Source organism: Periplaneta americana, chromosome 14, assembly GCF_040183065.1.
Source record: "Periplaneta americana isolate PAMFEO1 chromosome 14, P.americana_PAMFEO1_priV1, whole genome shotgun sequence".
Classification (NCBI taxonomy): domain Eukaryota; kingdom Metazoa; phylum Arthropoda; class Insecta; order Blattodea; family Blattidae; genus Periplaneta; species Periplaneta americana.
Genome location: NC_091130.1, coordinates 137,666,531 through 137,738,619, shown reverse-complemented (window position 1 = coordinate 137,738,619; position 72,089 = coordinate 137,666,531).

The following is a 72,089-nucleotide window of genomic DNA, read 5'->3' as shown; positions in this document are numbered from 1 at the left end:
AAGAAAACCATTCAAAGGGAGTATGTTTCATTATTATGGGAGCAAATAACTTTCAAAATGTCTCGCATTCTTCATTGAATATAAATCTGAAAAATTTTTATTTGAACGTCTAATGAACTTAGTTTGCTTCATTTGCTGTACAAGCCACTGGTAATTATTATAAAACACAACAATAAGACATTATTATGTTTCCTAGTAAAGAAGTTCAAAAACAATCTGATATCTATCACGGCATACTGAATACTATTGCCAACTACTCAGAGCGGAAATACGAAACAACAGTACTTAACCTCAAAAGTAAGATAAGCTGAAATGTTACATTGACAGAATAAAAACAGGAAATGTTTATAAAAAATTATTTATTACTTGAAGTTTTAGTTACTGAAAACGAAATTTTCAAAGTTAAATTTTGTTGGTATTTCTTGATTTTCTGTGATTGACACTGAAGGGGACTGGACTGAGCGGGGGGTAGAGGGAATAGCAGTGGTATGGGTAGGACTTCGTAATTTTTCTACGATCGATGAATATTGCTGTTTACAAAGCGTCTTCATGGATAAATATATAATAGGATGCGAAACTTAATGAGGTTCCCGTAACACATACTAGAGGCGCTGTTATAGAAATTGATCTTGCTGCCATCTATTTTTGGGAGAGGCGTTATTACAAATAGCAGCGCACCAAGTAGCGAAAAGAGTAATTACTCCGTGCATTTAGCAGCGCACCTGGTGACGAAAATGTTAAACTGTCCAGAAAGTATTCCCTCCCACCCTCATAGATATTCAAAACTAACCTAATTTAAAATAAAACATTTACAGTTTTACTCCTCACAGCATATTCTACTGAAAATTCTTACCGGAGCCAACAGGAAGATAAAAGAGACGATGTGTTTTACATTACCCGATTAAAATATAACCAGACAGACGAAAAGTAAAGCAAAAGGTTAGATAATTGGGATTGTATTCTTTGGGTATTTATTGTACAGCACAATGGAAAGTCTGCAAGAACTACGTAGATAGTTCAATTTATTATATTACTATTACTTTACAATACATTCAACACTATTTTTACAACGTCCATAAACATCACTGTTTAACATACACTGCTTATACACACACGTATCACTTTATGTTCACTTATTAGTAAGTTTCAGTCCGCCATCTTCTCTCCTCGACTCTCCCATACAATATCTCGAACGGATAAATAGAGAACTCTCAGTAATGTACCCAACACGTAGTTCTAATGTTCACCACCTACGTCGCCGGGCGCTGATCACCTTATTTCAGAGCACCAAATCCAGATGGTGCTGACCGCAGTTTCGCATCCTATTATATATTTATCCATGGCGTCTTATCAAGAAACACAACTGTGATTGGTTGATTGTATTGTTTTGTATTTATTAACATTCCATGGTATTCATACATGCTTACAGCTAGAATATGGAACAAGTCAAAAAACTTAATACTATTATAAAATCTTAATTTATAGTCACAGTCTAGATGAAATATATACAGACGAGATTTACAATATAGTCTACTAGTACAACACATAGTTTTAGTATCAATTTCATGAAGTGTTATTGAATGTCATGAATTCACCTACAGAATAGAAGGCGTGAGAAATTAGGTACTTCTTTAATTTGGGCCTAAATAATTTTATGTTTTGAGTTTCATTTTTTATATCGATAGGGAGGCTATTAAAATTTTTTACTGCCATATAACGCACTCCTTTTTGATAGCACGATAGACTTGCCGATGGAGTATGAAAGTCATAATTTTAAGGTGGTTCTGAAACGTTATTGGCCAATATCTCAAATTGATCCTATAAGTTGAACAGTCAATACAATCAACAGCGAATGAAAAGTAGTATGAAGGTCTTCATAACTAAGCAGAATGAAAGAACGGTCATATGTTGCGATTCTGAGATTAAAAAGAAAACGAATCGTGTCGCTCTTGATGTCATTGCCAAAGGTATTAAAATAGCTGAGCTGGCTGCAGTTCAAAGTAGTCACTCACTTGGTTTGTAGTGTTATATCAGAAACTTCCGTGACAAAGTATTTAATCCAGAAGTGGTAGAAGTACGCTATTACGTCGTCTTGTTCCCGTGATATAATCTTAACTAAGAAGAATTGGATTACTTGTCGTATCTTAGTACTGTTTTTCTCTTGACGTCAGTAGGTCAAGCCATACAGTAACTCGGTCAGCAGCAATCTTTTACCCAAGACAAAAAGTAGTTGGGAATTGATGGGCTCCCTGTAATTACGTGAAACTTTTATCGTCTTTATTTGATGCTATTGTGAAATTTAGATTTCTAAGAATTGGGTTCTACCTTGAAAGGATTGTGATAAGTAGGGGGCGGATTCATATGCACTAAAAACGAGAAAATATACTTGCACGTATGCACTTAAAAACCAGGATATATACATTAGAAACAACAAAATATTCATTCTTAAAATTGAAATATTATATATGTATATATGAGTAGCTTAATATCAAAGGCGGACATCTGACCCTCAGATCGAAATTTAGATAGATGTGGATTCTTATACAATTTCCATGCTCTTTTCAGTTATGGTGAAACCATATGCAAACTCTAGCAAACTCTAATACTACATTTACAAAATAAATTGTTTTAAAATAATACGAAGAACACTATGAAACAAAAAAGTGTCTGCAGATCAAAACTATGGAGACGACAGATGTCCGTCTTTGATATGATGGTTTTTCTGTTATACATAAAAATATTGAGACACCATCAATTGCTGGATGGAGTGATGTATGTATGGACGGATGGAATGATAGTTGGATTAATGGATGATGGGTTGAGGAATGGCTGGATAGCTTGAGGAATGTTTTAATTGTTGGATGGATTGATTATGTATGAATGGATGGATTGATAGTTTATTGATGGATGGATGGATGGATGGATGAATGAATGGATTGATAGTTAGATTGATGGATGGATGGACGAGTGAATTGATGAATGGCTGGATATATTGAGAGATGGATTGATTGATTGATGGATTTATTGATGGTTAAATGGGTGGATCGATGAATTGATCACTGGATTGATGGGTGGATGGATGAATGGATTGATAGTTAGATTGATGGATGGATGGACGGGTGAATTGAGGAATGGCTGGAATAATTTAGATATGGATGGAATGATTGATTGATTGATTGATTGATGGGTTGACGGTTTGATTGATTGATGGATTTATTGATGGTTAAATGGGTGGATCGATGAATTGATCACTGGATTGATGGGTGGATGGATGAATGGATTGATAGTTAGATTGATGGATGGATGGACGGGTGAATTGAGAAATGGCTGGATTAATTGAGATATGGATGGAATGATTGATTGATTGATTGATTGATGGGTTGACGGTTTGATTGATTGATGGATTTATTGATGGTTAAATGGGTGGATCGATGAATTGATAACTTGATTGATGGGTGGATGGATGAATGGATTGATAGTTAGGTTGATGGATGGATGGACTGGTGAATTGAGGAATGGCTGGATTAATTGAGATATGGATGGAATGATTGATTGATTGGTGGATTGACGGTTTGATTGATTGATGGATTTATTGATGGTTAAATTGGTGGATAGATGGATTGATCGCTGGATTGATGGATGGATGGATTGATTGATGGATAGATAAATGAGTGGTTGGATAGATTGATGGAATTGATTTGTGGATGGATGGATTGAGGGGTAGATTCATGGGTGAGTGGATGAATTGATGGGTGGATGTGTATGTGGATAGATTGATGGATGGGTGGATGGATAGATAGATGGATTAAGGGATATATGGATGGATGTATGGACGGATGGATTGGGGGATGGCTGGATAAATTGAAGGATGGATTGATGAATAGATGAATTGAGGAATGGATTGATTGGCGGATGGATGGGTGAATGGTTGGATGTATAGATTGAGGATGAATGGATGGATGGATGGATTGATATATGGATAGATTGATTTTTGGATGGACGGGTAGATTGATGAATGTATGGATACATGGTTAGATGTATGGATGAATGGATGCTTAGAGAGATGGATTTGTGAGTGATTGGATGGATAGATTGATGAGTGGATGGATGGGTGGATTATTGAATGGATGGATGGATGTATAGATAAATGAGTGAAATATTGGATGGATTGATGGATGGATTGATGGATGAATTGATGGATGAATGGATGGATGGATGGATGGATGGATGGATGGATGGTTGGATGGATGGTTGGACCATCAAACATCGTATAATTTTTTTTAATAGACTGTTGCAGTAACTCCTAATACTTGAATGCATGTTATTTCAACGAATTATATTTCAAAGAATTAGATTAGACTGCCGATCGTGATAATCGGAATAGCAATGTCATAATAGAATTTCCCGTGGAAGCGATGGTGGAGGGTTAGAAAATCATGTAGATCTTGGTGATTTATTCCGTATTATTTCGATGTCCTCTGTCGCCTTGGGTCAGTGTTCATAATCATTCTGATCCCATGTTTTAATCCCTTAAAAAACGAATATGACTTCCATTTATGAAATAAGTTCAAAGCTTCTGAAGCTTTGCGGCGCATGACGACGTTGTTTTAATTAAATATATCGGATATATCTTTCATTACTTTTCTTGCCGTCTTGGTTTGTTCAGTGAAATTTTTACAGTTAAATTTTTATCGTTAATCTAAGAGCAAATTTAGTTTTTTTTTTCTTTCTCTAGTACGTTGCTTATATTTCCTTTGCCTAACTAGTTTCGAACTCCTCTCAGTCTCTGAAAATGGTATGAAACTTAAACTTTGGATTTCTCGCGGGAAATGAATTCGAAATTAATTTCGCTTGCAACACGAGTAGATAGATTTCCTCGAGAGAATTATCGTATGTAATACTGATGATAAAATTAACTATAATACCCTTGTGATATAAAACTTTTGTCATTGACTTTATGGGTGCTTGTGTGCAGATATAAAACATAACAAAAGTAATACAAACTATAAATAGAATTTAGTTCATCAAATCATTCAATTTTATACGAAATATAGGCCCTACATAATAGCATGTAAAAAATTGTTCGATTTAGGATTTATTTTCCTCCGGTAGTTTAGCGCTGTTTAAAATATTGCGGTATTTTGTCAGGCTTTCCTCATTTTGTACCGTGTGTCACACAAAACATGTTGGTTTTTCCCACCTCCCTCAAATCCATTTTAATATTATCCTCCCATCTATGTCTAGGCCTCCCCAAAGGTCTTTTTCCCCGTGGCAGTGATATATCGTCGTTGTTCCTGCAATAACTCCTATGTGACATATTTATCGCTTTTCAGATTTGTGCTGTATTAAATAGCAAATAATAAAATCTCCTATATCTAATTATATGTCTCTGTTTCGAAAATACAACTCTCCTATGTACGGCTGCCATACGATGAATAAATATGTTTTTTTTTCTTCTTACTGAAAAATTTTGTATTTTGCACATAGGAATTATTGCAGGAACAATGACGATACAATAATATACAATAACATTACAATAATTATATTAATAAAATTTACAATAATTACAGCAACAAAAAATAAAATAAATGTAAGTTTAATTCTAACTATAAATAAATAGATGCAATAAACCTGGGACTATAAATAACAACTATGCTATAATAACGCCAACAGTAAGCAAAAGTAAACCTAACTTATAAATACTTCCATTAAACCCACCTATTACCAACTTAAGTAATTACATATCAACTTAATTAATTACATATAACCTTAATTAATTACATATAACCTTAATTAATTACATATAACCTTAATTAATTACATATAACCTTAATTAATTACATATAACCTTAATTAATTACATATCAACTTAATTAATTACATGGCACACCTTAGATAATAACACTGCCCCTACAATTGCATTTTCAGTCTAATCTTCTCAACCTTTCCTTAAATGTATTGATTTTGAGAGGACCATCCCGAAAGATTGCCGCAGGTAAGCTGTTCCAGTTTACTATTGTGCGGTTAACGAAGGAAAATTTTGCCACGTCCGTTCTTTGTTTTCTGCATTTAAACTTCCTAATATGATTAGCCTTGCCTAAGTTTGGTGGTGTCAGTAATATAGTACTGATGTAGCATTTACAAATGTGCAGTTAAAAATAACCTATAGTTAGTGAATTTTATACAACTGGACCTTGTTAACAACAACAGCAATAATAATAATAATAATAATAATAATAATAATAATAATAATAATAATAATGAAATTAATGATAATTATTATTATTATTTATTTATTTATTTAGTTATTTATTTATTTATTTAGATATTTATTTATTTATTTATTTACTTACTTATTTAGTTACTTATTTATTTATTTACTTATTTACTTATTTATTTACTTAGTTATCTATTTATTTATTTCTTTATTTATTTAGTTATTTATTTAGTTATTTATTTATTTACTTATTTATTTAGATATTTATACATTTATTTATTTATTTACTTAGTTATTCAGTTACTTATTTATTTAGTTATTTATTAAGTTATTTATTAATTTGGTTATTTATTTACTTAGTTATTTAGTTACTTATTTATTTAGTTATTTATTAAGTTATTTATTAATTTGGTTATTTATTTACTTAGTTATTTAGTTACTTATTTATTTAGTTATATATATTTATTTACTTATTTATGTATTTACTTATGTGTTTATTTATTTATTCATTCATTCATTCATTCATTCATTCATTCATTCATTCATTCATTCATTCATTCATACTGGCAGAGTTATAGGCATAGGACCTTCTCTTACATTCTACCAGTCACAAAGTTATTCACTAAACTATGGATTTTTAGTCAGTCTTATAGGCAGCTAGTCAATTAGGCAGTCACTCAATCAGCCAGTGAATAATTACGATATCAGTAAAATTTGTAACTATAATCCTAGACCTTTCTCACTTCAACATTTCGACACTTTCCAAAAGTATTAAAGTGCCATAAAGCGATTATCTGCAGAACCTGACGTCACTTTCTCTCAATTTAAATGGCAAGGCTAACAAGCTGTCACTTGATTGGAGTTGGGTACAGAAAATGTCACACGTTTCCCTGGTTTTGTCGGAAGGTAAAAAGATGTTAGTTTCCCCTCCTTCTGGCGATTCAATTTCCTGTTAAGGGTTTACAGCGAAATTGGTACACTTCCTTCCAGAGGATTGAGAGCGTCAGGTCCCTGGCCGTTTTATCAGTAAAGAATGCGAGGGGGGACCCTCGCAGCCCTCGTGTGGCAAGGCTGGTGATCGAGGACTCAACCGACCTCCCCCCACCCCCACCCGTCCACGTAATACATCACGAGTTTTCAAAACTTCGTCAGCCTCCAATCTATACGAGTGCACATCGTGTCGTACTGGAAAATAGAATACTGGAATGGTTAGGGTCGTCGAATTTAGGATAACTGCGTCTTCATGATCGATATTATCATCATATCGACTATACCAAAAGTCTGTTTCGAGTACGAAGAGACAATCAATTGTTCTTTGTTTCGTTTCGGCGCTCCTTGCATGGTCGAGTTTTCTTCTAGCTGTAGATATGCTTTCTAATTAATTTCTCGTTCTTAAAAGGGGATTCTTTTCTAGTGGTTTTTGCATTCTTCTCTGCTTCTTGTTCCATCTTCTCTTTTTTTTTAGTAGGTTATTTTACGACGCTTTATCAACATCTGAGGTTATTTAGCGTCTGAATGAGTTGAAGGTGATAATGCCGGTGAAATGAGTCCGGGGTCCAACACCGAAAGTTACCCAGCATTTGCTCATATTGGGTTGAGGGAGAACCCCGGAAAAAACCTCAACCAGGTAACTTGCCCCGACCGGGAATCGAACCCGGGCCACCTGGTTTCGCGGCCAGACGCGCTGACCGTTACTCCACAGGTCTGGACTCCATCTTCTCTTCATCATCATCATCATCATCATCATCATCATCAAAGCTCGGATTTCATTACCCTACTCGCTACTGTTAACTACGCGGCAAGTATATTTAAACTTGAAAGAAATACAGGATGATTCACGAGGATTTACCGTCACTTATGGAGCTTATTTCCGAAGATATTCTGAGAAAAAAATTTCATACAAACACGTGTCCTAATCGTAATATTTTCAGAGTTACATTAATTTGAAATTGTTAATAAAATACCTTTTTTCCTTTAGTTTTAAGGGTAAAAAATATTGCAAATAGAGAATGAAGTATTCAGAAGTATCACTTCTTTAATTGGTTAGTGTTCTGAAGCTAAAAGCGTGTTGTTAATTGGTTTGTGCAGATTTTGTTTTTCAATTTTTAACTAAAAAATACATCATTCTTACGCACTTATCACAAAAATTGTTATAAATCATACGACTTTAGGAACTTGAGTCTTTACAGTTTAATTATGCATCCTAATGTACAGTCTTGAAGAATATTTATTTCTATTTTTATTTATTTATTTAATCTGACAGGATTAAGGCCATAAGGCCTTCTCTTCCATCCTACCAGATAGCACATATAGATACAAAAAATAAATACAAACACTGATGGAAATAATACAAATTAAGTTAAAGCCCTATAAAGGGTCAACAGATTCAAAAGAACACTATAGAGCTCTCATCGAGGTAATACAAAAAAAAGAAAGAAAACAGATAGCAATAATGATAGTGATAACTGATAAAAATAATAATAATAATGAATACATTACATATTAATTGTCAATTTTACAACAGCATAGTTACAATATTTGCTATATGTCATGGCTTAAGGCGAAATTGCGCAACCTGACAGATGTTCAACGAACTAGAATGTGATTTTTTTTATTTAAATTTGAATTTTGATATTGTCCGACAGTCTCTGACATGGTCAGGGAGAGAGTTCCAGAGGCGTGGAATAGATATGCTGAAAGATGATGAGTAGAAGGATGTTCTGTGCAGAGGAATAGAGAGAATGTACATGTTCCGGGTTCGAGGTAGTGAAAGGTAAACAAAACCATATGCTAGAATACTAGCTAGGCTAATTAAAGAAATGATACTCCTAAATAGTTCATTCTTAATCTGTAATATTCTTCCACCATTCAAAATCAAGAATAATGGTATTTTACAAACAGCTTCAAATTAGTGTAGCTTTGAAAATATTGAGATTAGGACAAATATTTATATGACTTTTTTTTGCTCAGAATATCTTCGGAAATAAGCTCCGTAAGTGACGGTAAATTCTCGTGAATCACCCTGTATAAACAGAACACATTCACAACTATACTTCGTTCCATAATTTCTGACAGGAGAAGTAAACATTGGCGACATATACCTAAAATAATTTAGGTTGTCTGACTTAGCCGTTCATCGCGCACATCAAGACTACGTAACAGTAGACACTTTTCGTCTTTAAAATTCTCTAACTCCCAGCGCTTGTATTTTAGTTTGAATTATGATTTAAAACAGCTAAAATAATAAATGGATATAAACGGCTTGACTGATTAATATCTTGATTCATATAATGTATCTGAGTGAAGAAACATTAATTTCTAATACGCAGGTAGGGGTAGACACTCAATACTTTTCGTCGTTCTCTGAAGGTAGTTAATGGCTCGCGCTTGAAGTAATAGGTTCTATGAATATTTCGACTTCCTGTGAGAGTGCGATCCCCGGTTCTTCTTTTCGTACTCTTCAATGTCGAACTCCAATAGGAGGTAATTCTAGAAGTTCTGGTAAATATTACTTTAAAACAGAAATACGTAATCTATGAAGCATTTTATGAACCAGAATTTTCCACAGCAGTTCCTATAAAAGCTTTGAATTCTGCCTTTGGTAATCATTCACGGTTCGAATCTCTGAAATTCGTGACAATAAAAGTGAATGATAGCGACAGAAGAATTGAATATAAATTTCAGCAAGCAGTATACGTCGAAATGGCACACTCCATGCGGGTTGTCATTGACCTCGTATGTCTTAGACCATTTTTCCTACGTTTTTCATGGTCTACCCAGGTTATGACGTTCTCATGGTAATGTCACTAGCAGTGACATAATAAAAATATATTTAAATAAATTAATAAATTGTATCAAAATTCCATGGTCTGTTCTTTACAGGTACCTTCTTATTATGTCCGTTATTTCTTCCGAATTGAACAAAAATTAATTTGAGTGATTGGAGATAACTTACGTAATAATAAATATTATGAGAGAAGTAAATGACTTGATAAAACACTATCCAATGAAAAAAGCGACTTTCCTCCATTACTGTATCTTGTACAATAATACATTCAATATATTCACTGTCTCTTCTATTTAGAATCATGCATACTTCTACTCCGAATTATCTGTTATCGCGCTTTCAATTTCTTACAACTCTTCGAAACCGGCATCAAGCACTTCTTTCAATCCCTCATCATAGAACGTCTTTATACTCATCCTCCTAAACTGTAGAAATACCTCGCATCTGGAATTCGTTACCTAATGACGTCAAGGACTGCCGGACTTTATCACAATTCAAAATTAAATTGGAAAACTTTGTCTTATTTAATGCTTTTTAGGTATTGCTAGAAGTGTTGATTTGTGTTTTTTTTACTCTAGATTAAAATTGCAATTTTCTTGCTTATATTAGTTAATTAGTTAGGATACAATTAATTATGATACATAATCACGCATTTAAAGTTTGTGTGACTGCAACCTGTGTATAAGTTTTTGTGGCTTTACTTTGTTTATAGCGTATTTTTTTCCTTTTTATTTCTATTATTGTATTTGTATTTCTCACAGTGTGGAAGAGAAGGCCTGATGGCCTTAACTACACCAGAATAAATAAATAATATAAAAATAAATAAAATAAATAAAAAAATAATGAAAATTAGTATGTGTAAAACAGTGCCCCTCTGTTATATTAAAAAATGTTTTTACGATTAAAAAAAATTATATTCTTTTTCTCAAGATTCAAAATGGTGGCAGTTTACTGTACAGTGATGAAGCGTTTCCCTCATAACGCATAAACTTGTCAAATTTTTCATGTTCTCTCTCTTTTATGTTATTGCTGAACCTTATATTTACAATATCATGCTCTTTCAACTACAATCCGTAATAAATAATATTTTTTTATCTGTGTTAGAAGAAACTATTGATATTTGAACATTTTTTTAAATTAATTTACTTTGTATCAGACAATCTATCAAAGGTAGAGAAGTGATCTGCCATCATATTGTAGATATGACATGCATAAATACACACAAAAAATGTCATCACAGAATGTTGGATAGCTTTTGAGTTATGTGGGAAAAGCTTCATCACTGCACAGTGAAATGAATTGTTGGTGGGGGAAGTAAATATTTTTTTAAACCGCAAAAATATTTTTTTCATATAGCAGGACAGTCTTTTACGCATACTAATTTTCTTTATTGTCCAAGATATAGTAATGGAGGGAAAAAAAAAGTTGAATATTTACGAAATTTTACTGCTGTAAGCTGTACCTAACCCCTTAAGAAACGTTGGAAACCCGGAACAAAAAATTATTAGCATAACAGATTGATTGCACATGTTTAAAATAAAATTATGACAGAAAGACTAAAACATTAACGTGACAATGTGAGTGGATGTTACAGTACACCACAGACGGGAAAAATGTGTGTTAGAAAACAAAACAAACTCTGTGATCGCCGTGAAGTCAGGCTACCCGCCAAGCGAAAAACAAATGCAGCCATAGATATCAGTGCTGTATTTTTTATTTTCCCCAACTTTTGTTGTTGTCATGCAGGCTGCATCAATTCCTCCTTACATTTTGCCCGCCTCTGTTATACTCACTCCTGATACCGCCTGCGAAACTATCAAATACCTCCCACATATCTGGACTGATATTTGGGCTGCCTGAACAAAATGAACGGCTTAATTCAGACTACGGATGTAAATATTGTAATATTTTTAATCAAGTTTTGATATGTCAACAATGCATTACAAATGCCATTAAAGTTGGAATAATAGATTTATGCGTCAAATTTTCAGTAATAACGCGTCAATTTGGAATTATATGGAGTTTATTAGGAAAGACCGATTGAATAAAAACAATTTGCATTACATAGCTGTTTAGCGGACACCAACATAGACATCTAATTAAAAACAATATGTAAATAGAGTCAGAAATAAATTAGTTTAGATGGACCTTTTTATTTTACGTAATATTGCATTTTTACATGTACCAGGTACAGTAGTGGCAAAAAAAAACCGGACCGACCCTTGTAGCTCATTGCAGAACCTTGTTCACTCCAGAGGACGATAGACTGGTAACTAAGACTTTCGTGGCTCGAAACTTTTTTTTTTTTGTTCCTTATTCAAATTTATTCCCAATGATTTTCAATTGCTGGTAAAATTCATGTTCTGGGAATAATACGTTAATTAAAAATATCGCTGAAATCGAAAGGTATTGGGAATAAATTTGAATAGCGAACAAAAAAAAGTTTCCTTCCCAGGCAGGATTTGAACCACGGAAGTCTAGGTTACCAGTCTATCGTGCTCTGGAGTGAACAAGGCTCTGAAATCAGGTGCAAGAGTCGGTCCGGTTCTTTTTTTGCCACTACTGTACATTACTGTTACAGTACATTTTATCAGTGACTTTACTCAAGAATGGACATTCTATTTATTGGGAATCGCACAATTATGAATATATTTTGTTCATTTCACGAATTGTGGACATTCTACTATTTACAATATATTTTATCAGTGGCTTTACTCAAGAATGGACATTATATTTATTGGGAATCGCACAATTATAAATATATTTTATTCATTTCACGAATTGTGGACATTCTACTATTTACAATACATTTTATCAGTGGCTTTACTCAAGAATGGACATTATATTTATTGGAAATCGCACAATTATAAATATATTTTGTTCATTTCACGAATTGTGGACATGCTATTATTTACAATACATCTTATCTGTGGCTTTACTCAAGAATGGACATTATATTTATTGGAAATCGCACAATTATAAATATATTTTGTTCATTTCACGAATTGTGGACATTCTACTATTTACAATACATTTTATCAGTGGCTTTACTCAAGAATGGACATTATATTTATTGGAAATCGCACAATTATAAATATATTTTGTTCATTTCACGAATTGTGGACATTCTACTATTTACAATACATTTTATCAGTGGCTTTACTCAAGAATGGAATTATATTTATTGGAAATCGCACAATTATAAATATATTTTGTTCATTTCACGAATTGTGGACATTCTACTATTTACAATACATTTTATGAGTGACTTTACTCAAGAATGGAATTATATTTATTGGAAATCACACAAGTAAAAATATATTTTGTTGAATTTACACAAGTAAGGTCAAATTCGACAGTGTTCGTAAATGAGATATTAAGCATACAAAGAAATAATTTATTATAGTGTTAACAGTTAACTCAAGTGTTCATACAACTGTAATAAATTATTTCTTTGTATGCTTAATATATTTTGTTGATTTAGGAATTTTGGATATTTTATTATTTACAATACATTTTATCAGTGGCTTTACTCAAGAATGGAATTATATTTATTGGAAATCACACAATTTATTTATTTATTTGTTTATTTATTTATTTAAATTTAAATATACAGAATAAAGAATATAATTACAAAACAAACAAGAGAAAAAGAAATAAAATAATACAAGCAGCATAAAAAGAAGATACAGTAGTATTAACAAAATTTGAGACCGAATGAGCAGCGCTCGTGCTCGGTCGCAGTTCAGATATAATATTAAAATAAAAAAAAATAATAATAAATAAGTAAAATAAAATAGGAACTAAAATATAATTACAGCGGCAATGGAATTATATAATATAATATTAACACTAGAGAAGAATAATATCGCACGTGAAAAGTAGGACTAATATATATTTAAAAATTATAGAATACAAATATAATATAGGTTGATATTTCATACTCATAGGCTATAAATTTATTTAATCAAATTGAAGATATTAACACGTTTCTAATTTTCTTGTTATATGTTAGTGGGTTACATGTTAGAAGTTCTGGGTGTAATTTAGTTAAAGCATTGTACAACCGAGGGCCAAAATTTATGCTATGCTTTAGACCAGCAGATGTGAGACATTTAGGTTCTACTAATGTTGAATTAATATTTCGCCTTGTGTCATAATTGTGTGTCTGTAATACAAACTTATTACGATTTTTATGATAAAATTTACTTAAGAATGGGCATTATATTTGTTGGGAATCACACAATTAAAATATATATTTTGTTGATTTCAGGAATTGTGGACATTCTACTATTTGCACTTACAATACTCGTATTTGTCGTGAACCTCATTTCGTGGACATTCAAGTAGTGGACATAAAAGACTGGACGTGTAGTTTATTAACATTACCAAGTGGACAACGTGTCTGTGTTTCGATTCCCAGACTGATTGTCCAGTGACATTTCGTCCACAGTATTTACGTTCACCAGAAATTTTCGTGCAGTTGTAATTTTTGTTCGCACTAATTTATATCCATAACAATTTTGTTCACCTATTTATGTAAAGTTATAGAAATGGTTAACTGTATGATTTCGTTCACCTTACTGAAATGTCCTCAGACATTTTTGTCCAATTTATATAATTGAAGGGTTTAGAGTTATAGTGGGCCAAGCGCCATTTATTAAAAATGAGAAAAGCAAGGGTTAAAGTTAGGCGAATACCATAGTTTAATGAAGATTGACACATTATTTAGTTTTAGTGTGCATACTTTATATTATTTGCTATATGTTTCTTTGATTTATGATAGTAACTTCATTTTGATCCTTGTTTCCTCCGCTTTTTAATATGTGGCGCTTGGCCCAATATGGCTCTGAATCCTTCAATTTTAGTCCATGTTTTTTAGTCCACAATATTCATGATCTATTGCAGGATTAATATATTATTCACAGACTTATATTACGTTACTTTATTTTAATCATATACAAAGAAATTAATTACAAATTTAATCTTACTTGTTAGAAGAAAGCAAGGACAAATTTAAATAACATATTAATTATTTTCTACTACTCTCTTAATCTTTATATTCGGTATTGCATAATTCGCACGCATATATATATATATATATATATATATATATATATATATATATATATATAAATCGAGCACATTTTTTGTTCTTTTGACAATAAGTACTAATGAATTAATTTCTGGTAAATTGAGTAATGTTTCCTGATTTTCAATTGCATGAATTTCCTCTCTTGGTACGGCTGGCTGCGGGATGTTCATTTGGGTGTCATTCGGCCCTTCTTTTGTTTCCTGCCACAACGTTTTTCGCACCTACTTCAGCTCTATTCCGAAAATGCGTGTACTTATCTTCCTTAAATATACATATGAATACGAACATTTTATTCCTATTTTGACAAAACGGGCAATACATACTGTAGGCCTATATCGCGATTTTCGCACCGGGAGTACAATCGGTCTCCATTTTTGCTGAATGAGTGAAACTGATGTATCTTACTTACTTACTTACTTACTGGCTTTTAAGGAACCCGGAGGTTCATTGCCGCCCTCACATAAGCCCGCCATTGGTCCCTATCCTGAGCAAGATTAACCCAGTCTCTATCATCATATCCCACCTCCCTCAAATCCATTTTAATATTATCCTCCCATCTACGTCTCGGCCTCCCCAAAGCTCTTTTTCCCTCCGGTCTCCCAACTAACATTCTATATGCATTTCTGGATTCGCCCATACGTGCTACATGCCCTGCCCATCTCAAACGTCTGGATTTAATGCTCCTAATTATGTCAGGTGAAGAATACAATGCGTGCAGTTCTGCGTTGTGTACCTTTCTCCATTGTCCTGTAACTTCATCCCTCTTAGTCCCAAAATATTTTCCAAAGCACCTTATTCTCAAACACCCTTAACCTATGTTCCTCTCTCAAAGTGAGAGACCAAGTTTCGCAACCATACAGAACAACCGGTAATATAACTGTTTTATAAATTCTAACTTTCAGATTTTTCGACAGCAGACTGGATGATGAAAGTTTCTCAACCGAATAATAACAGGCATTTCCCATATTTATTCTGTGTTTAATTTCCTCCCGAGTATCATTTATATTTGTTACTGTTGCTCCCAGATATTTGAACTTCTCCACCTCTTCAAAAGATAAATTTCCAAATTTTATATTTACATTTCGTACAATATTCTGGTCACGAGACATAATCATATACTTTGTCTTTGCGGGATTTACTTCCAAACCTATGTCTTTACTTGCTTCCAGTAAAATTCCCGTGCTTTTCCTAATCCTAATCGTTTGTGGGTATATCTAATTGTTACAATAGTACCCTAATATGCGTTACAAGAGCGGTATGTTGAAGTTTTCATGTTCGAGGAAAAGTTTGAAAAAGCGAAACGTAGTTGAGCGTTTTTAATTTCCGAGAATTGAAAGGAAACATACCGCTCGTGTATCGTACATTATTTTGTGCGAAGATCGTTTATTACATACCTGAAAGAGGAATTTCTAATTAGTTGCAATGAAATCTCCATCTTGGTTTCTGTTCAATGACGGCAATTTTGGAAAACAAAAATATTTATCTTCAACATTGTTCCTTTAAAATGTTTTCTGTGTTTACTATACTCCAGCAGGCCGTGATATATGTCTGTCTTTTTTTCCCCCAGTCTATAAATGCGAACTTAAAACAAACGGCTTCCTTAATGTTACATGCATCACGAAATGCAGTAACTTTAGTGGAGTTGTAGCGTTTACTTAATTTTTGCAAATATTTAAAAACAATAATTAACAGTGCAATTTAGGTGAAATTGCAGTGGTAAGTTTCCAATTTATAATTATTACTGTATTGAACGTCCCTAAAAATAATATGTTAAAAGCCTAAAGCAGTAAAATGAATGTCGCGCTTAAGCGGTAAGAAGAGGGAAATTGTTATGTGTGTTACGTTGGGAATACTGAATTTGGTATTTCACACTTACCGCGTATTGGTTTTGTGCGGAAACCAAGCAAATACGCACGATCTCGCACAAACTATTTTACCGTTGCCTTTAGACGAAGAAAGTAAATATGCCATTATAATATCTTTGAAATTATACTTTATGAATTTGATTCCTCATATGATGGTAGAGACTGAATTAATCTAACTTAGAATAAGGACCAATGGCGAGCTTATTTGAGGGCGACAATGAACCTCCAGGTTCTCTAAAAGCCATTTGTAAGTAAGGAAAAAAAAATGTTGTTTTGATGAACTTCTGGTTGGAGCAAGAGGTACCGCTACTCTCTTCATGAAAGATGTGTTTAAGAGGCTTGGAATACGTACATCTATTATTCCAAATGTAACCTCAGCTGCATTGAAAGGATCAATTGCTCTCCTGTAGTATCACCTATATTCGAAATCAAACTAAGTTCGGTAGCATTCTTTACTTTTTTGTAACACTTACCTTTCTAAAAATAGGTATATTTCCACTAATCTGAAAAAAAAAATATTTGCAGCTCTGTACTTGTAAGAATTTCATTGTTAAAACAAAATTAATGGTGAATAATTTCGAGGGAAAAATTGTTCCGGGGCCGGGTATCGAACCCGGGACCTTTGGTTAAACGTACCAACGCTCTCCCACTGAGCTACCCGGGAACTCTACCCGACACCGAGCCAATTTTTCCCTCTATATCCACAGACCTCAAAGTGGGCTGACAACAGTCAAGCAACCAACATTTGAGTGCACACTAACTCTGTGTGACTTTAAATTGTGGTTTTCTGTTACGTACAGTGACGTGTATTATACAAATTAAGCTTTCAGGAATAACTCCCTGTAAAGTTAATTTGAATAATTTCGAGGGAAAAATTGTTCCGGGGCCGGGTATCGAACCCGGGACCTTTGGTTAAACGTACCAACGCTCTCCCACTGAGCTACCCGGGAACTCTACCCGACACCGAGCCAATTTTTCCCTCTATATCCACAGACCTCAAAGTGGGCTGACTACAGTCAAGCAACCAACATTTGAGTGCACACTAACTCTGTGTGACTTTAAATTGTGGTTTTCTGTTACGTACAGTGACGTGTATTATACAAATTAAGCTTTCAGGAATAACTCCCTGTGAATTTAATTTGAATAATTTCGAGGGAAAAATTGTTCCGGGGCCGGGTATCGAACCCGGGACCTTTGGTTAAACGTACCAACGCTCTCCCACTGAGCTACCCGGGAACTCTACCCGACACCGAGCCAATTTTTCCCTCTATATCCACAGACCTCAAAGTGGGCTGACAACAGTCAAGCAACCAACATTTGAGTGCACACTAACTCTGTGTGACTTTAAATTGTGGTTTTCTGTTACGTACAGTGACGTGTATTATGCAAATTAAGCTTTCAGGAATAACTCCCTGTAAAGTTAATTTGAATAATTTCGAGGGAAAAATTGTTCCGGGGCCGGGTATCGAACCCGGGAATTAATGGTTTTTCATGAACTTGTAAAACTTTCTATGGTTAAGTACTCTTTGTCTCTTGTGGCAGCTCACGAATGGTGAGAAGATAATAAAATCACAAGTATTGCTTATAGGTTTCCAATGATTGTAGTAATGTGTGAAATTACAGCCACTGGATATCCACCCTTTCATTCATAGTGGATAGGCTGTCCATGCAGTAAGAAGGAGTGTTGTGTAGTGGGTGTTACGAGATAGGTAGGAAGGGTTGGCGGGGGTAAGCTGGTCTGGAAACGCCGGGGCTGTTTGGGGGCTCGGCGTGCCCCGCAGACCGGCGCCTAGTTTGCCCCTGCGCGCGAAATGTTGCCTGGGAGTCTGCAGAGAACGAGCTTCAGTAGCGAACGAACCGACGGTACCAGCAGGGCGCGCGGGTGCGTCCGGCGCTAGTTGTCAAGGAAACGGCTCCATCGACGGGGATTGTTGCTCCGCGACGCGCCGGATCCAGCTTCCCTTGAGCTGCTCCACGTGACACCCTCGGGCATATTTTTCGTCGTCCTAGTAACGCCAAAACAAAACAATCATGTCGCTGTCAACACGCTGAAATGTTACGAAAACCGAGAGAAACTCTTCAAATCAAATGACAACAATTTGAGAGACATCGAACTGAATTAATTTGCGAGAATGATAAAATTTAGAATGATTTTACAGTTTTCGAAAGTTTTACTGCTTGGTGACGATGATATTACGTCTTTGACGGTATAGCTGGTGGCAAATCGATCTTTTCCACTCCCTTATAAATGTGACATTCAGAACTCTACAGTTACTCCAAGTAAATAAGTTATATAATATATACTCTTCTGCAGTTTTAAGCTATATTCTTTCTTCATCTGTCTTCTATTGATATTAATTAGAACTTCCATATCTACGTTTAATCTACTGTATAGTCTACACTTCCTTACGTTCAATTTACTGTTTATTAGTGTTGTGTAATTTTTATATTTCACTTCGTAATACATAAATTATTCGCTCTGTTCTTGTGTCAAAGCTTTCTGCATTTGTATTTCTCTTGGTAATAAAATATACCTACTATAAATTCAATCAATATAAGACAATCTAAATACTCGTGCTTAAATTTTAGCCAGCAAAGGATGTAAACTCCGATAATAGTATTATACATATTAACATTATATACATTTATATTTATAACGTGTTAATAAGAAATATTGCTATCAAATAACTTTCCTTCAAATGGATTCGTAAATTACATTCGTCATATCAAAAACTACAAGAAAGTAAAAAAGAATTTTAGGTCATTACTAGAATATTATGACGCAAGCATAAATTTCAAATTTTTATACTTATGTGAATAAATAAAAGACGAACTGGTGGCAGTAGAGAAGTGTTACGAATAACGGAAAACAGGGTTAAACTGTAACAAAGTTTTTCAGCAACAATTTCATCCCAGCAGCGCCATCATGCGGGTGATGTTGGAATTAGTCGTTTAGTGTTAGTGTTGATTGTAGTGAGTGTTGTGTGGATCAAGATTTGAAGAAGTTTCATAAACAATGAATACTGTTCAAAGTGGCGGTGGACAAGGGGTCAGTAGTAACAAGAAAGACCCTGGATTAGAGGTAAGAGTAAGTAATGTATTAATACAGGGGATCTTTGTTTAATATTGTAAAGGCAAATCTAAAAGATATTACGGCAAGTTTTTTTAATGTATAATGTATATATATATATATATATATATATACATACACACATATACAAGGGGGTTTTCCAAACTGTGATATGGGAAATATTTCCCCCGAGCCCCTTTAGGGGGCGCCGGTGTGAATCTCAAGATTTTTAAATGAAACCATGGAATTTTTTTGTTAATATTTTTGTTCCCGTCAACGAACTAAGCAACTTTTATTGAAACATTTTTTAAATAAATTGTTCAGCAGTTACAGGGTGTTTCCACTGAAGTAGCGTCTACAATAGTAGAAAAGATTACAAAATGAATAAAGAAATCAATAAATATCATTTACATTATGTCATTAAGTGCTGGAAGTAGCTTCCATTAACATCTATGCACTTACTGATTCTTGTGGAATGTTTCTCTCTAACTTTTAACAACTTACAGGGGTTAACAGTGCGACAAACTTTATGTATTCGATGTTTCATATCCTCTTTTGTTGTAGGTGGTGTAAACATGATTCTTTCGTTATATGTACCCTTCCAAAAAAGTAGTCCAATGGTGTTATATCGGGTGAGCGAGGTGACCATTTAACAGATCCAGCACGTCCAATCCACCTGTCACCAAATTTCATTTCTCATCTAATAGTTTCCCTTGCATTCATCTAGCACTAACATATTTACTTCCACTTCATAAACTGCCGTATTTCTTAATCTAGAAGAGCCACACTAAACACTGAAAATTGCCAGCCACATATTTTGAGATTTGAGGACGTTGAGGTGGCTTTTATATCATAATACTGAAATAAATGGAACTGACATTTTTAGATAATATTTATTATGTATTTAGATGTTAATTAAGGTTATTTTGAGCAATTAATAAAATTATGTTATAGCATGATATATTATTATTTGTCTGTATCGGATGTCTTGTTTCAAACATCCTATACCATTTCAGAATTTCAGTATGGAAAAAAATGTTTTAAACTAAAGTTGCTTAATTTGTTTAGGAGAATCAAAGTATCTAAAGTTATACCATCGTTTCATTTAAAATTCTGAAGTTACTCCCCGAAACTCCATTTTGGGGTACGCTGAAATGTTGTCCATGAAACTATCATGTAGGCCTCCTCCTCCGAAAACTGTAGGAAAAGTCAGCATTTAGTTATATTGATCCATTTAAGAGATATTATCTTGTAACACTTCGTGGGCCATTCTGTATATTTACATATGAATTTTCTATTTTAGTTCCTAGTAGACACTGCTGTTCATATTATTTTGTGTAGGAAATGTAAAGCAAATAGGATTTGTTACTATTTCGTGATTCGTCACGTGTCTTCCACAATACTCATATTAGCTAAAAATCTTAATATTTTAGACCAGCAATAAATATCTTCTCGATTAGTTCAACATTTTACCAACATTATTACTAAAAATTTACCTAATATATTTACAGATGTTTTATTAAATCTTTATTTCTGTTCATGCGAAGTTGTTCAATGTTAATTTCTAGTCAAGGTATTATTAATGAATTAGGTAATTTTGTTTTTAACAAAAGAAATATAATGTCCCTCAATTGATCATAGATCACAATCTAAATCAAGATAACCAAAAATTTTAATAGACCGTGGCAAATTTGGGAGTTATTTTGGAAGATTCACGATTACAACAAAGGATAGTTTTATCTATCTATACTAGGAATTATTACACATTGTTAACATTTTTTATTCTCTGTTAACTTGCAACAAATTGTCTTAAATTTGAAACAAAAATTTTCAAATTAATTTTCCGAGTAGGTTCTTGAAACATACAATTAAATGCAAAGTTGGAAAGCTTTGCTATCCAGAATATTTTTACGTTTTATGTTCATACCCGTTAATGGATGTAAAGTGGACCTATCATTTTTGTGATAATTGTCTCGTATAAATTGTAATGAATTAAATTTATAACCCTGACACGCCTGTCTGTGGTAAAATATGGTTATATGTATAGAGTATAAATCTTCAGTGCTTGGGAAAAGTGACACAAGTCAGTTTCCACAAACCTTTTTTGATAATTTATTGACAACTTACGGAATATCTGCTCGCTTAGAAAAAAATACATAAGTATTTCTCCCATTACAATAGGGGAGAGTCGGGTAGTATCGGACATCGGGTAGTATCGGACAGTGCGTTTCTTTCATCTACCACCATATGGTAGTACATGAGTGACATGGTTACTTTTATCTATGCGACATCACAGAAACGTAACCATGTCAATCAGGTACTATCATCGTGTGGTAGATGAAAGAAACTCACTGTCCGATATTACCCGAAGTCCGATACTACCCGAATCTCCCGTAATTTATACAGAAAAAAATCAAATCGACATAAACCAGTGTAAGTTGTCAATAAATTACCAAAAAAAGTTTGTGGAAACTGACATATGTCTCTTTTCCCAAATACTGCAGAAATAATAAGTAAATAAATAACTAATATTGTTAAATTTTCAACAAAAATTTCGTATATTATGGTTAAATGTACAGTTTAAATTGACACATGGTCAACTTTTTCGTGGTTCTAAATTTTCTGGAGATAATATAGTTGAATTCTTATTTTAAATGCCAAGCCATTGTTAAATGTTCACATGAATTTGAAATAAGTTAATGTTCTTAAAGAGAGGGGACAGTGAAATTTGTAATTTCTTTGTTATTTGTATAATACTTTCAAATATGTCATAGTTAAGTAAGTGAAACCTTACTACTAAAAGTGTTTTGAAATTGAAAGGGGGCTGAAATTTAATAAAAAGAAATCTCGGATAGGTATTTACTAAAATTTATGTAACGCATTCCGTTTTTAAGATATTCACACAATCCTTTCACCAAAAACTCTCAAAAACCCAATGTACAAATTTCTTGGATTCGATTTTTAATATTTCATATCGATACAATAATACAAGCTTATGAACATGATTAAATTGTTATTTAATAGTCAGTGATTTGCATATTGGAAATTATTTTCACATAACATGCATATAATATCAAAGCTCTAATCTAGATAAAAGTTGACGTAGAGTTTGATAAATGTGTGTTCAAAATTTCATGAAGTTCTCTTCAGTGGTTCTTGAGTTATATATTTTTGTAAGTATCGCGTCAGAAAATCAAACTTGCTGTAAATCAACAAACAAGAGTGCGCCATTTTAATCCCAACACGCAGACCACTTCAAAATGGCGACCAATGACCTCCAATCGTGCAAGTTGACTAATAAAATAATATTATACACTGTGTACTAAACATATCATGGAACAGTTTTAGGTACCTTATTTTTTTAATTCAACTTTTTGCCTAATTTCAACATTCTCTCTCCTTAAGTTTTTATACCAATTTTCAACCATATTTTGTAAATTTTACCCATAATTACACGATATTATGAGATATATTCAAATAGAACAACCAGTAGATTTTCAATCCAAAGTGCGTTATTATTATTATTATTATTATTATTATTATTATTATTATTATTATTATTATTATTATTATTCACAAATGGCTTTTAAGGAACCCGGAGGTTCATTGCTGCCCTCACATAAGCCCGCCAACGGTCCTTATCCTCAGCAAGATTAATCCACTCTCTATCATCATATTCCACCTCCCTCAAATTCATTTTAACATTATCCTCCCATCTACGTCTCCGCCTCCCCAAAGGTCTTTTTCCCTCCGGTCTCCCAACTAACATTCTGTATGCATTTCTGGATTCACCCATACGTGCTACATGCCCTGCCCATCTCAAACGTCTGGATTTAATGTTCCTAATTATGTCAGGAGAAGAATACAATGCGTGCAGTTCTGTGTTGTGTAACTTTCTCCATTCTCCTGTAACTTCATCCCTCTTAGCCCCAAATATTTTCCCAAGCACCTTATTCTCAAACGCCCTTAATCTCTGTTCCTCTCTCAAAGTGAGAGTCCAAGTTTCACAACCATACAGAACAACCGGTAATATAACTGTTTTATAAATCTTAACTTTCAGGCTTTTTTACAGTAGACTAGATGACAAAAGCTTCTGAACCGAATAATAACAGACGTTTCCTATATTTATTCTGCGTTTATTTCCTCCCGAGTGTCATTTATATTTGTTACTGTTGCTCCAAGATATTTGATTATTATTATTATTATTATTATTATTATTATTATTATTATTATTATTATTATTACGTTAATAACAACGAATAATAAACTCTTGCAAAATTACAAAAAAGCCCTCTATCAACAACCTTAGTCGCTTTTAATAACAGGGTCGACTCAAATATTTATCGATAGTCGATAAACCTCGTATATCTATAAACGTTATATTGCAGGAAAACATTAGAGCTTCAATTACTAACATTTTTTTTTCAATATCAACTAAACATAGGAAGACTTTTGTTTCGTTTTTTGTGTGTGCTGGAAATAATATTGTATATGTACAGCTCAATCAAAACTTCCACATATACTCGCGGAAATTAACAGGCTCATTTACGTCTCGTATGTCATACCGGTACATATTTCTCGTGGTAAAAACAAATAATTTCTTTTTACCAGTATCATTACTTAAGGTAATTTTTTCCATATAGTCCGCAATGTAATATTTCAAAACTCTGTTACTTAATGCCATTAATTGAAGGGTTCACCAGCAAAAGGTGTTGTCTAAAAAAATCTGAATTTGTGCCAAGGTGAACTTCCACTTCCGATCCTGCTATAAATATAATTCAATCTGATCAGCAGATTCACATGTTGTTTCGGTTAATCCTTTCCGAAGAATTTCGCACACAAGACGAGAAAATGGAATGAAAATTATAGCTGATATGGAAGCAGAAGTGAACCTGTACAACGCATTTAGATTTTGTTAAATAGCACCTTTTGTTGGTGACGTTTTCAATTATTTACATTAATTCATAGTCAATTTAACTACACGAGGACAATACTAATGGGGGGCGAACATACAGAAACTAGTTTTTTTTTTTTAAGTTGCAAGAATCCTAGCTCACCAGTGTAAAATTTCCAAACGACAGAGTGGGTACACTAATATTATTTGTCTACAAAATTCAGAATAATGTAAATTAATGTAGTCTTTAAGCAAAAATGTTTTAAACATCCGTAATGTAACACTTTTAGATTTTTAACGGACTCACACTAATATATTCAGAAATTCTGTGTGTATGAAATTGGCAGATAGTAAATGCTGCTTAAAACATAAGACAGGTATGTGTGTAATTTGTATTATTATTATTAACATTAAAGCTTACCTGTTTAATGGTTCTTATTTCATACCGACTTTAAAGATGAAGAAGAAAATATTCACTTAATTTTGTAGTAATACTAAATCAAGATTTGCATTATTCACAAGCAGCAACTACACATCTTCATTTCTTAGAGTATACAATGATAATCTTGATTCACTTGTGCCATAGAATATTTTTATAACATCGATAAAAGGAATTAAGACTCCCTATTTTTAGGTTAAATGTAAAAATGGCTGCTTTATTCGCAATTGATTGAAGTAAAATGTAATCAAACCTTACTGTTAACATGTTACTTTAGTAACAAGATTTCGGTTAATGAACTGTTACTTCATTCACTAGCGATTGAAGTAAAATTTAATCCGTTCTTATTGTTAAAACTTATTTTCAGTAACGAAATGCAGTTGTTCAATTGTTGCTTTATTCACTATTGATGAAAGTAAAATGTTTATTTTTTATTTGTTTGTTGAAACGTAGCTTAGTAACGAAAATAAAGTTTTATTAAGTCTCATTGTAAAAATGTTGGTTTAGTAACAAGATTTCAGTTTTTAAATTGTTGCCTTATTCACTAGGCTTGAGAGTTCAGTTTCATCCATCGTTTTTGTTCAATCGTTTCTGTAGTAACGAAAGTAAAATTTTATCCATCCTTATTGTAAAAACGTTGCTTTAGTAACGAGATTTCGGTTATTTAATTGTTCTTTCATTCACTAGTGTCGAAAGTAGGCCTACAATTTTATCCATTCTTTTTTACAGTTGTTGCTGTAATAACGAAAGTAAAATTTTATCCATCCTTATTGTAAAAACGTTGCTTTAGTAACGAGATTTCGGTTATTTAATTGTTCTTTCATTCACTAGTGTCGAAAGTAGGCCTACAATTTTATCCATTCTTTTTTACAGTCGTTGCTGTAGTAACGAAAGTAAACTTTTATACATCCTTATTGTAAAAACGTTGCTTTAGTAACGAGATCTCGGTTATTTAATTGTTATTTCATTCACTAGTGTCGAAAGTAGACCTACAATTTTATCCATTCTTTTTTACAGTCGTTGCTGTAGTAACGAAAGTAAAATTTTATCCATCCTTATTGTAAAAACGTTGCTTTAGTAACGAGATTTCGGTTATTTAATTGTTATTTCATTCACTAGTGTCGAAAGTAGGCCTACAATTTTATCCATTCTTTTTTGCAGTCGTTGCTGTAGTAACGAAAGTAAAATTTTATCCATCCTTATTGTAAAAACGTTGCTTTAGTAACGAGATTTCGGTTATTTAATTGTTATATCATTCACTAGTGTCGAAAGTAGGCCTACAATTTTATCCATCCTTTTTTACAGTCGTTGCTGTAGTAACGAAAGTAAAATTTTATCCATCCTTATTGTAAAAACGTTGCTTTAGTAACGAGATTTCGGTTATTTAATTGTTATTTCATTCACTAGTGTCGAAAGTAGGCCTACAATTTTATCCATTCTTTTTTGCAGTCGTTGCTGTAGTAACGAAAGTAAAATTTTATCCATCCTTATTGTAAAAACGTTGCTTTAGTAACGAGATTTCGGTTATTTAATTGTTATTTCATTCACTAGTGTCGAAAGTAGGCCTACAATCTTATCCATTCTTTTTTACAGTCGTTGCTGTAGTAACGAAAGTAAAATTTTATCCATGCTTATTGTAAAAACGTTGCTTTAGTAACGAGATTTCGGTTATTTAATTGTTATTTCATTCACTAGTGTCGAAAGTAGGCCTACAATTTTATCCATTCTTTTTTATAGTCGTTGCTGTAATAACGAAAGTAAAATTTTATCCATCCTTATTGTAAAAACGTGGCTTTAGTAACGAGATTTCGGTTATTTAATTGTTATTTCATTCACTAGTGACGAAAGTAGGCCTACAATTTTATCCATTCTTTTTTGCAGTCTTTGCTGTAGTAACGAAAGTAAAATTTTATCCATCCTTATTGTAAAAACGTTGCTTTAGCAACGATATTTCGGTTATTTAATTGTTATTTCATTCACTAGTGTCGAAACTAGGCCTACAATCTTATACATTCTTTTTTACAGTCGTTGCTGTAGTTACGAAAGTAAAATTTTATCCATCCTTATTGTAAAAACGTTGCTTTAGTAACGAGATTTCGGTTATTTAATTGTTATTTCATTCACTAGTGTCGAAAGTAGGCCTACAATCTTGTCTATTCTTTTTTACAGTCGTTGCTGTAGTAACGAAAGTAAAATTTTATCCATCCTTATTGTAAAAACGTTGCTTTAGTAACGAGATTTCGGTTATTTAATTGTTATTTCATTCACTAGTGTCGAAAGTAGACCTACAATCTTGTCTATTCTTTTTTACAGTCGTTGCTGTAGTAACGAAAGTAAAATTTTATCCATCCTTATTGTAAAAACGTTGCTTTAGTAACGAGATTTCGGTTATTTAATTGTTATTTCATTCACTAGTGTCGAAAGTAGGCCTACAATCTTGTCTATTCTTTTTTACAGTCGTTGCTGTAGTAACGAAAGTAAAATTTTATCCATCCTTATTGTAAAAACGTTGCTTTAGTAACGAGATTTCGGTTATTTAATTGTTATTTCATTCACTAGTGTCGAAAGTAGACCTACAATCTTGTCTATTCTTTTTTACAGTCGTTGCTGTAGTAACGAAAGTAAAATTTTTTCCATCCTTATTGTAAAAACGTTGCTTTAGTAACGAGATTTCGGTTATTTAATTGTTATTTCATTCACTAGTGTCGAAAGTAGGCCTACAATCTTGTCTATTCTTTTTTACAGTCGTTGCTGTAGTAACGAAAGTAAAATTTTATCCATCCTTATTGTAAAAACGTTGCTTTAGTAACGAGATTTCGGTTATTTAATTGTTATTTCATTCACTAGTGTCGAAAGTAGGCCTACAATTTTATCCATTCTTTTTTACAGTCGTTGCTGTAATAACGAAAGTAAAATTTTATCCATCCTTATTGTAGAAACGTTGTTTTAATAATGAGATTTCAGTTATTTTAATTGCTGTTTATTTACTATTGTTGAGGGTAGAATTTTATCTGTTCTTTTTGTTCAAACGTTGCCTTAGTAAAGGAAGTAAAATTTTATCCGTCCTTATTGTAAAAACGTTGTTTTATTAATGAGATTTCGGTTATTTTAATTGCTGCTTTATTCACTAGTTTTAAAAGTAAATTTTTTTACTCCCTTTTTGTTCAATCGTTGCTTTAGTAAGGCGATTAAAATTTTATCCATTTTCATTGTAATAACCTTGGTTTAGTAAAGATATTTCATTTCTTTAATTGCTACTTTATTCACTAGTGATGAAAGTAAAACGTTATCCAATCTTTTTGTTCAAATGTCGCTTTATTCAAGAAAGTAAAATTTTAGCCATTTTCATTGTAAAAAACGTTGGTATAGTAACGAGATTTCAGTCATCAAATTGCGTCTTTATTCACTAGTCATATAAGTGAAATGTCATCCAATCGTTTTGTTCAATCGTTGCTTTAGTAAGAAAATTAAAATGTTATCAATTTTCATTGTAAAAACATTGGTTTCGTAACGAAATTTCAGTTATTAAATTGTTTCTTTATTTACTACTAGCTGAAAGCACCCGGCGTTGCACGGGTTTTCCTTTCTACTTCTATTTTTAATTAAACTGGTTATTAGATTTTCGGAAATCTCGGAAACCTAACTATATCATAGCAATACGTGAGATAAAAACATCTTCTCCTTTCGTTTTTCCAGTTGATATTGCCACTTCTATTACGTTTCGCATGAGTTCTTCACACCAATTTTTGCTGGTGCATAATATTGGTCGGTCAATATTTCGCAATAGTACTTCTGGTTGTTCAATATTAAGTAAATTATGTGGTAGCAATCCTTGTAGTTTGAAAGAATTCTAGAATTCAGTTGTATAAAACAGTCTGCTCACTATCTACAAAACTGCATCGAGGAATTCATAATACGGTCCTGGACTGCGTGAAGATACTTATTGCATGAATTATCTAGTTTTAGCCGTCATGATGTGTATCAACAATCTATATATATAATTTGAACTGGTAATGGAAATTACGGGAAAATGGCTGAACGGATTTTAATAAATGGCCCCTCATTTTGAAGCTTGGAACCTAAAGTTTTTCGGAAAAGTAGTAGTTTTCAGTGAAATGTCAATTTTCCTACATAATTTTCCTATTTTCCAAAATCCATCTGTTGTCAGTTTTGAGAACTAATTTTATTCAATAACGGCCGACTTGATTGGATTGAATTTCAGAACAAAACACACACTACAATAAACAATAGGCTGTTACACGAAGACCATGACCTGCAGATTGCCGACATACTGTATTTAGAGCTTAATTCAATTTGTTATTAAAAACCGATTCTGCAGTGTATAATTTTCTGAGTACAGCTGTATATTGGATATTCAAATCTACGAAACTTGAGGTGGTTTGATGACATCATTACCATTAGAAATTAAATATTATTATAGTTAATATCATGATGCATCTATTTTTTCATTAATTGTACATAATATTGATGCTATATTGATGACATGAAAGTGAAACGTTTTGTGGTTATGTAAGTAAATGTAGAGAATCTCTTAATTTAGATCTTCATTTCTATAATTTACTGAGTGGCTGCTATATATAACTACAAAACTTAAGTAAGATAATAATATTGTTATTAAAAATCAAATATTTTTATACTTATTAACCCAGTGGGATTGGGTCTTTTTCATATACTTAATGGCGGTGTGGTGTAGATATTGATATGTGTCATTGTCTTCAGTATTGGCTCGAGGGAGCGCAAAAATTACAGTTCCTAATGGCGGTGTAGTGTGGATATTGATATGTGTCATTGTCTTCAGTATTGGCTCGAGAGAGCGCAAAAGTTACAGTTCCTAAGGAAAGATCAAAAGGTATTACTTACTGATAAATTAAGAGGCCTAGAAAATTTTGTAGTCTCCAGATCATTTCAGCAAGATCTCTTAGTAGGATAAAATGATTTTACGCTCTACATTTCAAGTTCTACACGAAAATGCTATTGTTCGAAAGCTTAGCAAACCTGACATTTTTTTAACTTTTGCCTACAATCCACAATGACCTGAAATAGCTACTGCTATCGTCCTGACATTGATACTTGCGTTTTCGCGTTGAAACTAAAAAACTGAAGTTGGATAGGTTCAAGAAAAAGTATTTGGCCTAAAAAAAATCCATTCAGAGGGAGTATGTTTCATTATTATGGAAGCAAATAACTATCAAAAAGACAAGTATTCTTCATTGAAAATAAATCTGAAAAATTTTTATTTGAACATCTAACGAACTTAGTTTGCAGCAGTATTTGCTGCACAAGCCACTAGTATTATTTAATTTCGTGTTATAATTTCCATGGCCTCGTGAAAGTCGATGTTGAATAGAACAGACAATGATAGAGAACAATTGACTAAAGAAGATTGCATTTTAGTATTACACATGAATGTTTGATAGTATTTATTTGTATTTTTTATTATTTTTAATTAATTTAACGTCCATTTTAACAATTTTAATATAGCCTATGTTTTTCTCCTGGTTATGAAGGTTAAATGTGCAAACTTTGGTACATATTGGTCAAAGCGTGTAGATTTGTATAGAGAACATACACACACATACATACATGTATGCATACATACATAATACATACATACATACATACATACATACATACATACATACATACATACATACATATATATATACATACATACATACATACATACATACATACATACACTTTTATATATTAAGATTGATGAAAGTAAAATGTTATCCAATGTTTTTGTTCAAGCGTTGCTTTAGTAACCAAAGTAAAATTTTATCCATCTTTATTGTTAACAAGTTACTTTATTCATTAGTAATGAAAGTAAATTCTTTTCCATTTTTTCAATCGTTGCTTAGTAACGAAAGTAACATTTTATCTATACTTATTGTATTAGGTTGGTGCAGTATAAGTGCGTAGCGTTTTTCTGTTCTTTCATTCACTTAATAGTAATATACTGACACAGCTACCATAGCAACGAAAAACGCTACGAACTTACGCACCGACCTAATAAAAAACGTTGATTTAGTAACGAAATTTCAGTTATTAAATTGCTCCTTTATTCACTAGTGATGAAAGTAAAATGTTATCCAATCTTTTTGTTCAATCGTTGCGTTATTAACTAAAGTAAAATTTTATTCATCTTTATTGTAAACGCGTTACTTTACTTACTAGTGATGAAAGTAAAATTTTATCCAATCTTATTATTAAAGCTTTGCTTTAGTGGTGTTATTTCATTTATTAAATTACAGCTTTCTAGGTGATGGAAAAAAGAATTAAATATCTAATTAATTTAGAACATTTAGCCTATTTTCAACATAGTTGTACCTACTACATCTGAAATAAATTAATTATAAATTTATAAATAAGGAATCTTTCAAACCAACAGCTCAATACTAAAGTATAGATTGTTATAGGGAAAGCAGTGTGGAACTATGTGTAGAGGTTTTATTGTGTGCATTTATATTGCATTTACGTATTCAAAATTAGTATCATGAGTGCTGTTAAATTGACTTCCTTTCATTACTTATGCATGAATAAAATTACTGTAAATTTCCATACGTATGTGAAAGGCAGATGCGCGGAATATGCAAAAATAGATGTAAAAATAAAACAAGGTAGGAAAACCGCATTTTAAACATACATATATTAAAGTATTTGGAGGTCACAGCGTTTGCACGACACAGGCTGTATCCTGTTGTGACAATGCAGCTACCACTGCCACATGCTCCAGAGCTATGTCATGTAGTGTGTTCACAACAAGAAACTTATCGACATGTCCCTGAATAGTCACATGTGTGGTGCATATGCTGCCTGGTATCGCCGGACCAAGTCAGTTAATATCTACACAAATCACTTTTATATATCGTATAACATGGGAATTCCTAATAGCAACATTAAGAACTCCTTAACCATAATTATTATTAGTTCAAAATATACAGAGGTGAGCCTGCCTGGAGAGAAATAAAAAATAGGTTGAATAATTTGAATAATTTCGAGGGAAAAATTGTTCCGGAGCCGGGTATCGAACCCGGGACCTTTGGTTTAACGTACCAACGCTCTACCACTAAGCTACCCGGGAACTCTAACCGACACCGATCCAATTTTTCCCTCTATATATATTATATTATATTATGTAAAAAGTGTGTTGATAACGGATGTACTCCGATAAGTAAGTTTTTAATTTGTTGTGGGAGCTCTTGAATCTCAGGAGGAACAACTTTTACAACAGCGCAACATAATCTACTTGGCTCATTACCCAATTTTTTTGCATTGCATTTATTGCATAGTATTTTATGTATTTTAACACGATTCAATTGAGCATAGTTAAAATTTGAATTATAAAATAATGGATTGCTAAGCTAACGTACTATTACTGCATACTAAATCAATACACTCTCGTTGTTCGTTAATTCTCTGAGATAAAAATGAACATGTTCATAAACATTATTATAAGAAATAAAGGAAATGAATATACAGAATAACCTATCAAGTTTTCTGTGCATAAGAAGCTATTTTAATCTTACCTGTCCTCAATTCACTCAAAAGTTACTGTAATAATATTATAGCATTGTGTCCATCCAGAGAAACAACACTTTCCAATGATGAAATAATAATTAATTATACAAATCGGTTAATTTAGCTTCCGATATTACTTCATACAAACACAGAAATATTGTCTGTAGGCTATGTTTCATAGCTTTCGATTGTTGTGTCCAAGGCCCCTTATAGACGAAGTCATTTGTTTTTTATTTCAATACACGGCCTTAGATGGCAGTTATTTTAATTTTAAAACTCATTTATCTCATTAAATATCAGTCCTATCAAGATTTTTCAGAGAATGAAACTTATCAGAAATCATTTTTAAAGAAACTTTTGTTATGTAACATATTTCACAAAAATCAATAATAAGCGAGTTATTTCGATTTATTTAATTCAGGCCCTCTTATAACCTCCCTTTTAAATAACGTATTTTGAATGCCATATAGCCTATAATCTAAGTTACAACGAACTTAATTCATATACCAATTTTCATCGAAATCGGTTCAGCCATTATCGCGTGAAAAGGTAACAAACATACAAACAAAAATTTCAAAAAGCGATTTTCGGTTTCAGGGTGGTTAATTATATATGTTAGGACAAATTATTTTTGGAAAATCGAAAATTACCAGAAAAATTTCGGCTACAGATTTATTATTAGTATAGATTACAAATGTGTGTTACACTTAAGTATTATTCATAACTGAAGATGAATATTGTAAGGAACGGGAGATATTCGGTAGTTGAGTTTCACCTGGTGTTGCTGAGCTCATTTCACGTACCGCCAGGTCGCCTCGAGAGTGAGGATATTATAATCGGGGCAGGATTAGGTTACTTGTTACCTCAAGTTTGAACTCGACCCCCTTAAGTAGCGGTGTTTCATAAAGCGTGTGTTCCCCAGCTTCTACTATACCTTAAGTTCTGAACTTCTAGAGCTTCATTTCACAAGCTTCACCTCCTTCCTGCTACGACACGGCACCTCCAAGTTCTTGGAAATAAATAACACAAAACTGTATATAACATCTCCGTTCATACAAATTTATCACAATTTGCAAAGAAATGAAAATTTATTTCCACATAGCATTATTGTAAGCTTCTAGGTAGGAAGATAAATACGATTCATGTACTAAGGGAAAATTTTGTAGTAAGAATATGTCGTGATTTTAAATTTAGGTTTTATTAATTATTTTTTACTAAATGAACAGCTTTTTTTTCAAACCTGAGCATGGCCAAAAATTACGAAATTGTGTTATAAATCGATTATGGTAGATCTATCTGACATTGAACTAGATGTACTGTTCTCCAACCAGGAGATCAACCGTGAAAGGAATGTGCTTACTATAGCCTCATCTATTGGAACGAAGTAGATAAATAATATTACCGTTATAACGCCAGTTTAAAAACCATGCGCTTTCCTTCATATGTTATTTCCTGTATGAAGAGATTAAAAGACCAGGAGATTAACTGTGATCTAATTTTGTAACTAGGGTAGTATCAATATGTCTGTATCAATGTTATGTTTTGTGCTGTGAGAGCTAGCCAATAGAGATAAGACTATCCACGTGTGTGACCTTATGACATCAACATTCATTCACAGCATTACCCTCCTTCGTCTCATCCGGTGGAGACTTTCTCGTGGTTGGAGCACAGTAAATTTATTTTTTCAAAGAAAGTGAATATTGAAACAGTATTGTGAATATTGATTTTTGCATCAAAGCTGAATATATCCATCCAATTTATTCCTTCCAGACATTTTTTTCTCTAAACTTAACATCTACAGTAATTACTATATTGTTTAATAAACTTTTTTGAAAGCAAAATAACACATTTGCAACTTAGTTGTAACAGTTGTTTAAATTTTCCGCTATTTTCAACTGCTGCCAATGAGTGATCAAGGTCATTTTAGAGCATGTGAACCTTCCAACAATGGGCTACAAAAATGTTATTATTTCAGCAGTGTGCGGTAGAAATGGGAAAAGTTATTTTCTCATACCAGTTCCAACTGTTCCAGTTTCTTGAAAATACTAGGTTCCAAATAACAGTTCCGAAATAACAGTACCATATGCAACTTGTGTGTAACTACTGGGTGTTCATTTCAAAGTGTGTCATGACGTCAGTGTTATGATTCAGCGATTTGAAGCGAGTTTCAGCTTTTATGTCAGAGAAGTTGCCTATTATTCAAGGCGTTCAATCCGAACTTGAGAAAGTGTACGGTATAACTTGAACGTCGTAGCAACAGATGGCGGTCTGTACGATCTGTGTGCTACCATAACCTCTTTCGAATTGTGTTTTGCGCGGCAAGTCATCGCAGGGTATTTGTTATCATCGGTTGTGTACGGCAACATTCCACAATACGAATCAAATACTCCGTGTCCATGTTGACCGTCGAAGTTAATGTCAACGAATACGTAAGTAATCGTCTTGACCTTCTCCCCATATCCCGACAGTAAGAACAAAACTCACCTGAGTACGTGTTTCCAAACAGTTCACATTCCTGCCACTACCGGTGTTACCGTACGTATCGGTAAGCACTCTTCAGAATGAACGCCGTACTTGCTAGGCAACTTCTCTGGCACATAGGTAATACACCTCTGCGGAAATGTAGGAAGATTGAATTCTCTAGGCTCATCGACTAGCCACATGACGACATACAGCGAGCCATGACACACTTTGAACTGAACACCCAGTACAAGGTGCACATTGGTATCTTGGAACCGCACGGTTAACTAGTATCTGATGGAACGGTAGTATTTTGGAACAGGTACGTACTACTAGTACTGTTGTCACGCCAGGAGATGGTGGCTTAAGTACTTAGACGGGGCGGAGGGGAAACAGTCGCGCATGCGCACCACGCTGTTCACTGCAATATTCCTGTTTCACAAACATCTACTGCACGTGTCTATGAGTCTTCGCGACTTTGTGATAATAATAGTGGGGTTTTTACTGTAGTGTTTTATTAGTTTCAACAAGATAATTGTTTTCAGTATACCACAAATCTTGTATTGCTTTAGTTATCCTTTGCTTTTCGTGTTAATAGTGTTGATAATAATATAGTTAATAGAATTTATGTTATTGTACACTGTTATTTAGGTTTATAGCAGTTTTTTGTTTATTGTAAATATATCGACAAAGAGGAAACAAGGATTGACAATCTATAGCGAAGAAAGGAATATTATTAGAAGTGCAAAATAATTCTGTGATGAAGAAAAAGAACAGTGCCTTTGCATTCCTCTTACGAAACCTACAGCAAAGGTAGAAAAGTACTCTAATCTATCCACAAGAACAATACAGCGTATAAGGAATGAAATGAAAGACTGCACAGAAAAAAGTGCGTTGTCAACACCTGAGGGAGAAAAAAAATGTAAACGTCCAGACTACCGAAACGCAAATATAGATGACTTCGACGGGAGATTGACAAAAAAGATATAATTGAGAATTTTTATTTGAAAAATAAAGAGGGCCACCGGCGTAGCTCAGGAGGTAGCGCGTTTGCCTGCTGATCTGCAGTTGTGCTCGGGAGTGAGTTCGATTTCCGTTTGCGCTGACTACCTGGTTGGGTTTTTTCCGAGGTTTTCCCAAGCGGAAGGCGAATGTCAGGTAATCTATGGCGTATCCTTGGTTTCATTTCGCCAAATACCATCTCGCCATCATCAATTCAATCGACACTGAAGAAGCTAGTAGTTATTACAGTGTCGTTAAATAACAAGTAAAAAAAATAGTACCAAGCTGCAACAAACGTCCACCCTTTTACAAGAGAAAATTGATTTGAAATGAAAGACAACATTAAGACGAATACTGAAGAAAAAGGATTTCAGGTGGAAGAAGTGTGCAGCAAAAAAAATTGAGGAAAATGCTGTAAATTAGAATACGTGAAGATATCTACAGCAAATAAGAAAGCTTAGGAAAGTGGAAAAACCGATTTTGTATCTGGACGAAATGCGGATAGATAGGCCTACAAATTTTACGTTTTCCAAGTTCTGGCACGATAAAAATGTTACGGGAGTTTTGACTACCGTAAATATGTCCAGAACACTCATTGTTGTTCATCAGGATGGGGGCGGTGGGCTAATGGCTTTATTGAGAGATTCGAATTAATATACACGGCTGGAACATAAACAGACGATTATCATGGACAGATCATACTCCAGCAATTTTGAAAAATGTGATAATGATAGTCATAGCGACAGCACCGAAGATGCAGAATCTTTTATGTCTGACTCCGTTCCCGTGTAGCCAAGTAAGTGGACGAAGTTTTCAGGTCAGAGTGTAGCGTAAAGTTCCCCCGTCCCGCCTATCTACTCCCCGTGCCAACTCGTAGCGCGAAGACAGTATGTAATGTAACAGTAGTGTTTTGGAACATGCAAGTACGACTAGTACGTAATATAACAGTGGTACTTAGAACAATGATCACATATACTTTATTATTATTATTTATTAAAATAAAACTACACTCAATATAGAGTGGATCCCGAAAGAGCTTGCCTCAGAAACATTACCGGTACTTTTTAAATGAGTAAAATTTGTATGTAAATAGATATCATCAAAAAACGAATAGAAAATAATAATTGGAAGTATTTCTCTGAAAGAAAAAAAATACCAGACATAATGGGAAATGAACTTAAGTGGCTGGATCAAAATATAATTTTCCATATTTACATTTTAAGTATACCGGTATATATTTTTTTATTTTATTTTTATTTTAGTTGGTTATTTAACGACGCTGTATCAACTACTAGGTTATTGAGCGTCGATGAGATTGGTGATAGCGAGATGATATTTGGCGAGATGAGACCGAGGATTCGCCATAGATTACCTTGCATTCACATTATGGTTGGGGAAAACCTCGGAAAAAAACCCAACCAGGTAATCAGCCCAAGCGGGGATCGAACCCGCGCCCGAACACAACTTCAGACCGGCAGGCAAGCGCCTTAACCGACTGAGCCACGCAGGTGGCTCATTGTAAATATTTTGAGAAATTTTCACAATAAATTCGTAATGTTTTATGTAGCACAGTTCACTAAACACAGGGAGTTAACATTCAAAATCAATTACAGTGGACTCTCTTAAGTTTGACTGAACAGAATTAAAAGTTCAGTCCAATAAGGGTAGTGGGTGTGGCAGGTGAAATGAATACTCGTACAAATTCTTATTGGTTATCCATCAACGAATACAGTACTGTACTTGCATTTCCTGCCCGCCCCGAGACTTGTGTATGCGCTTCTAGTAACACAGTGGGTTTCGACAGTTCCGTCTCACAAACGGCACAATTCTCAAATAGAAAAAGAAGAGTTCATTAATTTAAAATCAGTGATTAAATATGGATGTTCTAATCAATAAAATATTCTGTTTTCCTTTAACAAACGTATCACTACAAGACACAGGACCAATTCCCATTCAAATGGCAAACCCACTTCTTATTGCCCATATAGGGGCGTCTCTAATTCTCCTACGTAAGCTGTCGAACTTAAAAGCTTCTACTGTATTTGTAAATATATCTTCCCTGCAAATATTCCCTGTATGAATCACAGGGAAATATTCTGTCTGTATTTGTCTGTTATAGATTTCACGTGATCAGTAAAAATTCTAATGATAATGACAATAATTTAACAGGGTTCTAACACAATTTTAAATATAGCCTATCAGACATGTTGGCTGACCAAGAGTTTGCTATACCGCCAGCCGATATCTTTGTTGTTGGTTGGATTGCTTTCAGACGCAGGTACTCTCGCCAACAAAAGGTAAAGGGAACGGTGTATACTGAGTTCAGAAAGAACACAGATGTTGGTCTGTCTACCCATTAAAAATGCAGTAAATGATTGAAATTATATTTTACATCCTGTAGTTTACTATATAGTAAGTAGTTTTCCCTTGTTATTCTTGGTTTTATTAGTTCCTTCCTTCAGCTTCTTGTTATAATGTATTACAATTTTCTTTCTCTTGAATTCCTCTACCCCTGTGCTAGGGATACCTTAATCTTCATTTCTCCGGGACTGTTTTATATCTGTGTGGAAGAATATTATGTTTATAACGTAGAATCACGATGACTGTATATCTTCAATAGCCTATAGATTATGTTGACCACACCACTTTCAGTACTTAATTGCTATACGAAAGTACTTACGAATTACTGTACTTTGTTTTATAAGTTACACTTTCCTCCACTTCTCCCAATTTCCTTCTAGAAGGGTGAGAGACAAATTAACGTAAATTAATCATTTAATTGATCAGTTAATCAACATCCGACATACAATGGCCTTAATTGGACATCCTTATTGGGAGGTTTGGTTTAATTGATCTGATTATTAGGTAGGTACAATATCCTGGTGAATTGTTACCAATATATTGACTAATTGAACTATAATCTGAAATACATCTTATTTGAATGGAGTAAAATTTCCAAATTAACGGTTTTCATACTTCAACGAGCTATTCTCTGAGACTTTAAATACAGTATAATCCGTTTGGATATGGATAAAATTAATTTATTATTACAAAGCTATTATGATAGTAGGAAAAATTTCTTGCTGTTATATTATGATTAAAAGTTGGGAGTTTCCATATATGATAATCAACAATCTGAAAAGACAAATGAAAATCGTACATGATTAAAATAGCTACTACAAATCAACAGTGGGCACAATGTGTTCTTTGGTATGCTAAATTTGAGAGTGTTAAAAGAGTTCAAAGGGAATTTAGACGTGAGTATGGCGTGCGTAATGTACCTAAATACGATTCCATAATGTTGAGGTATCGAACATTTGTAAAAACAGGATCAGTTTTAAAGAAAAACATGCAGGAGGTCGCAGGCGAAACCCAGTACGAGAAGCAGCTATCTCTTGGCTTGGTCCCCAAACTCCCCAGATCTAACCCCTCCTAACTTCTTCATGTGGGATTTTGTTAAATACATTGTCTATTCACAGAAACCCAGAAACATTGATGATATGAGAGTAAAAATTATTCAAGCTTTTCAACAAATCACCCCTCTTATGTTACAACGGACATGGGCTGAATTGCATCACCGTTATGAGTTGTGCAGGGTGCGCAATGGGGGTCATGTTGAGCTCTGAGGAATCTCCCATCTTTCAGTGTTGTATGTACAAAGTTTCAACAAATAAAGTTCAGAAGTAAATATTTTACGGTATTTTTATTTTATACATACAGATCACCCTGTATTTATTTTACAATATTACACCACGATTTTATATTGTACCTTTTAGCCTACCTATTATAAAATACTGTCAGATTTTATTTATCTTCTTCAACAAAGAATCGTTTCATAATATATTGTAATTTTAACCTTATTTGAGTAACATTTTATTGTCAAGCCTATTCATCTTCTTTCAACGAAGCATAGTTTAGGAATCTAACCATTATCTTATTTCTCTGAAATATAATACCAAAATTTAATTTTAATATTGTTTCTGTGAATTATATTGCATTATATTAACTGAATGTAATGAAATTTTTGTTCTTGTATTCTTTAAACAAATATGGAGTAAAATTATTCTTAGTTTATTTCAAAAACTTTTGTAAAAATATTTTAAAAATTGTAAACAATATTGTATTACTGTAAATATACAAAACTTTTATCATTCCCTTGACAGAGGTTGATCTGTTGCTTAGGGGAGGATTCCATATATAACAAAATTACACACATAAATTGCAATAAATAACATTTTGAAAATTAGTAGTCACTAGTAGCAAAGTGCTTACTTACATTTCTAAATTTAAAACTGGTTGAGTTAAATAGATGATGATACTTCCTTATTAATTTGTTATAACTTCTAGTATTCTAGGATTCAATGCTTACTTACTTACTTACGACTTTTAAGGAACAAGGAGGTTCATTGCCGCCCGCATATAAGCCCGACATCGGTCCCTTTCCTGTGCAAGATTAATCCAGTCTCTATCATCATATCCCATCTCCCTCAAATCCATTTTAATATTATCTTTCCGTCTACATTTCCCGTTCCTACCGCCTCCCAAATAATACTCCATATGCATTTCTGGATTCGCCCATACGTGCTACATGCCCTGCCTGTCTCAAACGTCTGGATTTAATGTTCCTAATTATGTCAGGTGAACAATAAAATGCGTGCAGGTCTGCGTTGTGTAGCTTTCTCCATTCTAGGATTCAATACATAATACAATTACATAGACTGTTATACTTTGAATACGTCACACTACTTTTGATCAATAAAACGGTACGGAACGACGTGTTTCAATCAATCATGGTTACTTATCCTACAATTTTATCACCTCCCTAGCATTTATTTCCTTGGAAACATTGTACTCTCAATAATTGTACCTTTTAAAATTATTCATGTTTATTTCATCATCCTTAATGAAAACTCTTCTATCATTTATCTTGTTTATATTATTTAGGTTATGTTGTAGCTTCTGCTGTATGAGATTAAGGATAGTCACGTATCAGAGATTGTTTAATATATATTGATAATTGAAGTGGAATGCAACTGTTGTAATAAAAATGAAAGTGAATCAGCAAAGTTTCTTGAGTAATAATCGTTCATAAAGTTCAATGAAGATTGCGTAGTTAACACATCTGGTAACAAGAGAACAGCTGATCATAACACACTACTGCCATCTAGCGCAATATTTGTAATGATGACATGGTACAATAATACATTTTCAAGGTAGTTTAGTAAAAGTCAATTAATATTTTATTGTATTAGAGTACTTTATTTCTTATAATCTATATACTTTATACTTTCTTCTAATAGTCAATTAAATCCAACTCGAATTTTGATTTTCTCTAGATAAATCAAAATATCTATAGATTACTGTAGATGAATTAAAATACATAACATATTAAAAATTAATATTCACTAATCGTTTCAGAATTTGGCTATAGTATTTACTTATACTAAATATATGGTTATTTTATATTTATTTTTAATATTACTTACTTACTTACAAATGGCTTTTAAAGAACCCGACGGTTCATTGCCGCCCTCACATAAGCCCGCCAGCGGTCCCTATCCTGTGCAAGATTAATCCAGTCTCTATCATCATACCCCACCTCCCTCAAATCCATTTTAATATTATCCTCCCATCTACGTCTCGGCCTCCCTAAAGGTCTTTTTCCCTCCGGTCTCCCAACTAACACTCTATATGCATTTCTGGATTCGCCCATACGTGCTACATGCCCTGCCCATCTCAAACGTCTGGATTTAATGTTCCTAATTATGTCAGGTGAAGAATACAATGCGTGCAGTTCTGTGTTGCGTAACTTTCTCCATTCTCCTGTAACTTCATCCCGCTTAGCCCCAAATATTTTCCTTAGCACCTTATTCTCAAACACCCTGAACCTATGTTCCTCTCTCAGAGTGAGAGTCCAAGTTTCACAACCATACAGAAGAACCGGTAATATAACTGTTTTATAAATTCTAACTTTCAGATTTTTGGACAGCAGTTCCTTATTCCTTTGCTGTGGTCGTGCCAGAGAATCAGTCCTATTCCGAGGCTTATTATAGGGATACGTAACAAGCTGTTTTTTACGGTGATGGGTTGTTAGCCCTTCGCCCAACCCCCAAGCTGGAGGACCACCCCTTATCGGCTGTCCACGACTGCTTATTCAATATATTCGCAGCTACCCTCCATATCTGGAGGCCGTCTCCTCTATCCGCAACCTGAGGACGCGCCATGCCGTGGTGATAGGGACCCACAATACATGGATTTTTAATATTACCCTCACAATTTTTATAATTTAATCACTTTATTATTTAAAAGAATATATAGCGAGATGTTTATGTTTATTTTGTTAAAAAGGAATAGTTTCAGAATTTATTCATTATACAGTGCTATATCACTAAAATGTATACTTTAATTGTAATATTTGTCTTATATAGTTCAGCTAAATATGAAATCTTAATTTCAGTGGTGCATAGTATAAATTTTCTAAGCTGTATGTGTAGGCCTATTTATGAAACATTTTAATAGTTATTTATGGTACTTGTGAGTTAAGTGCATCTTTATTGCACGAGTGGAAAGATCACGCTCACAAGTACCATAGGTACGTAATTTTATCCATGACCATAACGAAAAATTATGTTTTATAAAAGAAAATATGTTGAAAATAAGTCCTCATGTAATCACATACCATGGCATGGATTTTAGAATCAATACGTGTACTAGGTAGGTCATGATGTAGAAGGCCATGATTAGTAAAGAATGGTATCTAAAGCGTTGGATAAATAAAAAAATTATAATTAATTATGTAATTTTAATATATATATTTTTTCACTTTAGAAGTGTTCACGGGACTAATGTGATTAAAATAATTTCACATTTTACCTCTGTAAACTTAAGAGGAATATTAAAACTTAATTAATCATCGTGTCTGTTTAGCTCAGTTGGCTAACGCGTGTTGTTTTAAAATTGTTTTAAAATTCTATAAACCCAACTTCGCAGGTTCAAGACTCCTCGCATCCCAAAAGGTAAATTATCACAAAATTTTAAAAAGATGCATATTAGATATGGATGTAATGTACAAATTACGATGTAGTAGATAGAGAAAAGAGGAGATTGAGTGTATGCATATTTAAGAAATGGTAATAAAGAAGTAGAGGTAGTGACATCTAGTAACTAATACATAAACTTCTTGAGTAATAGTTCAATGGAAAAATATACGTTTGTGCCCGGGTACTAGGAAAATACTAATGAACTGTGAGATAAAGTTCAAACTGTGAGGTAAAGTCTTTATCTCTCTAGTGGTATAAAGTAATGTTGAATAAAAGCCTACTTTACAAACGCAAAAGTATTTAGTAAAGGCATGTTTTTCGTTATGGTCATGGATAAAATATATTTTGTATGTTTTGAGACCTGAAAAATACAATAATAAGAAAAAAATTGAATACTGGCATTAAAAAAAAAACAAACTATCTGGTACGTACTTTATAAATTAAAAGCATAGTTTTTGAAAAAATGTTCAAAATATATCTTCTTTCATCCTCTATAGTTTAATAATAATCCATGGCGCTACAGGCCATGAAGGGCCAAGACCTACCAGCCGGCTGTTGGCCTCACGCCCACATGCCGAAGCAGAGGTGGACGATCATCCAACCAGAATGGAGGTATCGTGTGGTTAGCACGATGAGCCCCCCAGCCGTTATAGCTGGTTTGCGTAACCGGATTTCGCTACCTATCGTAGCTCCCCAAGTGCATCACGATGCTGGGTGGGCACCGGTCCCATACACTGGCCGAAATTTCATGAGAAAATTTCTTCCCCCATGAGGACTCGAACCAGCGCGCATTCCGTAACGCGAGTCCTAGGCAGGATGCCTTAGACCGCGACGCCACGGCGCGGGACCCTCTATAGTTTACGTATACTAAATATTTCTCAATAAAATTAAAAATGGGACAGCCACAAACAGTGTTTCTTACTTTTAATGATATAGTACTCGTTTATCTTAACAGGAAGGAAGGCTACGTTTTTGAGAGTTCATACTTCTATGCAAAACCACAGGACTGAAAACATACCACGCATGTGATATTTCGCCACAAAGTCGTGAACGTGCGGGTGACACTGGAATTATACATACTGCATAGAATGATAACTTGCAGGCCGTTGAATGGAGCAGATCCTTTAGCCTCTTAGATCCCTGGATTTATACCCTTTCCCTGTTTTCCCAGGCTGTATGAAAGCCATTGTTCACACAAAGACCGTCCGTTTGCCCAGCACGATCTGAATCCATTTTCTCCTCCATAGCAACACACACGCACGATTCTCTAGGGAGAAAAATTACGCTGCTCTTCTAGTTCGTCATTACAAAGAAGTGAAAATTGTATATGTGTTTATTGTAATTAGCATTTTCTTGTGTAACGTTAATATAAGACCTAAACTAATAGAAAAAACGAAAGGATTTATTTCACAACGGAAATTTCACTTTGGTTTCCATGGAAATGTTCACGTCACATTCGATAAGTCATATTATCAACGAATGAGTCCATTGTATTATATGGTAGTCTCTACAGCAGTGATGTCAAAGCAAGCTCATTTTTCTGACCTTGACGTCGTGCGCGGGCATCAAGCGCTACGTATGAAATAGAGGAAGGGTTGTGTCTGTTGGATTAAGAAAACAGTGGTGCACAACTTCAAACGGAACGTGAAATTTTATGTCGTTATTTTTGATATGACTTCCTTCTGTTTCATATTTTATCTATTGTCTGTAAAACAGAAGTACTAACACCAGTTTCTTAATATTGTACTTATGTTTTAAATGTTAATAAGATAGTAAAGAGTTAAGGAAGAATATTCATATAAATTCCATGGTAGCACAACTATATTGTACTTAATGAATGAAACACATCCTTCATAAATAAAGTGATATTCTAAAGAAAGAGACTGAGTATGACATGGTAAGTTGGAATTGAAAGTAATAAATAAACTAATCAAAGCAATATTGTAGTACAAAGCAAAGTTATCTAGGTATATTTTTAACTGTAACTAATATTACGTAACAAAACTCTTATCGCATTATGCTTTTAAGGTGATATTGGTGAACAACTTCGTATCATCAGAATATTAAATTATTTTGTCGAAATCTGAACCTATAGATCTGACGTTTTTATAACACATGGGCACATATCTTTTGTTTATGATGTAACGGTACTTACTTTGTTAATTGATTTCCTTATAAATATTTTCCATTCGAATATTTTTAAAATTCTCAATACACTATCCTCCATATTACTTATTTACGATATATTAGATTTACGAAAACATTGCTTCAGTACCTGTAAGGCTACTAAATAAACATATCTGAAAATTTCACTTTTCTGTAAAGGAAGTTGAGAAAATATTAATTTTGAATTAAAAAGCAAACTTGTGAAAAATGAGCATTAAAATTAAAACTTACTTTCTTATAATGCACTTATACTTCTCATACAAATATAAAAATTAACATGGATACAATTTTAATAAGTCTCTTCCCTTTATCCATTGAATCAGTGCTGGCCATCCCTGTATACAGCTCGACTAAGCGGTATATACTACCTCCTTCGTCTGTCTATTTCCTTTCCGCTGTAAAGCGCTCAGGCTCTTCTGAGCTCTAAAGCGCGCGCTTGCCCATATGGGCATCAGTTGACATGATTGCTCTACAGTTTCTGTACCTTTAATTAAATGGTAACGGAGATATAAACAGTAATACTCGAACCGAAGCCTCAAATTCAACTTAATACGCTGGATTACATATTAGTCATGTATTATATTATCAATTCTTTAACAAGACTAGCGTACAGCTTTCTCTTTACTTGTTACCACCACTACTTTAAACGCATAGTTAGGTGACGGATATATACTAAAATAATTAAATTTCCTTGTTCGACAGATACCTACTACAAAAATAAAACATACATGAGACAATAACAGAAAGAAAATAAATGGAAATAGAAAATAATGAATAGAATTCAAAATAAAAACGATACTGTTATTTTTAATTAAAATCACTTTATAGTCGCTTTTCGAAATATTATTCTGGTTCATATCCTGAAGCGTCTGAGTTTCAGTTTTTCTTCTCAGAACTGAAGACTAATGCATTATTGATCGAGTTTTTATTCTCATTAAGATTGTTAGCAAGATATACTGTATATTTTCATGTACAGAATTATATAAACGTAATGAAATATCTAATATTATTAAGAAAACTATCAACTACAGAAAAACTGAAGAAGCTATGTAGAAAATTTTAATCTTGTAGCACTATCATGGAAACATTATCAACAAAACTATCAACCATAGAATTAAAATTGGAGGATGTGTGCAAAAATTAATTTTGAAGCATTATCATGAAATTGTTGTCAACTTATTATCAATGACAGAAAAACTGGAGGATTCGTCTAGAAGAAATTAATTGCAAAGCACTACATAGATCATTAAAATATTATCAACAAAACCATCAACCACAAAAAACTGGAATAGTCATATAGAAAAATTTAATTCTAAATTACTATCATGAAAATGTTATTAATTGAACTGTGAATTGTGGGAAAAAAATAGAGGATGCCTTTAGGAAATATTAATTCTAAAATATTGTCATGATAAAGATATCAACTTAAATATCAGTTACAAAAAAAAAAAAAAAGAAAAAAAAAAAAAAAAGAAACTGGAGGATCCATGTACAAGGATTAATTCTAAAGTACTTGGTGTCATGAAGATATTAAGAACAAAACTATCAATTGCAGAAAGCACAGAAGGAGCCATGTAGAAAAAAATAATCCTAAAACAATTCTAATATGTTACGAGCAAAACTATCAACTATAGAAATAAATGCAGGAACAACATAGAAAAAATCCTAACAATTCCAATATATTATCAACAAAACTATAAAATACAGAAATAAATGGAGGAAAAACATAGAAAAAATAATCCTACAATAATTCTAATATGTTATCAACAAAACTATCAACTATAGAAATAAATGAAGGAACAACATAGAAAAAATCGTTACAATTCTAATATATTATCAACAAAACTATAAACTACAAAACTGAATGGAGAAACAACATAGAAAATTGATCCTAAAATAATTTTAATATGTTATCAACAAAACTATTAACTACAGAAATAAATGGAGGAAGCACATAGAAAAAATAATCCTAAAGCAACTCTAATAATATGTTATCAGCAAAACTATCAACTATAGAAATAAATGTAGGAACAACATAGAAAAAATCCTAAAACAATTCTAATATATTATGAACAAAACTATAAACTACAGAAATAAATAAAGGAAAAACATAGAAAAAAATATTCCTAAAATAATTCTAATATGTTATCAACAAAACTTTCAACTAGCGAAATAAATGGAGAAACAGCATAGAAAAAAAGATTTTAAAACAATTCTAATATATTATCAACAAAACTATCAACTATAGACATAAATGGAGGAACAACATAGACAAAAATCCTAAAATAATTATAATATGTTATCAACAAAACTTTCACGAATAGAAATAAATGGAGGTACACCATAGAGAAAAAGATCCCAAAAAAATTATTCTAATATGTTATCAACAAAACTATCAACTACAGAAACACATGGAGGAACAACATAGAAAAAATCCTAAAACAATTCTAATTCGTTATCAACAAAACTATCAACTATAGAAATAAATGCAGAAACAACATAGAAAAAATGGTCCTAAAACAATTCTAATATGTTATAAACAAAACTATTAACTACATATTTTCAACATCTTGTATGCCTAAAAATGTTTCACATTTTTTATATTTTATGTACCTCAACATTTTACATATTTTGGACATTTTGTATGCTGAAAAATGTAGTATCTTAAATCATTTTACGTAAAAACTTTACATATTATAAACATATTGTAAACTTACTCATTTTACATATTTCAAACATGTATGCTTAAACATTTTACACGTTATAATCATTTTCTTTATTTTAACATTTTACATACAATTTTTAAATATTATATAACGTAAACATTTTACATATTTTAAGCATTTCATATATACAAAGATTACACTTCAAGCACTAGATGTCATGAAGATATTATGAACAAAACTGTCAATTGCAGAGAACACAGGAGGAGCCATATAGGAAAAAATAATCCTAAAACAATTCTAATATGTTATCAGCAAAACTATCAACTATAGAAATAAATGCAGGAACAAGATAGAAAAAAAAGATCCTAAAACAATTGTAGTATGTTATGAACAAAACTATTAACTACATATTTTGAAAACCTTGCATGCCTAAATATGTTTAACATTTCAAAACATTTTATGTACCTCAACATTTTACATATTTTGGGCATTTTGTATGCTGAAAAATGTAGTATTTCAAATAATTTTTACGTAAACATTTTACGTATTTTAAACATATTGTAAACTTACTCATTTTACTTAGGCTATTTTAAACGTGTATGCTTACACAATTTACAAGTTATAATCATTTTATTTACTTTAACTTTTTACATACAATTTTTTAATATTAGCCTATATAACACAAACATTTTACATATTTTAAACATTTTATATGTTGGAACATTTGACAAGTTTTCAACATTTTTATACTTATACATTTTACATAAACTTTAAATATGTTGTATACTTAAACATTTTACATACAGTTTTTTAAACATTTGCATAGGCCTACTTTTACTTTTCAAGATATTGCTTAACATTAGATTTTAAACATTTTAAGGGTTACTAAAGAAAAGGAACAGGCTTTATTCTCTCAATCATTCCGCATAAGAAGAACATTTGGAACATTCTGGAACATTTGACAAATTTTCAACATTTTTATACGTACAGATTTTACATAAATTTTAAATAGTTGTATACTTAAACATTTTACATTCAGTATTTTAAATATTTGTATTGGCCTACTTTTACTTTTCAAGATATTGCTTAACATTAGATTTCAAACATTTCAAGTGTTACTAAAGAAAAGGAACAGGCCTTATTCTCTCAACCATTCCGCATAAGAACAAGGTTTTCGAAGAGTGCAAAGCAAGATGTTCCTTTTTTGAAGTTGAATGTACCTGGTTGCTAAAGCCACCCTAGTCTAAAGATGAACTTAGTGGATTTACGTACAAGTCCGTGAGTACATCCTTGTTTTCAGAGTTCTCCATTCCCAGAATTTTTAATGCGACATTTAGGACTGGAAAACCGGCAATAAATATTCTGACTACATGCGGAGATGATGATATCAACTTCTAGAAAGTACAAGTCCGATTTAACCATCCGTTTTGAAACTTTCGTCGTTAGGCAGTATAGAGTGAACGTGCCAGGGGTAAGAACTGGACAATTATCCGTACCACACAGCTCTCCGCTGTCAATAGTTAACATGATGAGAGAGCCCGCCTCGTGCCATGCGAATTGTTTTAATAGAAAATCAGGTCAGATCGGAGCCGCCGTTGTAACTGGATTACTCCGACGTCCTGAAAAACTTCGAATGGAAATTAAGGTCAATTTGTTCAACTTTTTCTGTAGCTAGTGCTAGTATATTTGCGCATGCCTATTGTGTTCATTATATCCGACCGTCCCAACTGAAAATTATATTTTCAATTTAATTTTTAACAAATCTCGAATTAGAACCGTTGCCTTATAGCTAAAATATTGGCAAAAATTCTCGGGATTTTTTCTTTAACTTTTAATTCATTTAAAAATTATATTACATTATTACGGACCCTATGTTATAGTGAATAATAATCTTAAATTTCGGTTTAAAAAATTGATTAATTTCGGTGTTACTTCGTACATAAACATAAATTCGGTGTTATTTCGCATTTAAAGCATATGATTTTTTACTCTCGTAGTGCAAAATGTATTTATTGTACGTATTTACTTATGTTTTATTTATTTATTTATTCACTTGTTTATTTATTTATTACTTACTTACTGGCTTTTAAGGAACCCGGAGGTTCATTGCCGCACTCACATAAGCCCGCCATCGGTCCCTATCCTGAGCAAGATTAATCCAGTCTCTATCATCATATAACACCTCCCTCAAATCCATTTTAATATTATCTTCCCATCTACGTCTCGGCCTCCCTAAAGATATTTTTCCCTCCGGCCTACCAACTAACACTCTATATGCATTTCTGGATTCGACCATACGTACTACATGCCCTGCCCATCTCAAACGTCTGGATTTAATGTTCCTAATTATGTCAGGTGATGAATACAATGCGTGGAGTTCTGTGTTGTGTAACTTTCTCCATTCTCCTGTAACTTCATCCCTCTTAGCCCCAAATAATTTCCTAAGCACCTTATTCTCAAACACCCTTAACCTATGTTCCTCTCTCAAAGTGAGAGTCCAAGTTTCACAACCATACAGAACTACCGGTAATATAACTGTTTTATTATTTATTTATTTATTTATTTATTTATTTATTTATTTATTTATTTATTTATTTATTTATTTATTTATTTATTTATTTTAATTTACAGTCCAAGAGCACGTAAGGCGCAAATTGTCTTAAAATTACATGACAAAAGAAGTACATAAAGATTGAATATTTATAACATCACAATAACATTTATTAAGGTTATAATAGAACTGAATATAGGTCCTAAGTGCAAAGCTAGAGGTATGTATCCTCAAGGCAATCTTTGCACTTACCTGTTGTGAACAGAAATTTATATGAAGTCTACAATATTGTGTGTGAATAATATGAACTAACAAGCACCACAAAACATTCAATTTATTTCGACTTTATGTAAAAAGAAATTAAATATTAAATCTGTACCCGCTTGAGCTGTACTGTGTGCTTGTAAACCTCCTCCTCCCCATCCAGCAACGTTGCCAAACGTCTAATATTGTAAACTTTCAAAATTAGTTAAATATTACAATTATAAAAGAATTGTAAGGGCATATTTTCTTCCTTTCTTTTTGTTTAGTCAACTGTCCGAAGACAGATCTGAACCCCTCAAGTGTCACCAACAAGGCATCGCTCATGAGGCAACTAGGCCAGGAGATAATGAGCTAGGGTGACGAGCTCCTTTCTCCCTTCATTGCATACATCGCTGACTAGCTACATATTATACTAGTCAGACTTCAGATGCATGCAAACAATAGTTCTTCCTCCGAAACATATCGTCAAGTGAGATGTACTGCCTGATAACAGATGTACATATCAAGCAGAGCCTCAATTAGAGGTGTTTTCTTCCTTATGACAAGAATAATCATCAGTTAAAATAATGACACTTACACCCCTTACACCCTGTATATTCACTGTGTTTTTAACTTCAGTCTTTACGTAGCTGGAATATGGAGCCTACTTATAATATTGTGAGGGGTGTGAAAGTATTTCATATAGTTGTAAAAATAAAAAATAGCTATATTTTAGTCCACTAAAAAAATTGTCCATAAGAACCAGGAGTGTCAACAACACCCCACGCTACTCTTTTAATGTTACAAAGTTAGGCGCGACGCTTAAGGGTTAATTTCAAAATAAAATTGTATAAGGGCTATTCCATCTCAAATCGACCGAAATGTAGAGAAAATTGGCCTCGAAATTTTTAAATGCAATGAAACTCTTTCTGTCCGTTGACAAGTGTGATACAATGTGCAAAGTTTGAGGCATCAGAACTTCATAGTGTTTAAATTAAAAATATTTTAATTTATCGTATTTTCATAAAATTAGCAACTTTAATCTGTTGTAGCTCCGAAAGCCTTTCACCCAATGATCAAAATCATGGTTTATTTTGATGCTGAGAAGTTAAAGTTTATATTGACATGTAAACAGTTTTTCTTACTTTTTATGGAAATGGAGAAATTTAGATTTTTCCTCATTAAGACGTCTTTGGTTAGGAAAAAATATTTAAAAAATATATAGTTAGATTCCGCATTGAAAGTACAAATAAACATATTTTTACTGATGGTATGTTGATAGGAAAATATTGAAAATATCAAATAAAGAAAATAAATAGTACGCGCTTGAACTAACAAGCTGACTGTGAGACGGGAACTAGCCGAGACAAGCAAGGCCAGGAGACAAACACGTGATGTTTCGTCTAGTAGCGCATAGCTGGGCCAGCTTTATCACAAGTTTTCATAAACACAGGAGTAGAATGACGCCCAACGCTCGCATATCTTCAGCTCTCGGCCAATGCTTGCGGTACTGCCACGTTCAAGTCTAGGCGTGTGAAAATAATTTATTTAATACCCTCGAAACTTATTGCCGAGCCACTGAGCAAACAACTCCGAATCCCTCTTAATAATGCAAGGTTTTTTCTCAATATTTTTTACATTTTTACAAATTGGCAAAAAGCCTAAAAGTAAGTAAAATCAAATTATCTGTCTCTCTGTATACAATAAAAATAAGGATTACTTCTTAACATAACCTACCAAATGTCAGCTTCAAAATGAGCTCCCGTTCAATGTTCTGCAGTAAATGGTTCCAGAGTTCTGAGCGCTTAAAAATGCTTGTTTTTATAAAATACGCTAAATTTGTCGCTCAATAATACGAAAACCGTTTGACCTTCGATAGTATTTTTTTGAAAATGCACTGTCCTCAGCATCTTGTATAAATAGGAAAAAAAATCAGAGTATTAAAAAAATTCGAGGTTTTTTACTGATCGATTTCATATGGAATAGCCCATAAGGTCTGTACTCGTACTGTGTTTTGTTATTTACCCTACAAGAAAACAACAGACCATGGTTGGATGACAAGTCCCAGGAATTCGAATTCCAGGATCTGAATTAAACTCTGAATGGCACTTCAATCGACAATGTGTGTTACATGCTGAGTGGTGAATGTGTTAACGTATAGGCGTAATAGAAGTATTGATCCGGCTGGATTATTCTGTGTACATGGTTTCATTCATTTATAACGATCACTCACTAGTAAAGTAACATACTGTATTGTAACAGAACCCTGAGTATATAGATGCCACTACAATATTGTGGCAGGCATTATCATCCCTGAGGATTCTTGACTCAACTCCATATCTAGACTTATTTTTAAACTAATGCTATCCTTTCCGTAATGATATCATACAGGGTGTTTCATAAGTAACTGATCACTCGAAAAATTGACTAATTTTGTTACGATTTTTGGCTGTGTTGTACATCTCTGCTGGTAAGAACTTTTCCCGGTACCGTACACTTAAGTTGGTTACGAGTTTGCCTGCCAGAACTCTCCACGTTTCTATATACAGAAGAATGAAACTATCGCTATGAAATTAAAAACTTATGGTCAATGTAAAAAAAAAAAACAAATTACGATAAATTACAATGAGTTTACACTTACACTAGCCATGGCTCACAGTTCTCAACATGTCTGCCGCCCCGAAGAATGGACAAATGCAAGCGATGGACTATCTCCTCCTGCATTGTCGAAAGCATTTCAGGAGTAGCCTAACCATCTGTATCGTTTCATAACCATTTTCATCGATTCTGAGATGATGCGAGGTTTATCTGTAAACACGCTGTCCTTAATAAATCTCCATAAAAAGAAATCCATGGGATTAGGTCTAAAAGAAGGTCAAAAGAATTAGCGTATAAAACTCTTGTTCGCCCAGTTATGGAATATGGAGGAGTAGGTTGGGATCCGTACAGACAAAACCAACTTGATTCAATAGAAAAGATCCAACGCAAGGCAGCAAAATATGTAAAAATGGGAAAGAGACATGGGGAAGAGATAGTAAAAGACTTAGGGTGGGAATTTCTCAAATCAAGGCGACGAAAAACCAGACTGACCGCATTCTTTAAGGCACAAAGCATGGACCGACATCAATGCTAGATTAGTAACACCATCATACTTAGGCAGGGCTGATCATATTAGGAAGTTTAATTGCAGAAAACAAAGAACGGACGTGGCAAAACTTTCTTTTGTTAATCGTAAAATAGTAGACTGGAACAGCTTACCTGCGGCAATCTCTCAGGGTGGTCCTCTCAAAATCAATACATTTAAGGAAAGGTTGAGGAGATTAGACTGAAAATATAATTGTGGGTGTAGTGTAATGAAATAAAATTCTAAAAGAAATAAATAGATAGTTCTAAAATAAATAAATATAAATCCATTTATTCTTAAACAAATTTTAGTTTTGTTGAAATTAAAATATTCGAATATCACCTATAGGTCTAGACACTATAATGGATATCTTGGAAAAAGGCTTCACTATTAATTATTTCTAACAAAATCACTTTTAGAACAACCATACCGTAACCAACAAGAATAAAAAATAATAATAAATGGAAACCAAAGGTCATGAAAATATAAATAACAATATGAATATTTATATAAATAACGTAAAAAATAATTTTGGCCCAGACGAACTCAGAAATGAAGAAAATTAGGCTACAGATAGAATTTCATATCCTGGAATTTTTGTGACACAGACTGCCAAGGTGGATAACATGATTACCCCACAAAAATAAAGCTAATTACTTCTTAAAGTAGACAAGTTATTTATGTTATTCTTATTTAATAGTACATTATGCAACGAGCCTATAATGGTAGTAATTAAGACGCGAGTATGTTTGTTTATGAAACGAGCGCAAGCGAGTTTCATAATTTTCACACGAGTGTCTTAATTATCATTATAGGCAAGTTTCATACGACTTTTTATGCTCGACCATATTTCTAACTTGAAATTATTCATAAGTATTCATGCTATGGTTATGTAAGTGAGGAGCTGAACTGACCTGAATTGTGAAATGTGCGCAGACTCGAAAGTATTGATTTTTTCCGAGGCACGAATGTCATTGACCTTGATATAATCTAGAGAATAACATGATCATTAGTCTTGATATAACCTGGAAATTGATTTAGAATTGAAAAAAGTAGATGACAAATTGAATTTATTTGAATATTATTTACAATTAACGCTAATTATTATAGTAACAGAACATAACCTTCTGCGACAGTATTGGATTTCCAGCCTCCGTGACTTTTTGCTAATAGTCTTTCGATTGCATATCCGAGAATAATCGATACTTGTGGTTTTATAATGGTACAATGGTGATTTCTCATTGGCTGAAGAACTGAATTAAAATGAATAGGTGTACTTTAGTGAGGTGCATTAAAGGGCTACTACCAGGTGTATAATCACTACATTTCGGCATGGTCGAGCCTAAAAATATTAATAGACATATAGCGGACAAATACGGTAGGTGTAATTTTGAAAATAAATATGGAGGAAAATGTAAACAATACTAAAAAAAGTATTATCAGTGCGGTAATCCTATTACAACCGTTGATAGGAGGAGGGTTAATTGATTATATTTTGAATGTGTATTATTTTGGTGAAATGCAAACGAATTAAATATGATTTAACTTCCGTATGTTGTCGAAATCGGCCCGTAGTAATACTAGCATTAGACTTTTAAGATTGTGCAAAAATTCCTGCTTTCCTGCACGTATTAGTATTTAAATTAAAAATGAAACGTTGTTGCTAGTCTCTGCGATGTACAGTACAGCAACCAAAACACCGCTCTGCCTTGTTAAATCCGTAATGAACGGTTCCCGGAAATTACCAGTGCCAAACCAAACCAGAGGTTGGCGGACTTAACACCTGAAAACACATTTCAGTTGGAGATATTTTAACACGCAGTTACATTTACAGATTGCTTCTCAAGCCAGTTAAATTCCACTATCACCCGTGCATGGCTAACTTAAAGTCAGATTGCGATGCATCCTAGGTATATAGGCCGTGCGTATTTGTATGTACTTTTAATATAATGTTCACATTGACTTGATGCCTCCTCCATTACATCAATACTGTACATTGAGTCTGACAAACCCGGAGCGAGCATTTATGCTAGGAAAATATGTGAGAACTTTGCCGGGTTTCATTGTTAACTTTCCCGCATCTGACAATGCTTTCTGCTTACGCTTCATAGATGGTGTTACTCTGTTTACAGTGCGACGTTGAAAAATGTGTTCAGGTAAAGTAGCCACGTTCAATTAGTAGGCTAGCGGTGTCAAAGAGGACGGAAGCTTTGTAGTTTCAATAATTTTAATTATGTCGCGCTGTCCATTGTCGTCGTCAAAGTCTTTTGAAGGCCGCTCCAATACTCCACGCGGAGTTGCAAATTTTAGCAGTGTGTCTTGTTCTAGTTCACAGTGAAAATTAATTATATTACAGTTCTTTAAATAATTAATTTAAAATAAATAATCTAAATAAAATAAATAATCTTCAAATTAACTCATGCTTTAAGCAATTAAGCCTAGTCCATATCCATGTTATATTAATATATAGCAGCTACAAACAAGATGTGACAACGTCGCATTTTCATTTTATTATCGGTGCATGCAATAAAGACCTACAAATCTTAAAAGGAATGCCGCTGCCTAATAATTAAACGAGGCAACTTTATCTGCCCAGCGAGTACTGATTATGTATGTATGTATGTTCAACGGTCCGAAGACTGATTGAAGTGACAACAATAATGCATCACTCATGAGACAATTAAGCCAGGAGATAACGGGGTATGATGGCCAGTTCCTTTTCCCCTCCAAGTTCTGATATATTGCTTTTTTACGATTGGTTAAATAACCCAGGACTCTCGTAATCAGGTTCACAATCATAAACATTCATTTAATGATTGAAAAGTAATTCGTAGAAAATAAAAAAATTAAGCAAAATTACATAATAATGTACAGAATATATGTAATATAACATTACGTCAGTTGTTTTCTTTGCGGTCCGTGACGGTTTAAGAAATACCAGTAAAGAAGGGTTAATCTAATAATTTGAACTGGTAATAGAAATTACGGGAAAACGGCTGAACGGATTAAAAAAAAATGACTCCTCATTTTGAAGCTTGGAACCCAAAGTTTTTCAGAAAAATAGTAGTTTTCAGTGAAATGTCAATTTTCCTACATCATTTTCCTATTTTCAAAAATCCATCTTTCGTCAGTAGTGAGAACTAAGTAATTGCATTTCAGTATAAAACAAAACACACACTACAATAAACAATACGATATTACACGAAGGCCATGACTTGCAGGATTGCTGACATATTTAGAGCTCAAATTCAATTGGTTATTAAAAACTTCAAGACTTACTAAAAATAATTACAGGTCTGATTCTGCGGTGTGTAATTTTCTGAGTACAGCTGTGTATTGGATATTAAAATCTACAAAACTTGAGGTTGATGACATTATTACCATTAGAAATGAAACATTGTTATAGTTAATGCCATCATGTGACTATTTTTCGTTAATTATACATATTAATGCTATATTGATGATATGAAAGTGTCACGTTTTGGGGTTATGTAAGTAGATGTAGAGAATATCTTAAATTAGATCTTCATTTCTATAATTTACTGAGTGGCGGCTATATAATTGTAACTTACGTAAGAAAATACTGTTATTAAAAATCAAATATTTTTATAGTAATTAATCAAGTGGGGTTGGGTCTTTTTTATATGCATAATGACGGTGTGATGTAGATATTTATATGCGTTATTCTCTTCAGCATTGGCTCCAGAGAGCGCAAAGATTACAGTTCCTAAGGAAAGACCAAAAGGTATTACTTACTGATAACATAAGAGGCCTACAAAATTTTGTAGTCTCCCGATCATTTCAGCAAGATCTCTTAACAGGATAAAATGATTTTACCCTCTACATTTCAAACTCTACATGCAGCAGCTATACCAAGATGCTATGTCTATTGTTCGAAAGCATAGCAAACCTGACATTTTTAACTTTCACCTACAATCCACAATGAACTGAAATAGCTATTGCTTTACTCCCACATGAAAAATCCACTGATCGTCCTGACATTGTTATTTGTGTTTTCGCGTTGAAACTAAAAAACTGAAGCTGGATAGGCTCAAGAAAATGTATTTGGCATAAAAAATATTCAGAGGGACTATGTTTCATTATTATGCAAGCAAATATCTTTCAAAATATCTGGTATTCTTCATTGAAAATAAATCTGAAAAATTTTTATTTGAACGTCTGATAACTTTTTTTGCAGCATTTGCTGCACAAGCCACTAGTTACGTTATAAAGTTTAGTTATTTTTTCATATAGAGTCTTACTTGGGAGGCCGGAGAGAAAAAGACTTCTAAGGAGGCCGAGACGTAGATGGGAGGATAATATTAAAATGGATTTGAGGGAGGTGGGATATGATGATAGAGATTGGATTAATCTTGCTCATAATAGGGACCGATGGCGGGCTTATGTGAGGGCGGCAAAGAATGTCCGGTTTCCATAAAAGTCATATGTAAGAAAGTAAGTTATTTGTTTATTTTGTCTCTATTCCATATATGCATTTCTTTAATTGCTGTGCCGGACCTGAATGGTCATCTGTTATGACAGGCGGATGTATTAATAATAAATATATTTGGTTATAGCATGAATTTCAATAGTGACACGTGGCTGAAATGTGAACTTGGGAAAGGAAGGCCCTCCTATTTTCTCTTACTTTCATCCAACTCTGTTGAGTGTTCCGTTAACCTCGCAGAAGGTTCCGAAACTGCAAATGGAAGATTCAGCGAATGGACCATTCGATCACGCTACGTCGCTTCTCTGTTATGCAAATTCTGCTCTTCATATTGACCTGATTCTTCGCCAGCCGAAGGGCAGGACGCGGTGACCAGTAGCAGCAGAAAAAATTTGCTTGTTGTGCAGGCATCTATAGAGCTACACCTGCTCTTTCCAATTACCGTGAATAAACTGATACGATCCTGGTTGATTAAATGTGCTTCATCTTTTCTTCAATGCGAGTTACGTCACGCAGAAGCATAAAACGCTGTCCTAGATTATTCGGCTACTCTTCATATTCTGGGTTTGCTTATGCGAATGCTATCAAACTAAAATAAACATACAACGAAGAGCTAAACACAATCAAATACATAGCACAACAAAACGGATACAACCCAAACATAATAGACAACATAATACGTAAGACAAAACATAATCACAAAAAAAAAAAAAAAAAAAAAACATAAGAATAGGGGAGAAGTGGGTACAGTGAGACATTTTTTATTAGATAGTAAATTTTGATGTTGAGATTCTAGTAACAGTGGAGTTGTATGTTGCATGTGTAAAGTAACAGTATTTTCATGCTCGATTTTATTCTAGTTATAAAGGTGAGTGATGAAAAAATAATTCGTAATTTTTCACTCTAGAAGTAAAATTTTGGCTTGTGTTTAATGAAGGTTATATTTTATATACAAATAAAATAGAAACATGAATGTTTTGTTACCTAATACTATGGTATTTGACGTTATGTTTGGAAAAGTTTCATCTTTCTTGTTTTAATTTTGAAGTGATGGCGTCATTTTTAAACGAACTATACGTGAAGGGAACAGTGAGACATGTCATTGAAGGGTACACTGAGACGTCTCACTGTTCCCATGTACCAATGATTTGCAAAAACAAACTGTAATTATATTACATTTACCAGTAACTAACATTAAAAATGAACATACTAGTAACCAATTTAGGAACTATAGCTTAAAATAATGGATACATTATATTTTAATGGTTTCATAAATAAAAAATTATTCAGAAAATTTAAGAAAACGTTAAAAAGTAACAAAGAATTAAATTTAATTCTTATAATTATATGCTTTGTTGTCACCAAAAATTTATTTCATTTTTTCACAAAAGTTCGAAATGTCATGGAAAATTCATTTTTCCAAATGTTCCAGATGTTTCAATGGTTTCGAAGTCAGACATCAAAATGATTCAAAATAAGCCTACAGAACATATCAAGATAAAGAGACAGCAAGCTTTCTTTTCTTTTGAAATAAATGTAAATCATTTCAATGTCCGTTAATAGACACTGTGGTGTCTCACTGTACCCTCCTGAATGGGAACAGTGAGACATTTGCATTGTTTTGACAAACACGTATTGTATATTATGTCCTTTATATATTAACATTTTTGTTTATGTACTATTGTACTCCCTGTTTTAATGTCTATTTCTATTGCACTTGTTTTTAAAAATACTTGAATTGAATTGGTCATTGCTAGAAGGCCCTTTGTCCAAAAATGTTAGTTCTGAATAAATCGAAAAAAACTGTTTTTAAGAAATACTAATCTTCGTAGAGCAATGTGGTGACTGTCCATCATAAAGGTATATTTGTGCTTTCTGGAAGCACAATTTTTATTTTGTTGTCATATGTAGTTTGTATAATATTATTAATTAAAAATTCAAATTTAAGGGCCTTTTAGCAGTGAACTTAAAATAATTTCACATTTGGTTAAAAATGGAGTACTGTAATAAAATACAGGATTGTAAATTAAATAAACTACCATTATTTCAAGTTAAAAGTATATTTTTCTTCTTAAAATATATTTTAATTACGTATTACAAAGTTTTAGGGCCTTGTTTTCAATCTAACTTGACGATTTCATTCTGTATTTTCTCTATGTTCTGCTAGTGGAGAATTTACAACTTTCTCATAATAAGGGAACTGTTCATGGGGAATGTAGCATAGAATTTTCTTGATATCCTGCATTTTGTCTGGGTTGATTGCAATCAATTCATCATAAGTAGGACTTGGGGAAGGACTATGTTTTCAATTCCAGGTAGACAAAGACAAAGGTATGCCTAATACAACCGTCAATGAACTTGGATGTTGAAACAATATGAGGAAGAGTGGCATTGTACATATATTCATAATAACTCGCAGGGGCGAATGACAACTTCGAACACCGAGGTACCTTTCTACCATAAGATTCTACAGAAAGACCTCTTTTGTAAAACATGGGCCACCAGTTAATGAGTGACTTTATTTTTTGTGCATGCATAAATATTTTATTTAGCCTATAAAGATTTTTGTGGCCTAAGGAAATAACATTTTTATGCAATATTCATTTACGTCAGTGATTCAGTGTAAATATTCTGAACTTACCTACAATCCTCACCAGTTCGTCTTTCAGCCACCAATTCTCCAGAGTAAGTCACATGTTCAGTGCCTTTAACTTTGGCTTTCTTTAATATATTTCGTTTCCAACTGCAAGTATCACTACATCTCTTTTTGCTTTTCAAACTCTCAGTCTCCATTTTAATTAGCCGAAATTGCGTATATTATAATAATTTGTATTAAAACACAAATAAAGATCAGAGCAGAATAAACAGACCGCTTCAAACAATGAAGATAGCTGATAGTATAGTAAGTATAAAGGTTTGTCATCAGATGGAAACACCGCTAAATGACAAGTTCACAGCTAGAAGGCCCTCTATCCTGGAGTAAGGGCATTTTAGCATGACACGAAAAATGAAATGCTCAACTGTGCGTGTGTATGAAGGCTTGAGGAAAGTCCTTTTAGCACAGATTGTGTATTTATGTGTAAGGATGTTGAATCTGTAGTTAACTCATTTTTGCAAAAATACGGAGAAAGGGCCTTTTAGCAATGACCAATTCAATTATCACTTGCATACAAATGCATTAATATTTTGTGTCTCACTGTACCCATTACTTCCCTACAACACACGCACAAGCACACAAAAAATACATCACACTAACTGCAATAACGAAAACAATAACACACAAGATTGCAACCTCATTCAAGAAATTAAATTACAACATCGCATACAGAATAAATAACACTCTACAAAAATATCTCAACACACAAACAACACAAACAAACAAATACAACCACACAGGCGTATACATACTCAAATGTAACACCTGCAGCAACTTCTACATGGGACAGAGAGGCACATTAATTCAAACTCGTTACAAAGAACACATCACAGCCATAACAAAATTACAAAACACCTGCACATATGCAGAACACATCACAAATGCTAACTACACCTACAGAGACATCAACACAGACATGGAAATACTACACATCCAACCAAAAAGCCAGAAACTTAGAACAATATGAAATATGCAGACACACAAAAACACACCCCAATGAAATTCTCAACACACAACTCAATTTCAGAACACACACACACCCTTTGACTCTACATTACACCACACGAACACATCCTCACAGGAAACAAAACAAGAGGCGCCAAGACCAACAACGACCAGTTCTGAGGATGACCCATAATAGGTCGAAACATGTAAACCAGGTACGATAGAATTTAACACAAGAAAGTCTAATACATATTCCGAAAGTCGACCTGGTTGGCGAGTTGGTATAGCGCTGGTCTTCTATGCCCAAGGTTGCGGGTTCGATCCCGGGCCAGGTCAACGGCATTTAAGTGTGCTTAAATACGACAGGCTCATGTCAGTAGATTTACTGGCATGTAAAAGAACTCCTGAGGGACAAAATTCCGGCACATCTGGCGACGCTGATATAACCTCTGCAGTTGCGAGCGTCGTTAAATAAAACATAACAACATATTCCGAAATAAACTTAGTTACTGTTGGAATTACCTTTGGACATGATGACCACAAGTGACGTTGGCTATAGTCAGACATAGGGTGTCCTGGGAGGAATTTAAAATACTTCATGGTAAGGGGATGCACGTCCGCCACCCAGACGATTAGCACGTCTGACCGTGAAACGAGAGGACCCGGTTTCAAATCTTGGTTGGGGTTTTTCCTGGGTTTTCCCTCAACCAAGCTTGGACTCATTTCGCCATCATTAATTCACATATCATCATCCATACCATAGCCCGGGTTCAGTTCACGGTGCAGCGTGCTGTACTTGTACAAAAGCGCAGCCGTTCTGCTACCCAGCCATTGACAGTCCAGGAGTGGTAAGCACAATAAGCCTCAGGCTGCAGTGCAAGCCTTCGAGTCCCTCCTCTGTACAAGAGAAAAAAAGAATGCACAGTCAAAATACCGCTGCCGTTCAAAAATTAATTAGTAGACACCAAATTATGTACTACACTTGACCTGAAATACGAGTCATTTATAAAAATAAATCAAGAAAATTATTTACCCTAAAAAGATTTTGTAGAAGTAATAATAAAAAATTATTATTGATATAACAAACATAAGAACTTATAAAATAAAACCCTTTTTAATAAATCCATTAGCTAATATTATTTTTCTTCATTACGTACGTAAGAAGTATTTTCAGTCGTGTTTGCGTACACAAGTGTTTTCCATTTATTCAAATCCGAGACACATCCGCTCTTTGAGTGTGCAACTCTGCAAATGGAACAATATATATAGACGTCCCACGTAATCCTACATTAGTAGAACTCAAACAGTTAATGCAGACCCTGTCATGTAAAGCCAGTGAAACATCTACAAACACCAGTAACAGTTGTAACTACACCAACAGAAATAGCTACACTAGGGGCACTTCAAATAGCTTAATGGGTATTGACGTAATTAACGGTGGAACAATAAGTACAAGTTTTAAAATAGGGTCTACTCTGTTAAAACAACTCACAATTTTTAATGTAATAAAATGCTTTTGTGTTTTGTGTGTAAACTTTAGCTCTGACACTTTCAAGTCCTTGCTTGTTTGTGTTTCGACATCTCAATATTCATTTATATTATTATAATATTATTTTTCTTTATTATAACCCGGGACCTATTGGTTTAATTTAGGTCTTGGAAATATCAGACGGCAAAACTCAGATTTCTCTGCAACATTTAGGACGTCTTAGGAAGCTTTCACACCGCAGTGCCTCACACTTCTTCAGAAAACTGAAAAATGATAGTGAATACAATTCAATTGGTCGTAGCTCAAAGGTAGGATATTAAGTCAAAATTGGAGATTTTTTTCATATTTAGATTATGAATTACTTAAGCAAGACCACTCCATCCGCGCAAGAAATAATTAAGGGGTTAGATATAGCTTACAGCAGTAAAATTTTGGAAATATTCAACATTTTTTTACCCTCCATTACTGTATCTTGTACAATAATGAAAATTAAACAGTAACGTGATCGTGCAGCGTAAGCGGATTCCTAATCTCCATACGAGGGCGGTAAGGTTAGCGCACTCCAGAAGGTATGCTGACAATAACGGAACGAGAAACACGGGCGCTAGAAAAAAGGCGAGTGGTGATAAACAGAGAAACCAAGAGTCAGGAAATGATAGGGCAGAAAGTAGTGAAAAGAATAAGGGTGCGAGTGTAAGTGGAAATCTAGTATGTGAAATTGAAAGCGTGGGGGGAAAAAATAAAAGAGGAATAGAAGAAGAAATAAAGGATATAGCAGAGATATTTGATAAGTTTAAAAAAATGTGGATGTGATCTAAAAGTGCAAATAAAGTGAAACTGGAAAAGATCGAGAAGTATAGGAGAGAGAGAAAGTGTATAAGCAGACGTGTAGAATAAAATATAAGTAGGCTATTTATAGGAAGTCAGAATAGTGACAATGGATTAAGTGTAAGCAGAATAGTGAGAAAGTGAAAGTGAGCGCAAATAGGAATGAGAGAAAATAGTGAGAAAGGGTTAAGAGAAGTGAACAAGTGACAGCATAAAATTAGTACTAACATTTGAACGTTGGACCAGTAAATGAATATAAGAGAAAGATAGGAGAAAAGGTCAAAGAACAAATAGGACAAATAATTAAATGTATGAGTGCTGAGCAATATGATAATTTATAGAGATAAATTGAATTGGAGATTTTAGTGAATAGTAGTTGGGGGTTAAAGGGGGCGTGAAAGTAGTATAGAATATTAGATATATTAGGATTAAGGAATAAATAGAGAATAGCAAATGAAATATAAGAGAAATACTGAAGGGGAGTTTGACCAAATAAGAAAAAATGTACATAGTGTAATTGGGAGTATTGGTGTAGAAGTGTACTGCAAATAATGTGTTACTGTAATATGTTAATGGTGGCACCGGATACAGAAATGTGAGGTACACCATTACATGTAAAGAAGTGCTGTGACGAAATGCATCATATCATATCATATCATAATAATGAAAATTAGTATGTCTAAAACGCTGTTCTCCTGCTATGTAAAAAAATATTTTTGTGATTTAAACAAATTATTTACATTTTTTTTTTTTTTTCAAAATTCAGTTCACTGTGCAGTAATGCAGCGTTTCCCACATAACTCAAAAACTATCCAACACTCTGTGATGACATTTTTTGTGTGTATTTATGCATGTCATATCTACAATATGATGCAAGAACACTTCTCTACGTTTGATAGATTGAATAATAAAAGATAAATTAATTTAAAAAATGGTCAATTATCAGTATTTTCTTCTAACACAAAATAAAAAAAATATTTATTAAGGAATGCAGTTGAAAGAGCATGATATTGTAAACATGAGTTTAGCAATAAAATAAAAGAGAGAGAACATGAAAAAGTTAACAAGTTTATGAGTTATGAGAGAAACGTTTCATAACTGCACAGTGAACTACCACCATTATAAATGTTGGAAAAAATATATAAATAATTTTGTTTAAGTCATAAACATATATATATATATATATATATATATTTTTTTTTTCATATAGCAAAAGGACATTGTTTTACACATGCCAATTTTCATTATTGTACAAGATACAGTAATGGAGGGAAAAAAAAGCTGAATGTTTCCAAAAAATTTTCTGCTGTAAGTTGTATCTAACCCCTTAAGTCAAATTTTCTAAATAATTCTTTTAATGTGTATAAACATTGAATTTGTCTTTTTAGTGTGGTACACATAGGATAGGGAATTATTCTACAGCTTAAGATAAACATTAAATAAATTTACTTGGTATTCTTCATGATATAGTGTTTTTTCCTTCTGCAAAGTTGCAAAAACTGAGTTAATGCCTTTCAGCTCCAACCGATTCAATTTTAGTATATAGGGTGTTTGAAAAGTGATGGTCAATAATTTTCAGATTAAAAGTACAAACTGCAAGAAGCATAAGACTCGTATAAATGTTGGTGCGCAAATTAACCGTTCATGCGATATTTCCTTAGGCAGAGGAGGGCCTATAATGTGGCCCCCTAGGTCACCGGATTTAAATCGTATTATATTTCTATGTTTGGAATCATGTAAAAAGGCTACTTTACACTTCTGAGGTCAACACATTTAAGTAATTGCGGTTTCAGTTGAACATGCCTTTCAGCAATTAAGGAATGATCCAGGACTGCTCACTACAGAGAAAAGCACAACGTTGCGTTCAGATGATGGGCAGCATTTTGAACACCTGTTGAATGTAGAAATCGATTAGGGATGTCTGCACGTCTGCTCTTAATCAACGAGGAATCTCAACAGAAAATGTGCATTATTTCGACAGGCGTTAATTAGCGGACGAGTGTGTATTGGAACTTTTTTGCTTGTGTTGGATTGTATTTTTCATCTGTAAATTATTGACCATCGATTTTGAAACACTCTGTATAGTCATGTGTTTTACCATTTTGAAGAGGGAAAACTAAATAATACATCGGAGAAATAAAAATATGAATACAAATTTTCACTGAAAATTAAATTCCATTCCCTCATAAATGATTGATCATCTTGTGTACTGAGATAGGCTACTCATTGCAAAATTCCTGGCTTGTAACTTGAACTAAGAATACAGTAAGAGATATACAGGGTGATTCACGAGGATTTACCGTCACTTACGGAGCTTATTTCCGAAGACATTCTGAGCAAAAATGTCATACAAACATGTGCCCTAATCTCAATATTTTCAGAGTTAGACTAATTTGGAGTTGTTTGTAAAATATCTTTGTTCTTTAGTTTTAAGGACAAAAAAATATTACAGATAGATAATGAACTGTTCGGAAGTGTCATTTCTTTAATTAGCTAGTGTTCTGAAGCTAAAAATGTGTTGCTAATTGCTTTTACAGACTTCGTTTTTCAATTTTTAACTAAAAATTACATTATGCTTACGCACTTATCACAAAAATTGTTACAAATCATACGACTGTAAGAACATGATTCTTTACAGTTTAATTATGCATCCTAATGTACAGTCTTAAAGAATTTACAAGAGTGGCGTGTTTTGTAACAATTGTTGTGACAAATGCGTAAGAAAATGTAATTTTGTAGTTAATAATCGAAAAATAAATTCTGTACGAAGCAACTATGGAATTCACAACACATTTCTAGCTTCAGAATATTAGCTAAGCAAAGAAATGATACTCCTGAATAGTTCATTCTTTATTTGTAATATTCTTTTACCCTTAAAACTTAAGAATAATGGTATTTTACAAACAAATTCAAATTAGTGTAATTCTGAAAATATTGCGATTAGAACAAATAATGTTTATATGACATTTTTGGTGAGAATGTCTTCGGAAATAAGGGACGGTAAATCCTGGTGAATCACTCCGTATATTGCGATATCCATGCCAGCCATGTTGTTGCTTGCGTCATAGAACATTATCGTCAGGAATCTCGGAGAGTTGGACTCCTGGGAAATAATATGCGGGGCAGTTGTTCTCGGGTTGATGATAACTATTCATTAACGAAGTAACGCTGAAATATTGGTAGGGGGAATAGGAATGTCCCGAGAGAAGTTCTCGGATTTAGTTGAGGATCCATATGTGCTCAACATGAGTTTGCTATTATATCTATTAGGAGAAACTTGAGACCTGTGACATGAATTTTTAAGAGGCTACGATTCGTCGAAGATTTGGTGCAAGAAATTAATAATATTATCCATACCCAAATGGATCAGACTGTACACTTACAGAAAATTTGTTGTTGTAAGATTAATTTTATTGTACTAATTGTACTTACCGCTGGATATCAGGGGTAGTCTTAGTCCTCAGTTGTTTAAAATTAGGTTGTTCAGAAATATTTTAAATGCACAGAATTAGTTTTTTTAGGTATAATTTTTATTTATTATTATTATTATTATTATTATTATTATTATTATTTTACACAGTCATTACTTTATTTTTCCATTAACACTTAAAACACTTACATCTAGGTAATTGTCATTGTCTCAATGTAACACATGCTGTGCTGATCATACTAATTCTACTATTCCTTTACTTGTGAGATTATATTCATATGTATTAATTCTTTTTTTATGTTAATACTTGTATACTAGAATGTATTTTCCTGTTTGTGATTATGTATTCAATCTCTTTTCTATTATATATATTTTTATTATTATTATTATTATTATTATTATTATTATTATTATTATTATTATTATTTTAAAATTAATACTGATTGTGTATATGTATTATTTTTTACTTTATTATGTTTATTATTATTTTTAAGTTAATATTTCTATACCGGTATGTATTTTTCTGTATGTGATTTGATCCTGGTTGAGCGGAAAAGAAGGCCTGATGGCCTTAACTCTGCCAGGGAAAATAAAACTATTATTATTATTATTATTATTATTATTATTATTATTATTATTACTACTACTACTGTCGAGCCATGCTTAGCACGACCACAAATTTTATATTCAATAAATTTCATTACATTAAATTGAAAACGAATTTCGACAATTAACTTTTGTCTCTACATCAGCGGTGACCAAAACGGGTGTCGTGATTACATCGTGTAATCACAGACATTCAAACGGGTACGAGGAGTTTCCTGTACATTGTTGTGTTTCATTCACGTACTAAAGACAAACAGTGGCGGTATCATGTCGCTTTACAAACTCTGTCTCTACAAGCAGTAAGAGGTGGTTTCGTAAAGAATGAGATGGAGAACGTTTTTGTTTTTCTGTCAGACACAATGTAATATGTTTACTTTGCTCAACGGTTCAATTAGGAGTATACAGAAACATTAATTGCCACGCAGAATAATTTATTATTATTATTATTATTATTATTATTATTATTATTATTATTGTTGTTATTACTGACCACAAAGTCCGTAATAAGACAAAGTTTCTATAATTTTTCTGTACGTGCATGAATATTGATATTTTTAGATCTCCCTAGAGGGATGAAATTATTAGGTTTTATCTCTATTTTAATCTTCTTAATCTTTAGATGAGTGTAACTATTTATTAGTTATTCATTTAATAATAATAATAATACTGTAGAAAAACTGATTCAGTATTACGTGCCAATGAAGTGTTAAACGCCAGGAATTGACGTCTTAAATCATAGCCAGGAAGATAAATATGAGATAAATAAATGAAGGAAATCAGCTACCTAATGGGGTTTGAAATATCTCGTGCTCTAAAGCCTTTTAATACAACAATTTCTCAAAAGAGTAATGATTAAAATAGCTTAGATAACTTGTCCATAAGAAGTTTCTAATATTGAAAAAGTACGAATCCCGTCCAAATATCGAGAGAAGAATTTAGAAAATTCCTGGTTATATTCAAGAGGAAGGTTAAAAACAGAAGCAAGAAAAATCGTATATTATTCACTGACTCTTGATGACAGTAGTGGCATTACTGACACAGCAAAGCTTGAGATTTTTATCCGCGGGATGGCTCAAGATGTTAGTACAGGAACCACCACTGGTTGTAGTTTTCATGCCAAGTACCTTTCCTCCGTCTCCTTACTTCATAGGCTGTCTGTCGCTTGTAATCACTGCAGCTCCAGTTTTGGTCACCGCTGGTCTCGTTGTGCAACTTCATGGATTTTTAAATGCACAAAATAATACTGATAGAAGACGAAATATTTTTCAAGAAAATATAGAAAAGTTATTCCGCGAGAATGAATGACAAATTTTCCTGGAATTTTCTATTAAAGACAAGATTCTTTTACGTGTCGTAAATCTGGGAGGCCGGATTCATAGCTTTTCTTCTCTTCTGGAGGAAACATGCTGAGATTTTTAAGCTCTTTAAATTGCATCGTTCCCGGTCGCTATAGTTACAACCAAAACACCATCGCTGTCGAATGGACCTCATGTTTGTAGTGAAAATGTTCCGATTTCGCCTTCTGTACAGATAAAGATAAACCTCATTCCTTTGTATTGTTCATACTATTTATTATATCTGGTTCATTTCTTACACGTATTCCGAATCATGGAGTAGGGGAGTAGTGGGTACAGTGAGACACAAAATATTAAGGCATATGTATGCAAGTTACATTTCAAGTATTTTAAAAATCAAATGCAATAGAAATATACATTAAAACATGGAGTACAATAATACATAAACAGAAATGTTAATAGATAAAGGACATAATATACAATGCGTGTTTGTCAAAAAAATGCAAATGTCTCACTGTTCCCATTCAGGAGGGTACAGTGAGACACCACAGTGTCCATTAACGGACATTGAAATGATTACATTTATTTCAAAAGAAAAGAAAGCTTGCTGTCTCTTTATCTTGCCATGTTGTGTAGACTTATTTAGAATCATTCTGATGTCTGACTTCGAAACCATTGAAGTCTGGAAGATTTGGAAAAGTGAATTTTCCATGAATTTTCAAACTTTTGAGAAGAAAATAAAATGAATTTTTGGTGACAATAAAGCTTATAATTATAAGAATTTAATTTAATTCTTCATTATTTTTTAATATTTTTTTTTAAATTTGTGAATAATTTTTTTATTTAAGAAACCATTAAAATGTAATGTATCCATTATTTTAAGCTATAGTGCCTGAATTAGTTAGGCCCTACCAGTATGTTCATTTTTAATATTAGTTACCGGTAAATGTAATATAGTTACAGTTTATTTTTGCAAGTCATTGGTAAATGGGAACAGTGAGACGTCTCAGTATACCCTTCAATGGCATGTCTCGCTGTTCCCTTTACCCATAGTTCGTTTAAAAATGGCGCCATCACTTCAAAATCAAAACAAGAAAGACGAAACTTTGCCAAATATAACGTCAAATACCATAGTATTAGGTAACAAAACATTCATATTTCTATTTAATTTGTATATCCAATATAACCTTCAATAAACACAAGCCAAAATTTTACTTCTAGAGTGAAAAATTACGAATTGTTTTTTTCATCACTCACCTTTATAACTAGAATCAAATCGAGTTTGAAAATACTGTTACTTTACTCATGCAACATACAACTCCAATGTTACAAACATTTCAACATCAAAATTTACCATCTAATAAAAAATGTATCACTGTTCTCCCTGTCTCACTGTACCCACTTCTCCCCTAACTTGAGCAACTTCCTATACCGTCGTCTGCGGAATGCAATTTCCTGCAGATCTGTTTATCTATTTTCATTCATGATACACATCCCTCAACAGACGTATCGACGAATCATGCCCCATACTGATGAGCAGCCGGATACCGAAGCACCTACGAAAACATCTCTTTGTGCAGGCTCATCGGAATACCAGATCTTTGAACATCTAAGTTAGCAAACCAAATCTTTTTAATGAGCATCCAAATGGAATACCACACGAAGAGGAGCATGCAGTCCTTAAATTCAATTGATTGTTCTCTAACAAGATTACATGGTCTTTGTTCCTTTATGTGTGTATACACTGCTTGCATTCCTTTGTACGAAGATTTGAACACCATTTCATTTTCAAAGGTATTTACTATAGATCGCAACACAAAAATAATCAAATAGGAGATCAAGTAAGTTCCGCCTTTCTTGTTTATCAACAGTAATCTCACTAGAGGTTTTGATTTATCTAGAGAAAATCAAAACTCGAGTGAGTTTTAATTGACTATTACACGATTAGAAGAAAGTATGTAAAGATTAGAAGTAACGAAGTGCTCCAATACAATAAAATATTCATTGACTTACGAAAATACAACTGTCTTCAAATGTATTATTGTACCATTTCAACATTACAAATATTACGCTAGATGGCAGTAGTGTGTTATGATTAGCTTTTATCTTGTTATCAGGTGTGCCAACTATGGAATCTTCATTGAACTCTGTGGAAGTTTACTAGTCAAGAAGGCTTTGTTGATTCAGTTTCATTTTTATTAAAACAGTTGCATTCCACTTCAATTATCC